This window comes from Physcomitrium patens, chromosome 26 (assembly GCF_059467195.1).
Source record: "Physcomitrium patens ecotype Gransden chromosome 26, ASM5946719v1, whole genome shotgun sequence".
Taxonomy (NCBI): Eukaryota; Viridiplantae; Streptophyta; class Bryopsida; order Funariales; family Funariaceae; genus Physcomitrium; species Physcomitrium patens.
The window spans coordinates 4,500,180-4,557,412 of NC_143435.1; the positions used below are offsets into that span (position 1 = coordinate 4,500,180).

At 29.2% G+C, this 57,233-nt stretch overlaps 4 protein-coding genes and 1 long non-coding RNA gene across 9 annotated transcripts; 3 read left to right on the plus strand and 2 right to left on the minus strand.

The window, feature by feature from the left end:
* Nucleotides 1-3,967: 3,967 nt before the first annotated feature.
* LOC141044974 (uncharacterized) lies at nt 3,968-5,299 on the minus strand. Of its 2 annotated transcripts, none has more exons than XM_073531554.2 (2): nt 5,159-5,299; nt 3,968-4,785 (listed from the first exon to the last, which is right to left on the minus strand). In XM_073531554.2, the coding sequence occupies exons 1-2, from the start codon at nt 5,196-5,198 to the stop codon at nt 4,442-4,444; spliced, it is 384 nt and encodes a 127-aa protein (XP_073387655.1). In that variant the 5' UTR covers nt 5,199-5,299; the 3' UTR covers nt 3,968-4,441. The 2 variants fall into 2 exon arrangements, with proteins under 2 accessions (XP_073387655.1, XP_073387656.1); XM_073531555.2 differs by having other exon boundaries at nt 5,133-5,269.
* On the plus strand, nt 4,842-7,107 carry LOC149986204 (peroxidase 71-like). 2 transcript variants are annotated; one of them, XM_090247952.1, is made up of 3 exons: nt 4,842-5,370; nt 5,551-5,730; nt 5,932-7,107. In XM_090247952.1, the coding sequence occupies exons 1-3, from the start codon at nt 5,140-5,142 to the stop codon at nt 6,484-6,486; spliced, it is 966 nt and encodes a 321-aa protein (XP_090104078.1). In that variant the 5' UTR covers nt 4,842-5,139; the 3' UTR covers nt 6,487-7,107. The 2 variants fall into 2 exon arrangements, with proteins under 2 accessions (XP_090104078.1, XP_090104077.1); XM_090247951.1 differs by having other exon boundaries at nt 4,842-5,730.
* A 25,033-nt stretch (nt 7,108-32,140) lies between these two features.
* LOC112277763 (peroxidase 71) lies at nt 32,141-34,058 on the minus strand. 2 transcript variants are annotated; one of them, XM_024510463.3, is made up of 3 exons: nt 33,828-34,058; nt 33,468-33,647; nt 32,141-33,266 (listed from the first exon to the last, which is right to left on the minus strand). In XM_024510463.3, exons 1-3 carry the CDS (start codon nt 34,056-34,058, stop codon nt 32,712-32,714), a joined length of 966 nt encoding a protein of 321 aa, XP_024366231.1. In that variant the 3' UTR covers nt 32,141-32,711. The 2 variants fall into 2 exon arrangements, with proteins under 2 accessions (XP_024366231.1, XP_024366230.1); XM_024510462.3 differs by having other exon boundaries at nt 33,468-34,058.
* LOC149986205 (uncharacterized) lies at nt 33,899-35,230 on the plus strand. Its single transcript, XM_090247955.1, has 2 exons — nt 33,899-34,039; nt 34,413-35,230. The coding sequence occupies exons 1-2, from the start codon at nt 34,000-34,002 to the stop codon at nt 34,754-34,756; spliced, it is 384 nt and encodes a 127-aa protein (XP_090104081.1). The 5' UTR covers nt 33,899-33,999; the 3' UTR covers nt 34,757-35,230.
* A 12-nt stretch (nt 35,231-35,242) lies between these two features.
* LOC149986206 (uncharacterized) lies at nt 35,243-37,602 on the plus strand. 2 transcript variants are annotated; one of them, XR_016501178.1, is made up of 3 exons: nt 35,243-35,395; nt 35,681-35,754; nt 36,048-37,602. It is a non-coding gene; the product is annotated as an uncharacterized LOC149986206 (long non-coding RNA). The 2 variants fall into 2 exon arrangements; XR_016501177.1 differs by having other exon boundaries at nt 35,686-35,754.
* The last annotated feature ends 19,631 nt before the right edge of the window (nt 37,603-57,233 follow it).

The following is a 57,233-nucleotide window of genomic DNA, read 5'->3' on the forward strand; positions in this document are numbered from 1 at the left end:
TATCATAAAAAATTAAAAAGATTGTTATTTATTTTGATAAATAATGATAATAATGAAAAGATATCAATTTAAATAATTTATTAATTAAATAAAATAGTAAAAATATTGACTTGGAGGCTTAAGCTTCCAAAACTTAATCTTTTGACTAAATGGTGCAAAAGATAAATTTTGATCCAATCTTATTTTATTACATATATTAATTTAAAAGATTTGTAGTATCAATTTTTAGGTAATGGTGAATGTGAGAATAAAATTCAACACTCGATTTGAACTTCAAGATTGCCTTAATTAAGATTTTTTTTAGTTGGTGGTATATAAAGAAAAAAAAAAAAAACTGAAAATAAAGAAGGAAAAATACATACAAGAAAATAAAATAAAATCAAGCAATTATACTCTAAAAATCAAATTTTAGTCTCTTCATCAAATTTTTATATAATTAGATAAAAAATTAAAAAGTAAAAAATATATTTTTAGATAAATAATTTTTTTTTCTACCTATGATATAAAAATAATTCAAATCTAAGTTAGTATAAGTACATTAAAGATTTTAATCATTCAAGGTTGAAGATTGATGATTTTGATCATTGCTTTAATGATTGTAATGGAAAATTGATGGAAAATTGGAATAATAGGATCTACAAATTTAACCCCTTTATATGTTTTTTACATAGTTGCTAGTTTTATAAAGAAAGATTTAATAGAATGACCTAATTGGATCTTTTATAACAATATATAGAAAGAATTCTTTAACATTTGGAGTATAAAATTTCATTCTTGATCCAACATTGATATAGTCAATGTGGCTTTTTGTAAGTAAGAGAAGGTGTCATATTATTCTTTTGATTTAAAGAAAAATTATGAATTATTTGTTTTGAATAATGAGCAAGTTTATGAGGTTGGAATTTATTATTTTTTAAACATATATGTTATATAAATTATAAAAAAAATTTGGTTGTGTGGTTTGTTTGTCACTAAATTGTACATTACAACTCAAAGTCATAAATTTTCAAATTATGGTATCTAAACTCTATAGTTAGACTTTGATATTTGATGAAATCAAGTTTAGGATTTAGAATTCATCATCTTGTTTTCCAACACATCATTTTCTTGTCTTATCTCAGTTTTAAATGATTCTAATTTAATATCATTGAAAGTCTTATTTATAACTTAATCATGTAAGGTTTGTATAGCTAAAGATATTATATTACTTATAAAAAATAGGAAAAAATGGCTAAAATTATTTTAAAGTTTAATGTTGATAGAATTTAATATGTCAATGTTGTAAATGCATAAAAGTAGGTATAGGTTCTTTTATCTTTTTATGCATACAATCATTTTTCTTATCAATAATTTCTACTTTTAAGAAAGTATGAATGATTCTTTCTAAGTACTTAAGTCTCTTATTTTGTATATCTAAAATTATAAAATGCATAACAAAAGTTTGGATAAAATATTATTTTGTGGTATCTTGATTTAAAAAGATATCAATATATTGGATACATAATACATAAAATCACTTCACATAAGAAATGATATCTTCTAAGAGACCTTATTTAATATTTATCAAAGTTAAAAGAGCTTATTTTTGGCCAATTACATATTTAAATATACAAAAGAAGGTTGCTAGATATTGTTTCAATGTAGTAAATGATTCCTCTATATGAATGTATACCGTACATATGCAAAATATGTTAAAGTTATTCATAACCATATTCAATAATATCCATGGTTGATTACTAAATAAATAATTAGTAATTTTATATTTTATTCTATATGAGTTAATAGGTCTTTATTTATAGATCCATTAAAACTTTGAAGATTAAAAAGAATTGAAGCCTCTTATAATTTCAAAGGCACAATATTAGATAGTTCTTTAGGCAACATCATTAAATCAATTAAATATTTTTTGGAAGATTTTGATTACTTATATTAGCCTTTATAGTTGATGAAGGTGAGAGATCTATTTGAGATTTTAGGATCTTTTATTAATCTTAAAATAGCAAAATCATCTATTATTTAGACTTTATTTTATAATAAGAAATTTTAAAAAAAATTAATAAAATTATAAGTAGTTTTTTAAATTGTAATACATAGATATCACAAAATATAAATAGGGTGAATAAGAAAGTAACTTGTAGAGCAACCTATAATAATTAATTATGTTTTGTGAATTTCATCACTTTCTACAAATATGGATTCAATAACAAAAAGAAGACATGTTAGGCATTAATTCAACTTCACTTTTCAAAAATGTCAAAAAATTGAAGTACTTATGATCAACACAATCAAGATATCTTATCTAAAAAAGTAGAGTGGAGAATTTTTTGATATATATAATTACATATATTTAATATTTAATGATACTACAAAGTAATGAAATAACCAAGCAATTATTTAAAGGACAAAAAAATCTAATTGTGTATTTTTTTTAAGTATATTTGAAATTTTAAATGAAGAAAAAGAGTTAGCTAAAACTTGAAAACCAATTAATCTTGTTATGCCATATTCTTTTCCTTAATTTTGTCTAAAATTTGAAATTTATTTGAAGAACTATGCTTTGGAATCTACTTTTTTTTTAAAGCCATACTTCTTCTTTACTTTTGTCTAAAATTTCAATTTTTAGACTCACAAGTTAAGACATAATACTTACTAAGGTTGTTCTTTTGTAATTTAATGTTGTAGTTTAAGTCCACTTCTTATTGTTTTTAAAAAAGCAAGCAATTTATCAATACAATCAAATAATAGCAAAACTAATAATATACTAGTCATACACTAATTAAAATCAATAACATTTATAAAAAGTAATTACTTAAGTACCACAAATAGATAAAAATTATTATTCATATAAAAAGTAAAAATAGTCATTAAAAGAAAGAAAAAAAAATAAAAATAAAAGATATATATAAAAAATAAAAACATAAAATAAGTAATAGTAAAATTTAAAAAAACATAAAATAAATAATAGTAAACTTAAAAAAATATATAAAAAAATAAATAAACAAAAAAACAACATTAAAATTTGAATTAATTTTTAAACTATAATTTATCTAAAACTAAAAATATAAGACTAAAAATATAATTAACAAGGTAATGATGGATGATGTATAATTGACTACATCCAAAGCAAAGTTTGCATTTAAATGACTTATAATATCGCAGACCAAGACTTTAAGTGCTTCTAGATATTTAATTAGACTTTTATGGCATTCTTGGAATATAAGTTTTGTACTACTATTCAAACATGTATACACTCTCAAATTAGTTTGATATTAAATATATACACTATTTACTATTTGAAATTTATTTGAAGTTTATTTATTTACAAAGAAGCAAAAATTCTTTTAAGATTCAAAAATTCAAGTTCAACTTGATTACATCACACAAAAAAATTGACCATGACACATACACGCCACAATGCTACTTTCAAGAATTTTCATACAAATCTCATATGTATTTTCAAATCAAATTGAAGATTAAAGCAAACTAAATTCAAATGCTAAGTTAAAACCTTTGCACTTACAAAGAAAGTAATAAACAGAAGTAAATAAATTTTCACATAGTTTTCGTCTTTCAAATCCAACACATTTGTACAAAAGCTTTGATATAAATACCTCAATGTTGGCAATGTAAAAGTTTGTATAAATTATGCATTTTATTACTTATTACAAAAACAATTCCATATTTGAAATAATCACACTGTGCATATCACGTCCATCCTTTCTTGGGGCCTCAACATAAACTCTTTATATACAATTGTTTCATAGTAATTTTGTCCTGCTGCAGCTTTCAAGATTGACTACCTCATTGTGCTTTATGATGAAAGATGCAAATATTCTTGTAAGGTTCAAAGTTTCAAACTCAATTTCACTACGGCACGCGCATGTTTTGACCAGGACACATACACGCCACCTGGTAACGCTACTTTCATGAATTTCCATACGTATCTCACGTGCATGATAGAATCGAATCGAGGAATAGAATAACTGAACTCAACTGCTGGGGGAAATCCACCGCACTCATAAAGTGCAACAAAGTGAACGTCATGCTCAACAAAGCACGATGGGATCCATGCGGGAAGCACCACGGATTACATCAACAAAGTTTCCCGGAAACATCACGCTTCCCCACCCCTGCTTCACAGGATCTATCTCAACCGTATTTGAATGAACTTGGGGAATTGGAAACACACTACAAAGAATAGAAGCAACCTTCAAAAAATAATACCCACAAATATGAACAGACAATTCGGCCGCCAAGGATGACGGGTACCGGTTGGTGAGTCAACAGTTGCCAGCTGCACGGAGACCGAATCACTGCTCACTTCCAGGGGCGGATGTTGCAAGGTCACCCAACTCCAATACCAGGCTCGATCACTCATCCATGGTGACCGGTCCCGCCATATTGCCCAAGTCCAGCTGCTGTTGTCAACTGTTTCGTTTCGCTAGAGCCTCCATCTTGCGTGGGTTAGATTTGTAAGCATGTGCGCTGATGTTGTGCTGGCGACCGGCTCTCTCCGTCCCACGGTCAATACTGTCCCCTCTTCAGACTTGAGCCCACTCCGAAAAGTCTTGGAACGCCACGAGGGGTTTCTGTGGTCCGTACACGTTCGACGGCCCGTACTGTTCTCGACGTCAACTCGGATATAGGACACTCCCAGTCTTCCTCGTGTCGTTGCGGTCTTGTGCAGTGCCACTCGTATCCGGACGCGCAAAGCTTCATCAGCCAAGGCGACTCTCATCTTCTTTCCCTGCATCTTCGTACTCAAACTTGCGACTTGCCCAGTTCCTGAACACCACATACAAATACGTTTCAGAGGCAGTGCCAGTCTCACCACAACTCGCGCTGCTCCCAATCGATCGACCTCGACCTCGACCTCGACCTGCATCTGGATCAGCGGTCTTGTATCCATTCGTCTACTGATCATCCGCGATTCCTGGCGCTTTTGCAGGACGCTGAACCACGTCCATATTGGATGAGATCCAAGTGCGACGCAGAGCGCCCACCCAAATCCAGTTTCGAGCTCCGGCGCGTCCCACTCCAAGACTAGCGCCTCGTAACCACAAATATATTTCAGGTGCAGGTGCTACAGATATTTCCACCACCTACTAGCACATCGGTGAACCGAATCTTACCAGTACGATGGGGAGGTGGCCCTCACCGGCGTTACTGGCGATCTTCGTAACCATCGCCCTTGCCATGAATTCAATCACCCCGGCTGCCGCTCACACTGGACTCAAGGTAGGGTTCTATCGTCACAGCTGTCCCCAAGTGGAGGCCATCGTCTACAACTCTATGGCTCAATCCACCAAGGCCGACGACACCGTTGCACCTGGAATCCTTCGGATGGCGTTCCACGATTGCTTCGTCCGGGTACGTGATCGTCTTGATTTGCAGCACCCCAGCCAGCTGGATCGAGTCGCAGAGCTTGCGCTGAGAAGTACCTGGATTTCAAATTCAGTTTTCCCGAGTTGTCTGCTTCTGCTTCAGATGCTTCACACTGTAACCGCAACATCTCCTCACAGGATTGTTCCGTCTCTGTGGTTTCTTCAGGGCTGCGACGCTTCCGTTCTGCTAGAAGGACCCAATACAGAGCGAAGAGCTAGAACCAACACGGGACTCCATGGCTTTGACGCCATCGACGCCGCAAAAAGAGCTGTGGAGAACGCTTGCCCGGGCGTAGTCTCAGCCGCCGATGTGTTGCAGTTCGCCGCCCGTGACGCAGTTGTACTGGTGAGCAAGCATCCCATAACGCAAACCTGGTAGTGTCTGTGGATGAAGGTTGGATGTCTGCCTGGTTGATCGTTCCCGACTTCACCCGATCGCGCATCGAATGAGCGATTCAGAAGCGCATCCGATCCCGCATTGAACCTGTGGGGTCGAGTATCAGGCTCCCGTTTCTGACATGTGGATTGCACCTGCGTGGTTGTCCAGGCTGGAGGTTACGGGTGGCATGTGCCCGCTGGGCGTCGAGACGGAACGGTTTCCATCATGGAAGAAGCACTGAACCTGCCCGCCCCGAGCATGACCGTGTCCCAACTCATAGATGTGTTCGGGCGGAAGGGCTTGAGCCCCTCCCAAATGGTAGTCCTATCAGGTGCCCACACCATCGGAAAAGCCCCGTGCGTCACATTCGACGACCGCGTTCAGACAACCCCGGTGGACCCAACTCTGGCTCCCAGCTTCGCCACGTTCTTGAAGGGGCAGTGCCCGTATGCAGCAATCCAATCCACCAGCGTGGACATGGATTCCACCGCGCACACATTCGACAGCCAGTACTTCAAGGACATCATCGCCGGGAGAGGCCTGCTCACCTCGGACCAGAGCCTGTTGTACGACTCCCGCACCAGCGGGGGTGTGTACGCCAACAACGGCGCGGCATTCTACCGCAACTTCGCCAAGGCGATGGTGAAGATGAGCCAGATTGAGGTGCTCACAGGTTTGGACGGCGAAATTCGGCGACAGTTTGACCAGGTGAACAGCCACTAGAAAGGAAAGGGGGCCCAGGAAACAAGGCCGCCCAGATATGGAGAGCATCCGTGTATCATAGAGTAGATTAGGACGAGTTCATTGCACATGGTGAGCGTCAACTGCCACGTGCTCATTCTTTCCGGTGCACAGCATCGGCATTCTTTGCGTTGCTTGTCGTAAGCAATTTACCGCACATCCCTGCGCGGCGTCAATCTCTGAATCACTCTTCGTCCTCTGAATTGGGCCAACCATGACAAGGTTATGAGCAGCAAAGCGCATGGATGTACTGCCCTTCACAAGTGTGATGAACACAAACAAACGTGGAGCAGTTGTTGTCGTGGCCGGTTTCGAAGTGGGATTCATGGATAGCAGCTTTGTGAAATCTCGAGGTATCGTTTTCATTTGCAGAGTGCGCATGATTAATCTGTAAGAATGAACAGAAATCATTACTGTTTGTTGCCATGCATTGCTGTTGTGCATTCAGCATAATCGCACCCACTCATGTCTCATCGAGAATGCACTACCGATGAGGTCGTCCTCCTCGCAGATTTAAGTACCGGACTGTGCATTATTGTAATTAGGGATGTATTATTGTACTAAGAATTCAGTAAACTTCCAACACCAAGTTACTCTCATAATTTCTATATGGTGTGAGAGGGACAATATCTAGTATAAGGTTAAGTAAAATAGACAACTAGAAATAACAAAGAGCTTAGAAGAAAAAGAGCTTGCCAAATCAGTTTATAACACAAGATATGAAAGCAAGTGAATCAATAACACAACATCTTAGCCATTTCAAAATTTTACTTTAATAATATCACTCTCTTGGAGTAATATTTGTACCACAAAAAGAAACCTTTACACTTATGAAGTCCATGCCATCTCAATATGGCATTGTCATACTAATACTACATGCAACTAGGATGACAATGCTTTCTATCTTAATTACATTTCTACTAAAGTGAAAACCATCATGAAGAGCTCTTCTTTTGATACTCAAGTCCTCTTTGTCTGCTATAAGAATAAGAAAGAGTGGCAACCATGATCATTATCAAATCAACCTTCAAAAGATCTCAAATATTAAAAAAAACAATTAAAATCTACTACTTCATGTCCTCATTGCAAAAAGATAGGATACTAGAATTCGGATTGTTTCAAAAATAGAGCAAAATATTTTTACTAATATAGCAACAACTACCAATGACAACTAAGAATACAAAAATATATAAAAATAAAAAAATGTAGAAGAAATACCTCCTACTTTTTATACACATGTGTATCTTATATAAATATATTGCTCTATAACATCACCTCTACTAAGAGCCACAAAAGATAATCAATAGTTTATTGATACAAGAGCTACTTATCATCTAGCCTATGATAAAATATAATTTATTAATTTTTAAGCCTTATTATCAAATAAAAATAAAGTGCATCTTGGTGATAATATAATACTTTTTATGTATGGATGAAAAAAAAGTCAATATTTGTATAATAAGTAGACATACTTTTCACCTTTCAAATACATTGTATGTCTTAAATTGATAAAAAAAATATTTTTAATATAAAAATAAAATAAAAATATAAATGACATATTCATCAAAAATCAACAATGTCACCTTTTTGACATAAATGATTCAACTCTTGTACAATGCCAACTACTTGGTAATTTCTATTTGCTTGAAATTATAATCTTATCGTTTCAACCAATTTTAGTTGATTTAATTGTAAAAAATATAAATCCTTCTGATTAGCTCATCAATATTGTTTTATTTTTTGATCACATAACAAATTTTTTGCCACTAATAAGTACAAGTACAAAAAGTCTCGCTTGCTCAACTATCCATAATTGCATCACTATTTTAGAAGTATATCTACAATTATTTGGATTCCTTTCAAGATCACCTTAATTGAGATTGGTACAAACTATTATAAGATTGTGCTCATCACTATCTTATTGCTTGCTAGTACCACCTCCATGCATTACTCGCTCTGACTTGCTCACCTTAAAAGTAATATTTTCAAAATTTGACAGTACTATGTTGAACTCATTGTTATTGATCTATAGCTAGATGTTACAAAAAATGACAACCTCTTCATTGACTCTATTCTCTACATTTGGTGCTCCAAGTTGCTTTCTACTACTCTTACTTCAAATTTTGGAACATCACCTTAAGAAACAAGGCCTTTCAAAATTTACCTTTCCATTCATTTTTGGAACAACAAATTTTATTCAAGCTTATCTTGGAATTTTAGAAAGAGCTATTTTATAGCATTGCAGATTAGGCCATATTAACTCAAGTAATCTTTACTATTTCATTTGATTAAGAAAAATTATAGGAATTTTCATTCAATATATCTCAAAATATGTCTTTATAGAAAACAAAGTGCAACTAAGTTACCTAAAGTAGCAACCTTTTATATCTTCCATCTACTTGAAATTTTTCATTTTGATCTTAGTGGAGTAATTTCCACTCCTATATTTTCAGATTTTGAATATTATGTTACCTTTATAGATGACTACTTTCAATACAAAGTTTTTTGTTTCTTTCAAAAAAAAAAAAAAAATGTTTCACAATATTCAAACTCATCCATATTTGGTATGAAATTCAAACCAAGTATAAGTTTAAAATCTTTTACTTTAATCAAGGAAAAAAAATGCCTTTCGTTCAATTTTGATCAATATCTTGCTACTCATGGCATTCAAAGACAACTTAAAATAATTCATACACCCCAAAAAACTGGCATAGCTAAACAAAAGAATTATATCTTACTCAATACAACTAAGTGTATGTTTTATAAGGTATGATTCATTAAGCCATATTGGAATATAGTTGTAATGTATACCACTTGTTTTTAAAATAGGCACCTAACTAAAGCCATACCACCACATATTACTTTGTTTGAGCTTTTGGCATGAAACAAAATCCAATCTATCATGCATTTATGTATTTGGCAATTAAGTATTTCTAAAAATCATTAATGCAACTAGAGACAAATTTGACACTTGCTCTATTGAATGTATGACATTGGACTACAATGCCTTAAGCAAAGTCTATATGCTCTAAAATACTACTACAAGAAAAATAATTGTTTCTCAAAATATGTCTTTTAAAAAAAAACATATCTTCTTGCTACTATCTTTGTACCTACTAATACTTTTATTTTTAATATAAGTATCCAATAGAACCTTTATCTTATCAAATTAGTAGAACTTTCAATTCTCTTTTCTTTTTTATTGTTTGACTAATGTCAAGAAGCTCAATACAATAGCTATATAAATTCTTAGCAATTTTGAACTTCTGGCCACTTTCTTTGATAATCCATCCAAGGCTCTATTGTTGTTTCTAAATATACTATCAATTAATTTGTATCTTATGCTATTGATTGTTTTGTCTTCTATAAGCATCTTTTCACTTCTTGCAACAATACCACTATCATTGATAAAGACTCTTTTAAAATTTTCTTTTCTTTAGGAGTCTTTAGTAGAGTCAATCCCTTCTACTTAAGCTCAATATAATTTACTAGCTCTATACCTTGCAAGTTCTTCCATGTGGATAATTGATGTTTACTTTGGCATAGAAGTAATGCTCAATCTTGACCAGTATGTTTATCAAGCATCACCTCTTTGTGATACTTTTGGCTCCACTAAATTTTAAGATCCAATTGTAGCCCTGTTGCCTCCACCTTATCAATCCATATGGTTCAATTGCAATGTACTACTACTACATGATCTTAAAAACAACTATAATCTATACATTTTCCACCATTGCCATGCTTGTGCTAAATTAAAACCAATAAAATGAGCTATGTTTATCAGCTTGTTGATAGTTCTTCTTAAACTTTAGAATTATCAACAAGCTCTATGATTCCCAAAATTTGTTTAATAGCAACAAAAAATCTTTGATGAATTAAATTCTCACATGATGAATGGTACTTGGATATTTTTTAAATTTCCTTCCAAGTATTGTCCAATCATATGCTAGTGGATTTTTTAGCTTAAGCTCAAGTCCAATAGAATTATTGATTGTTTTAAAATACAACTTATTCTAAGAGAATTTAGCCAAGTTTTAGATTTGGATTTTATCAAAACTTTTAGTCTTATTGTCATGCTATAACATAACTAATAGGTGAAAGAATAAAAAAATATTATATTATAGAAGACCTTACTTCAAAATATTGTAACAAATTATCTTTAAAATATAGATAATAATCAAAAGATAATAAAACTAAAAGAGCAAATGTTGCTTTTTACAAAGTAGATTTTTATTTTTTTTGTCCGACCATAAATAAGAAAAAATAAGATAGATTAAAATAAATAAAGGAGATAAGTATATATAGAAGAAAATTAGGAGTTGATTTTAGTAAAAATTATCTCAAGAAAAATAAAAATTGATATCTAAAAAGCACCAATTGCTGATTAGGATCAAAATCAAACCTTGATATACAAAATCATGTATCTATGGTGACTTTAGGATTCTTTTATAAATCAAAGAGTAGAATTTGAAAAAAAATTCATAAGATTTCTTTGAGCATTGGTTTTGAATAATTTTAGTTTGTAATGATTTTATAAGAACTTTCAAAGTGAAGATTGTTTTTGGTAAATTTAATTTTATGAAATAAAAAAGAATTTATATTTAAAAAAAATATGAAAATTTAATAAAAGATTTAAAAGTAAAAATTTGTAGATTTTTTATTGTAATTGTTTCAATTACATATTATAAATTTGAGCATAATCAAATAATTAAATTGAAGGTTATCAAAGTTTAAGTAGATTGATATCTCAAAAATTTATATATATCGGTGGTAGACTTGATTTTCAATATATATGTGAATTTTAAAAAGTATTTAATGGTGCAATTAAGAGATTTTAGATTAGAAGAATTAGAATCAAGATTGGAAAAGAAGGCTAACTTACATCTTAGTGGTTTTTAGGATTTATCTTAAATATTTTTATTTTTATGTCTTTAAAATAAAAAGAATTGTTATTAGCTTAGTTGTTGATAGGTGTGCAAAGTTTGAGTTGAAATCAACAATTCGATTGTTAATTATAGATATTTCAATCTACCATAGGATTTTTTAAGATTTTTTTAAAAACTTTAGGATTGATTTAGGATCTAAAATTTGATTAGTATTTATCTTTGGTTTGTTTAGGATTTGATTAGAACTTATTAAGGATTTAAGTAGGATTTGTCTAGGATTTTTTAAGATTTAATTAGAATTTGTTCAAGATTTTATTAGGATTTGTTTAGGATTTGATTAAGATTTGTCTAGGATTCGATTAGGATTTATTAAGAATTTGGTTAAGATTTTTTTAAGATCTAATTAGGATTTGTTTAGTATCTTTTTAAGTTTTCATTAGGATTTGTTTAGAATTTGGTTAGAATTTGTCTAATATTTGATTACAATTTGTTTAAGATTTAATTAGATTTTTTTTAGGATTTGTATAAGATTTGATTAGAATTCTTTTAGAATTTGATTAGGATTCAATTAAGATTTATTTAGGATTTTTATATGCTTCTCTTATTATTTATTTAAAAATTTAATTGGACTTTATCAATATTTTATTATATATGTTAAGCTTTAATTGTAATTTATATATGGTTCTATTAGAGTTATTAGGACTTTTTGTTGTAATTTTGTTTTACCTTCTACAACTAGATGTATAGTGCATTTTCGAGTAAGACTTCATATAATACAACTTCATTGTTTGCATTCAATCTATTTGTCTTTTTTTTATTCTTATTGCTCAATAAGACCTTTACATTCATTATATAGATGTTAATTTTTTTTTTAACTGAATTTTATATAAAGAATTTTATGTATATATATGCAAGTATTAAATATGGTTTTTTTCCTTGCTTTAAAATAGTATACAAATTACACAAAAATATATATAGATTGAAACAATATTCAAGAGAATAATTCAAAGTGATTAATATTTTTTTCAATTCTCTTAGCTTTATAAATTCTTCTATAAATAAAAATAAGTATTATCTTCATAAGGGATTAACATTTGTTATTCTTATCTTATATACAAATGACATTTTGATAATATATAACAAACTCTCTTTCTTACAACATATAAAAAATCAACTCTATGATTGCTTTTTTCTTTTAAGTCTTGGTGAAGCTCATCACCTGCTTATCCTTTGCATTATTTGTAATATCACTTAAGGTTATTTAAACATATCTCAAACTATGTACTTCTAGCAAAAGTTGGTAGAGTTTGGATTTCATGTGGTTGGCTAATATTGACGCCTTTGGTCTCAAGACTTTGCTTCTTTATTGTAGATTGACTCTTCAATAATAAAGCTTACCAATTCAACTATAAAGCCCACCAATCTTGTACTAATGATCATCCATTTGGTTCCTTGTGTTCTTATGCCAATGTTATTAGCAGTATTAATTAAGCAAGTTTGTGCACTTGGTTCAATTTAGCTTTTACAATTGGTTTCTTTGCTCAATACATAAAAAACCTTGAATCAATCCATATCATAGCATGCAAATATACTTTCTAAAACATTCAAAAGATATTTAATTATTACATCAAATATTGCCAAAACTCTAATTCAAAACCATTGTTTAATTTAGTGATACAAACTAGGTTGGGAATATCAACCAATAACAATCAATCTTTTGATATTATTACATCTTGTCTTATGGAGCATTTACTTAGGAATCATCACATCAAAAGTTAAATTGCCATGTCAAATATAGAGGTGGAGTATATGGCCATGGTTATTGCCGCTTTTGAGATAGTATGGCTCTAGCATCTTTTTTATCACTTATAACAAGATTTCTTTGTTCTTTCAACAATCTTCTATTATAACCAATTAATATTATCACTTTTTAATATCACAAAGTTTTATAATCAGACCAAGCATACAATCATGAAGTATTGCTTTATTTTGTAATTTTTGGTATTGAAGAAATTATCTTATCAATATTGCTTAATTGCGACTTCTTTATCAAAATACTATCTAATTTTAAATTAATACAACACTTATCACTATTAGAAATTACTAAAAAAAAATATAAGAATCTTTGAATAACAACTAAGAGAGCATAAAAGAATAAATAAAAAATATTATCATTAGTTACTATATATAATAATAATAATACTATTTTAGTATAATATGATAATGACCCACTTATATTTCTTTGAAAAATATAGTCTATATCAAACTTTGTATTATTTTAATAAGAAATTAGTAAACTTTTAATACCATGTTACTTTCATAATTCTTATGTAAGTATGCTCTTCGTTAATTAAGTTCAGATTGACTTATGGTTTTGTACGTGAGATCTTTCAAAATTCTTAATTAATTAGACATTATTATATAGATAAGAAATATAAATGTATATTGAATAATACATTAACAAACTCCATAAAAGGCAACTTGTATAATACTAGATATTAGTGCATTGTGGTAATCCACTTTATTGTTGTCTCAAAATATTGATGGTGGTAGCTTCGCTTATTTTTTCAACTTGGATTGATTGGGTGGTGTGTTGTAATTCTACATTTGTATTAGATCATGGTTTTGGTCTTGATGATACTACCACAAGAGTTTATTTACTACTATAACATTAAATATCATCAATATATCTTTTCTTTGCATTAAAGCTTTCAAGTATGTGTGAGTTCCACCAATAGATCTTAATTGGAAGATTAGTTAAAAACATAGTTTTCAATTATTTAATTATAAAAATATTAAAATTAGAATTTTTTTTTTATTTAATTATTTATTAGAATTTAGAAGTATTTATAAATTACAAAAGTCTATTCAAAAGAAAAGTTACAAAAATAAAGACTTAATAAGTCTTAGAAGTAATTATCTTGGCTAATTTAATATTTTTACTTATTGTTAAGTATAAATGATTAATTATTGAGACCAATTTCTACATTGGCTTCTAATATATATTTATAACTTATAAAAATTCTATCAGTAATTAGTTGATTAGTTATAAGAAGCATGAAAAAGAACCTCATGTCTTTTGAATTAATTATATAAAAAATAGGATTTTAGTGGATTTGAATTGATTTTATTATAATAAATAATTATCAATATAGGAAAACATAGGCTTAAATACCTATTAGCATTAAAAAAATCAATATAGGACTTTTTAGAATTAATTTAGAATTTATTTAGAAATATTTAGGAATTTTTAGAGAAGATTTTAAGATTTTGGTAAAATTATATTTTTCTTACATTGGGAGCCATTATAGAGGAATGGAACGAAGATTTAAAGGCCATACACTATTCTTAGGCTATTTTGATATACTTTAATATCATAATAAAGTAAAAAGTAAAAAAATATGAATTCTACTAATAAAAAATAAGAGAACTAGTGACTAGTCTAGTCCTCATAGGAAGGGAGGTAGATAAGTCTCATATGGATTGTAGCACCTTGGATGTAGGTAGGACAATATGACTAAGGCCTCAAGACCTCTTTAAAAATCCTTATTCACTACATTTGAGCTTTGGTGAAGCTCAAACCCTTGATCTTTTAGCAAATTATCCTTGAGACAAAATATTTTCATTTAATTTATTCAATTATGTACTTGATATCTTTACATTTTCATAGCTTATTCATTGTAAATTGGATTTATATGTTTCTTATATCATTAAAAAGATAATAAAAGTAAATTTCTAAAAATACAATTTTTAATTTTAATATTAATTTTTTATTAAATAAAACCTAATAAATAGACTATGATTAAGGTGTGGAGTGTGTATTTGCTTGAATACATTCCTTACACTTATTTTATGTTTATTTATTTATTTTCTTTTTGTTAATTTCTGATTTCATTGCATACTACTAATTATAAGAAACTTTTAATTGAGGCTATCTTGTTATTTAGATTGAAGGGTGAATTTTACCTTTATATAATTGATACATTTTCATAGAAATGGTGCTTCTAATGGTGTGTATGAATGTTAAATTTTCTTCTTATAGTTGATCTTACTTGGCTTTATTGAATAATCAATTCAAATAGATTTTTATCATTGATAAGTATTCTAGATTTCTTTCTTATTAGTATAAACAAAGAATTTCAATTTCTCAATTTATAAGATAATCTAAAATTTCATTATTGAATTCAATGTTGATTTGCTCTTGAGTTTTTATCAATCAGTGTTCATGTATAGTATATTTTAATTTGAAATTCTTTGAGGTTGTTTATTTTAATTTAGCTTTTTAAAATGCTATTGTACATTCAACTTAGACTTGATTGAAACTTGTAGTAAGTTTTAGATTAGAAAGGGATTCACTGCCTTAGTAGTTTCTTATACCCCATATTTGGAAAGGCATTTCTTAGTGTTTGGTGATTATTTAATTGTAGAAATTTTTAAATACAGACTTCAAAGTTAGGTTTTCTGTGGTATAAAATTCAAAGCAATTGAACCAAAATTGAATTTGAGTAGATTTTTTAGAGTAGAAAGAAGTTACTACTTTAAACGGAATACAATTGAAATTAGTGATTTCTATCTCTTTAATCATTCATGTAGTAGATTTTACGGTATACTTTTAAATTTTTTATTTTAAAATTTATCTTAATTATTTGAAAGTATAATAAAAAATAAAACAAAATAATACTAAAATAAAAACAAATAAAACAATAAAATTAAAAGATTATCATTATACTATATAATTATTTAATGAATTAATAAAAACAAAAATCAATAAATACTATTATTTATTTTTAACTTATATTTTAAATTTTATTTTTAGTTTTAGTTTTATTTTTTTTAGTCTTATTTTTATTTATATTTTTTATTTTTTATTTTTTATCTTTTTATATATATGTATATAATCTAGATCTTAAACAATTTCTCTACAAACCCTATAGAAAAATGGAACCTCAATAACTAATGTTCAAACCATTGATATCAACTCAAAATTTGCATACTTCTCAATGTCTTTGTTGAAAACAAGCATAAGAAAGATGAAATCAACTACACTTACCAATTGAAAGAAATGCAAGATAATCTAATCAAGTATTAAGCGGGCTCCTATTCCAACTTGAATACTAAATTTTTAATGCCAATATCTCTTTCTTGAACCATTGCATTACTTTTAAATTTCACCTTAATGTTGGAAATCAAGTCTACTATACATACAAAAAAAATCACTTCAATCCAATTGACAAATGATGAAAATCTTAGAAACACTCATTGACTGTCAAACTCCAATTTTTCAAACCTCAACCCACAAAAACCTTCATATACTTCAATCTTATTGTTCAATTGACCTCAAAATTTTCATACACATTTAAAACTAGTACACCAATACATTGTCCAAATTTCATCTATACACATACCACAAAAATCAAGAAACTTTCAAATTTGTAAACATATTTTTATTTTTCAAATTGTACTCCTACTAACAACATTACTAACTTTGAAAATCCTCCAAAATCTCAATATTGATTCAAATTATATAAAACCAATGCCTAAACATCTTTCTTTAAGATTGCTCTCAAATTTTATTTTTAATTTTCTATAGAACCTTAGAGTCACCATAGGTACATGGTTTTATGCCTCAAGATTTGATTTTGATCCAAGTTGACAACCGGACCTCTCTAGATATCAATTCTTGGCTTCTTGAAGGTAATTTTTAAAAATTTACTTCTAACTTCTCATTACGCATGGTTGTATTATTTAATTTTCTAATCTACTTTGATTTTTCTTATTTATGGTCTTATTAAGTAAGTAGAAGCTTATTTTGCAAAAAAGTAATGTTAGCAATTTTTAGTTTTATAATCTTTTTGACTATTATTTTTATTTCTAAGATAATATTTTATAAAATTTAAAAATAAAATATCATATAATATAATGTTCAAAAAAAATTTCGATAATTTTATTTTTAGCTAAAAGTTTTTAGAAAGTACTATTAATTTGTATATGTTTTTCAATTATTTTATTTGAATTCATCACATGCATTTTTGTATACAATATATTTCTTTTTTGCAAAGATGAGTATCACTTTGACATCCCAATCCATCTTTTGAAGCTAGAATTCTAAACTATACATAATCTTTTGAATGTCAATGTTGACTTTTTTATTGCATGCAATTATCTTATTAAATCAATATACGTTAATCAAAATATTTTTTTAAGTATTTTATAGGAGACTACAATTATGGCCTTGTGCATTTTATTTTTACTTCAAAGAATTCAAATAGCTAATTTTTATACTAAAATAAACCTCTATTAATTGGAAGTTTATTCTTATTCACAATAAGTGAATTAACTATTTAATTCTTAGAAATTTTAGTTCTTATTTAATTTTCAATCCATTCACTCTTAACTTACTTAAATCACCAAATGTCAAAAGATCAAACTTCTACTAATTAGAAATTATCCTAATTTACCACAAGTGAATTAACTATGCAAGTTTATTGAATTATAGCTCTTAATTTAATCCTAACTAAATCATCTTTTGAAGTCAAAACATCCAAGATATTAAGCAAACTTCTACTATTATCTCATTCTTGTAATTTATTCTCAAAATCTATGCCAAAAAAATATCTTCTTTTGAATTTTAACTTAAATTAATTAAATTATTATTTTTTTATTTCTAAATTTTATTTTATTTTATTTTATTATTTTATATTAATTTCTATTTGATTAAAATTCATCTATTGGTAATTTTTCATCTTTAAATAATAATTCATCCAAGTATAACATTCTATCTAATTTAAATTTTTTCATTCAATTTTAATTATTCATCCAAACTAACCTAATTCATCTTAACTTAACTTCATTCAAATCCCATCTAAATTTGTTTAATGTAGAAGTTTTAAATTTATCCATCTTTATCCACATATAGAATATACTTGTTAAAGAAGCTCAAAGGTTTTATTGCAATGTACTTTTGCTTTGGCAACATCCTTGCAACAGCAACATAGGCCCTTTTTTATTGCCTTGCTTTGTTGTTCACCTTAGAATCAAAGATTTACTCAATTGTCTACAGAGCACTCATCAACATTGTTGCTTTTGTTGATTTTTTTTCTTTCTTCTTTGTCTTTATCTCCATTTCTCTTGAAAATTCTTTTGCTGCTTACAACCTTCATTCCAACATAAATCACTTTGAGATTCTTGAATCTACTCCCACAAATTCTTCACACAAAATCATAATTGTGAAATAATTACAAATTTAGAATATGAGAGGAGATCCAACTTCCACGGTGTTTATTCTTGAGCAGTTGTGAGTCATCAGATTGACTCACTAGTTGTTTTAGGACAAAAGAATGCATGTAGAGTGCCAAAATTACAATTATTAGGTAAAGATGTGCTTAGAAGATATTATTGAAAGAAGAATAGTATTAGTGGAGAAGAAATGGAATCTTAGTAAGTCTTGGAGGCAATTAGTTTACTTGGTTTAGTATTTTTACTTATTATTGAGGAATAAGGATTAGTTACTAAAATCAATATTTATATTGATCTTATATCTATATGGATTAATTATAAAAAAAACTATAAATGTTAGTTAGTAGTTAAAAGAAGCATAAGAAAGAACCTCATGTCTTTTTAATTATTTATATAGAAAGTAGAATTTATAGTAGATTTAAATTGATTCCATTATTATAAAAAATCAATAATATAGGAAATTATATCCTTAAATTGCTATTAGCATTATAGAAACATTATAGGAATTTTTAGAAATTATTTAGAAATTATTTAGAATTTTTAGTAGATTCAAATTGATTTTTATCACTATAAAAAACCATAAATATAGGGAATTATATCTTTAAATGGATATTCGAATTATAAAAATATTATAGAAATTTTTAGAATTTATTTAAAATTTATTTAGAATTTTCTATGAATTTTTAGGATAATTTTCAAGACCTTGGTAAAATTGACTTTTACCACTTGGGGAGCTATTATGAAGAAATGGAGCAAGGTTTGAAGGCCACACAATGTTTTTGGGCTAATTGGGTGTTTTTGAACACCATGGTGAAGTCAAAAATGCATAAATATTAATTCTACTAGTAGAAAATAGGAGGACCAGCAGCTAGTATAGTCCTTGTAAGAAGGGAGGTGCACAAGTCCCATATGGGTTGTAGCACCTTGGATGTAGGTAGGAAGATAAGACTAAGGCCTCAAGGCCTCTTTAGGCAACCGATATATACTACATGTGAGCCTTGGTGAGGCTCGAATCCTTGATCTATAAGCAAGTTACCCTTGAGGTAAAATATTTTCACTTCACTTTTTAATTATTTACTTCCTATTTTTTAAAACTTCATAATTTACTCATAGTAATTCGGATCTACATGTTTCTTATGTCATTGGAAAGATAATAAAAATACCTATCTAAAAATTTACTTTTATTGGATGAAAACACAGTAAACAGATCGTGACTTAGTTTTTGATTGTGTACTTGCTTCATGTCATTCATTTCAATTGTTTTGTGGTTGTTCATCTTTTGTTCTTGTTAATTGCTTACTTCCCTTCATACCACCAATTACAAGCAACTCTTAATTGAGGTCATCTTGTAATTGGAGTTGGTGAGTGAAATTTACACTCATAGCAATTACGCAATAGAGCCAAAAATCAAGTTGAGGCAATACTAGAATCTCATAGCCTAGAAGTCTATAATGTACAAGAATAACAAATTATTAGCATCAAAAATTGCTATAGGTAAATTTCAACCCTTAGATTCTAATTTCAATGCCACAAATAAGTACAAAGTCTATTTCTTCTTTTTTGTTTGGCTAACAAGGACTGTTGAATTATAATAATTTACGACCAATTCTGTCAAAAAAAATTCATCAACAAGATTAAGAGAGTAAGGATGGATAAGTATGAACGTCGATGGCATAGCAATATAATAACACCATAGATCTGCAACTGGAGCAATAACCTCCAAAAAAAAAATGAATCCCATTGAATCTTCCACATCTAATGATAAGAGTGAGGCAAATGAAAATAAAAGTGACTACTAGACCATGACAATCTTTGCTTTAGTTGCAGCAATACTACTAATTGCCACAAAATTGTACTGTAATATAAAAAAACATAAACGTACATCTCTTTCATGAACTGAATTGTCTGTCCCTCATAGCATATATAACTGCAAAACAATAAGGAAATAATGACAAGATTAAGATGTTGACTAAGTAATGCTAGGAGGCTTGTTGCAAATGATTTGATATAGAGTAAGGCAATGCTAGTAATTACTGCATGTTATTTGAAAAGAGATTCTTATAGGCTAGATAAATAGAACACAAAAGCAATAAAAAAAAAAAAAAACAATCACAACAAAATTTCCGCTACAGGAACTAGAAAAGAAGAAGATGCTATACTACAATACTTCCTCAGCTCTATTCCACTACACATTGTAGCTCTAAGTTGACCAAACTTAAATAAGCCACTATTTCAAAGCACCTCATTAGATATAGACATAGCTACTACCATTGTCAAAGATGAGCTACTTCTACAATTAGAACAAGAACGAGAAAAATAAAATAGATTCTTTAGGCCAATAATATAAGAACCATAGTATAAGTAAACATCCAACACTAATGCAGTCTTGGCAAATCAAAAATCTTTCAAAAACTGAATATTAATTTGATTGACATAAAACCAATATTCAATTTTTTTTTTTACAATTTTGCTCTCAAATCCCATTCTTCGATCTACAAAAGAACCTTGGAGTTGCCATAGGTTTGCGGTTTTGTGCCTATTGGTCTGATTTCGACTTAGGTTCACAACTAGTCCTCTCCGAGTATCAATATTTAGTAATTTGAGGTAATATTTAATTGAACCTATTAGTAACTTCCTTCTAAACATGTCTATATCAATTACTTATCTTATTTACTTTGATTTGAGGCATTTATGTCCTTACAAAGCAAATAGAAGCCCACACTCTAAAAGGTAGTATTAAGACTAAACTTTTTATTATCTTCCTATTATTTATTCTTATTTTTCTACCTCATCTTTGTATTAGGCTCTTCTATAATAACATCCATATTTTTATTTTTCACCATATAGTTGTATAATAACACCAAGCAATTGAATCCCTATTAATAAAGAAGTTGCTACCATTCCTAGGCAGCTTTTCATCCTTATTAATCATCTTTTTATTTTTATATATTTTTTCTTTTTCTCTTATCTCTTCTTTTTTTTTTTTTTTTTTTTTTTTCACTTCTTTCAACTTCTTTTGATCTTTTTATTTTTTATTTTATTTTAATAACATATATATATATATATATATAATTTTTAAAAAATATTAATAAAATATAGTTTTTTTTTTTTGACAATAGGAGATATTCCTATTAGCCATTATCTAATGTTAGATACAAAAAAAACATCTCTAAAATGGAAGTTTTTCTTAATAAATTCTACCTTAGATTTTGTATCTGCTATTAGCAAATCATTTTCTATTTTTTAAAAAAATTCTACTATTAACTCACAAAATCTATGATTCTAAACACAATACATACATTTTTTATACTAAATACCTAAGTGAGTCGATTCAATGAATCACATAACTTTAAATGCCATAAAAAGATAATAACCTTCAATTAATGAAGTTTTTATATCAAAAATTTGTTGGTGGTCTTTTTTATCTAGATATATATATATATATATATATATATATATATGTATATCATTGTTCTAATATTAAGATTAAATTTACAATAATTTTATAATCATACAATAATTTTTAAGAAATTTATTTTACAACAATTAAAAAATTCTTATATAATTATAATTCATATTTGATTAAATATTGTCAAGGACAAGAACTCGATGAAAAAACAGTTCAGACAAGTAAGCCTTCACTCAAAGAAAAGTAACAAAATATGAATAATAAGTATGTATATTGAAAAGAGAAACTAGAATGGCTATTGCCAAAAGACAAGAAAAACTAGAGATCCTTGAAACTAGACTAGAAGCAAGAAATGAGTTGACAAGAGTGAAGAAGCCTTCACTCTTGTCTCTATATATACTATCTAACTAGGGGCTACGTGGCGACGTTCTATAGGACCTCCAATATGTGTTGACTTTGTAGGACACATGCCTTGACTTACAAGGCAAGTTTTTCTATGTGTGGGCCACATAGTTAGCTTGATCTTCAAGCTATTAACATGTGTGGCGCATGGCCAACTTGTTGACCACGTTTCTAATCCAAAAAGTCAATTAAAGACACCTATGAAGTCAAAGCAGCGTCTAGGAAGTTTCTAGGAAGCTTCTATATTAAATATTATAGAATTAACTTACTTTTATTTATTTTTACTTACTTCTACCTATTTCTATATGTAATTATTAGCTTACATGATTATGGCCGTGACATTACCCTCCCTTCTAGAGACGAGTTCCACGAGGAGTGGTCATCATATGTTGAAGAAATCTATGATGCGACGAATTGTATTCGCCACATACTCTGATCTCTGTTCTCTTCGAAGATGAATGATAGGGCCTCTCAACTATCGGTAGTGTCCCATACCAGGGCGGGAAGACCACCCAGTTATTTGATCATTGTTGAGGCCTTCGTAACTTCCTTCGAATAGAATATTCGGAACACCATCAGGAGTTGTTCCTACCTCTAGCAAAATCACCAAACATCGAGAGTCCCTTCACAAATCGTGATACCAAACGCGTTGTATCTCACCATCTATTTGAGGAAGAACATATCATTCTTGAAGATCTTCATCTCGATTGCGTCATCTTGAAGGTTGTGACAATCGTAATGTCTCGTCCGGCAGGTCAGCAAACGAAGGTTGTTGGCTCTCCAACTAATTAGCGTCACAAATGCAAAGAAGTTACAAACAAGGATAGGAAATTGAATGTTATCTTGCCTCAATCTTGTCTCTTTTATAAGAGATATTTTCATCTTGATTTTGATGGATGTCGTTGATGAAAAACTTTCACTTTAGCTGATGCATTTGCTAGATTCCTGGATGGCTCCCATGTGTGTTCACTTATATCATATCCGCGCCAATGAACAAGATATTCCAGCTTATTACGGCGCCGCCTTGAGTCTAATATCTCTTCCACCTCAAATTCTTCATTATTATCTACTTCTATAGGAGGCGGTGGCATTTGTCTTCTTCCTTGTATATCCACTGTCTTATATGGTTCAAGAAGAGACACGTGGAATACAGGATGGATCTTCATTGACTCCAGTAGATATAACCGATATGCAACTGGGTTGATCTGTTCAGAAACAGAAAAGGGGCCAAGCCTACGATAGTCCAACTTATCACAAGGTCGAGTAGTCTTGATATTGCGACGAAGTAGCCATACCTTATCACCCACGTTGAGTTGTGGTTGCTCCTTATGATATAGATTTGCGTTTATCTTTTGTTGTTCTTGAGCTTCCTTCAATTGCGTCTTCATTATTGCATGTAACTCTGACAACCGATTTGCCATATCTTCTGCTGCAGGATTATCAACTTTTGAAAAATCAAAAGTATCAAGTCGTGGATGATAGCCATAATTGGCAAAGAATGGTGTTTGTTGCATGCAAGAATGTACCGTATTATTATAAGCAAACTTTGCCAATGGCAGAAGGATTGTCCAATCATCTTGTTGGTAGTTGATAGTACACCTTAAATATTGCTCCAAGACTTGGTTTATGCGCTCTGTTTGTCCATCAGTTTGAGGATGGAAAGCCGAAGATAGCTTTATGTCCACTTTTAAAATCTTGAAAAGGGTCCTCCAAAATCTTGATACAAATTGAGTTCCCCTATCTGATATGATATCTTTAGGTAATCCATGATAGCGATAGATATTATCAATGAAAAGCTTAGCTGTTTCTTCACCTGTGATAGATTTTGTACATGGCACAAAATGTGCCATCTTGGTGAAACGATCTACTATCACAAATATAGAATCATAAGATCTTGAGCTTGGAAGATCTGTGATGAAATCCATAGAAACAGAAGACCATGGTTGTTCTGGTATAGGTAATGGCTGAAGAAGTCCGTAAGGTCGATGACGAGGAATTTTTGATCTTGAACAAATATCACATGATTGTACAAAGTCTTTGACTGACTTCCACATTTGTGGCCACCAAAAATCTCTTGATATGAGTTCCAAAGTCTTATTATATCCAAAGTGCCCTGCTGCTGGAAAGTCATGACGTACTTGAAGAACACGTAAACGTGCTTCTCCTTCTGGAACATATAGGCGTCCTTCAAAATATAATAGATTATTCTTGAACTCAAACTTAGAAGGATCATGAGACTTGGAAGAATTATTCTCGATATCATAAACAAGAGGGTTTGAGGACATACTGGACTGGATTTGCTTGAGAAAAGTTGAATCAACAGTCAATGTTGATTTCATTGCTCGGAGATGAAATTGCTCCGGTTTCAAGAGGACCGTTCTTTGTTGCTCAAAAGCTGCATCTCCTTCTTTTGGTGCAAAATAAGAACGTCTAGATAGGGCATCGGATAAACCTTGTTATTTTCCTGGCCGATAAGTGATAATGAACTCGAATCTTGACAAAGACATACTCCAACGAGCTTGACGACAATTCAACACGCGTGTTGACATGAAATACTCGAGGTTCTTGTGATCTGTATACACAGTGACTGGACTAGAAGCACCTTCTAGATAATGACGCCATTCTTGAAAGGAATCCACGATCGCAAGAAGTTCTTTATCGTAGATCTCATAATTGATCTCGGCTGCTGAGAATTTTCTTGAATGAAAAGCTATCAGATGAAGTTTGTCATCTGTTCCCATTTGTGATAAAACTGCACCCAAGGCAAAATCTGATGCATCTGTTTCCATAAAAAATACCTTGGAAAAGTCAACACGATATAAGACTGGTGCAGAGACAAACGATGTCTTCAAGGCTTCAAATGCTACTTCCGCTTCTTGATTCCATTGGAATTTATCTTTACTAGTCAAGCGTGTAAGTGGAGCTGCAACTCGTGAGAAATCTTTGATGAAGATCCGTTAGTAATTGGCAAATCCTAAGAAACATTGGACATCTCTTACTGTCCTTGGAATCTTCCAATCCATGATTGTTTGGACTTTCTTAGAATCCATCATGAGACCATCATTTGAAATAATGTATCCTAAAAAGTGAACTTGAGTAGTGTGAAATATACACTTTTCCATCTTGGCGTACAATCCTGCATCTCTAAGTTTTTGTAATACTTGACGAACATGTATTTCATGTTCTTCGACGTTCTTAGAATAGATCAAGATATCGTCTAGATAGCAGATGACAAAATTGTCTAAGAATTCACGAAATACATCATTCATGAGGTGTTGAAAAGCAGCTGGTGCATTCGTGAGTCCAAAGGGCATGACATTATATTCGAAATGTTCATACCTAGTTCGAAACGCAGTCTTCCATTCATCTCCTTCTTTGATCAGTACTAGATTATATGCTCCTTTTAGATCTATTTTTGTATAGATCTTAGCTTGATTCAACTGGTCAAGGAGTCCTGATATCAAAGGTAATGGATACCTGTTCTTGATTGTGATCTTGTTGAGTCCTCGATAATCAACACACATTTGTAAAGATCCATCTTTTTTCTTTACGAATAGAATTGGAGCTCCTGCTGGAGATTTTGAATGGCGTATGAAATTCTTCGCTAAATTCTCGTCAATATATGTCTTGAGTTCAGCCATCTCATCTTGCGATAAACTATAAATTGGTCCAAATGGTGGTTGAGTTCCTTCCTTGAGGTCGATTGAACAATCATATGGGCGATGCTCAGGAAGAATATCTGCATTTTTTTTCTCAAAAACGTCTTGATACTCCTGATATTGACTTGGAATGCCACTTGAAGTCTTTACGTTTTCAGAAATAGATGCAGCATAAATAGCAAAAGTTGATCCTTCTTTTGCTGCGTGTATAAATGCTTTTGCACCTATCAGTACGGGTTTTACTATACTAGACTTATAATTTTTTACTTAGTTGGTAGAACTATTAATAACGCTCTGGGAAAAATCAAGTTTATGCGAATTCCAATCTATTCGAGGGTTATATTTTTCTAGCCAGGATAAACCTAAAATAACTGGATTGGACGGGGATTTAATTATGTTAAAAGCTATGTAGCTATCATGACCGTCTATTGTTACTTTTATAGGATGAGTTTCATGAGTGACATCTCCAGAAGACAAGGGACGACCATCTATGACTTCTATATGTACTGGTTTAGGTTTTTGTACAAAGGGTATTTTACGACTTTTAACAAATTGTTCATCTAAAAAACATGCTGAGGCTCTCGAATCTAATAAAGCAGAGGCTTTGTAATTCTTAGGTCCTAAATATAAGTCTATTATAAAACAAGGAGAGGGTTCTGAGGAGAGGATAGGACCTTCATTAGGAATTGTACAAGGTTCCAGCTGCACGATCCCTATTGTAGCTGGACGAATCCATTTTCCGACATGTTGTCTTCTTTGACCGTCGTACCCCTCATTTTATAGTTGCGTCGTTTCTTTGGACAATGTTGAGCAATGTGCTTAGGTTCTCCGCAATATAAACATAATCCTTCTTGACGACGACAAATCTTTTCTTGCTCAGTTAGGGGTTTAAAACGTACCGCGTCAATTTGCATGTCTTCTACTTCCGAATGTACGTTTGGCAAAGGTGTTGATGTTGCCATTGAGTAATAACGTTGAGGTTCCCCTGAATGATTCTCGGATCGAAATTCGAAAAGTCAATTATCACATTTTATCGCAAAATCGATTGCTTGACTCAAAGTTTGAGGATCAGGTAAGTTGAGCATCAATTTCTTTACTTCGTATTGTAATCCATAAAGAAATTGACTGATGAGTGCAGCATCATCCCACTTGATGTCAATTGCAAGTTGTCGAAATTATGAAGCATACACTGTTACTGAGCGATTTTCTTGTCGCAGAATTCGGATCTTATTTGTTGCAACACGAGTTGCATCGTGTTCACCATACATAGATGGAAACTCCACCAAAAAAGCTTCCAAATTGTCCAATATTGGATTTCGTTGTTCAAGAAAAGACGAAAACCACGATAATGCAGAACCAGAAAGTAGAGTGCCAATAAACCTGACTTGTGATCCTGGAGTTGGATAGCTTTGCGGTTGAAGTTCAATTACCAATTGTACTTGATTGATAAACCCTCGAAACTTTGATCTCGTACCATCAAATTTCTCAGGTAAGGTAATTCTTGGTTCTCTAGTGCTTATAGGATGTTGTACAACTGGAGAAGGAACGTGATTTGTTGTAAATGTTGAAGCAGCTCCGATCATCTCTATATCCCCACTTTCTGCTATTCTTGTTCTTTCCTGTGTTGGTGAATTGAGTTGATGCATCGCAAGCATTAACTCCCTCATTTGCTCTTGCATTTGTGCCATTGCACTCTTCATTTCAACAAGCTCTGCCATAATGACACTAAGAAGAAAAATTTGTTTGATACTGCTCAAGAGAAAAGAAAAGAAAGACTTGATAACAAAGAAGATACTAAAAACAATATCAGTTATGAAGTGGGTAATCCGCAAACTTCTAATACGCTTATGCCTTGTCAAGAGAAATGGGTAATCCACTCTTACTCAAGAAAAACAAAGCTCTGATATTGTAAGTACACTCTTGTCAATCTGTCAAGGACAAGAACTCGATGAAAAAATAGTTCAGACAAGTAAGCCTTCACTCAAAGAAAAGTAACAAAATATGAATAATAAGTATGTATATTGAAAAGAGAAACTAGAATGGCTATTGCCAAAAGATAAGAAAAACTAGAGACCCTTGAAACTAGACTAGAAGCAAGAAAAGAAATGACAAGAGTGAAGAAGCCTTCACTCTTGTCTCTATATATACTATCTAACTAGGGGCTACGTGGCGACGTTCTATAGGACCTCCAATATGTGTTGACTTTGTAGGACACATGCCTTGACTTACAAGGCAAGTTTTTCTATGTGTGGGCCACATAGTTAGCTTGATCTTCAAGCTAACAACATGTGTGGCACATGGCCAACTTGTTGACCACGTTTCTAATCCAAAAAGTCAATTAAAGACACCTATGAAGTCAAAGCAGCGTCTAGGAAGTTTCTAGGAAGCTTCTATATTAAATATTATAGAATTAACTTACTTTTATTTACTTTTACTTACTTCTACCTATTTCTATATGTAATTATTAGCTTACATGATTATGGCCGTAACATATATTGTACTACTTGAATATAAATCTTAAATATATATATATATATATATATATATATATATATATATGTATCATACCATAAGATAATATCATAGATGATTATAAATCTTATAGAAATTATAATATTATATTTTATTGACTTTTTTTTCTTTAAATTTATTTATTATTAATAATATATTATTAATTCAACCACAAAATTTGAATTATTTGAAGCATTCCTAATAATCAATAAAAATATTTGAGCTTGACTAATATTGGTTTGTTTTTAATTAATTTTATTAAACACTTTTGTAATAACCAATTAACAACTTTGTTTGTCTTTTATTTAAGTTTTTATAATAGAACAAAATAAATTAATATCTTCCATCATTGTATTTATTATTTTCAAGATTGGCTATATTTTGGTATTTTATGTAATTATTAATTTTTAATTCATTAGAATCTTTACTAAATTATAAATATTAAAGAAATATTTATTGATTTTTTTATTATTTTTTATATCTTTTAATACTTAAATAGTTCCATTAATAACTATTTAAAAATTAAATATAATTATTTTAAATTTTATATATTGTAAAAAATATATCTAAAATCAAACTTTTAGAATTTTTTCTCTCTGATTTATAGTGTTGTATTAATAATGGTTGATCTCTTGTTTTCATGACTATTATTATTAAAAAGAAATAATAAGCTTTGATATATTTTTCAAGATTCTTGGACAGTTCTTATGTGAGTTAAAATATTATATCTTCATAATGTATAATATATTCTTATTTATTTTGGTATTACTTTGAATCTAAGGCTTTCTTTTGCTTCAAACTTTTAGTTGTTATATATTGCATCAAAAGGTGGTAGGAATTTTTTTTTTTCAATATATTAATTCTTATATAAGGCTAAATAAAATATACTTCAAATACAAGATGGATCTTTATTGTTTGTGGTAATTACAGTTTATATATAAGTAGATTAATTTAGTTTTAGAAAATTAATTCTTTTAGCTTTTAATAATCTATTTTTTTCAAAGTCAATTGGTTTTAATATTACAACAAATTAGTCATACATTATTGCCAATTTTTAATGTATTTTTTTTCTAAAATCAACTCTATTAGTTTTTGATTGTTCTTATGTTTTATTTAGTTGTATTTTAATTATTGCATGAAATTCTATTAATTTATAAATTAAATATTTTATTTTTAGATTTTAGATTTTTTAATAATCAAAAGTATTAAATTATAATAATGCCAAGGATATCATACAATATAAATGAAAAGTTCAAATATAGCTATTGCAATTACAAATATAAGACAAGATTTGTAACTTTTAAGATGTTGGTAATTCTTATTATAATCCAGTTATTAAATTCAATTTTGTATTTTTTTTTATTCTTTCAAAGAAGGTACATCTAAGAAGGATTGTATCTTCTTAAGAAGAAGTGACATTTTTTTCAATTTTATTCCACAACAAATTGGTTAGTTTTTGAATTGTGATTTGTGATTTTTAATATGCCCTTACAACCAAGATATGATATAGGTTAGATTTTTTTAAAAGGATACCAAGCAAAAAAAATGATTGACAATCTTTAGATTATACAATAGCTTAATTAAGATGTTGGTGGACATGGAATGAGTCGGATAATATTTAAACCCAATTTTATTGAAATTGATGAGTTGTCCAATAAATTGATAGCAAATATTGATATGCTTGGTAGAAGAGACGAACTTGGTAGTGTCAATCAAATCAATGTCAATTAATTACTACAATGTATTTGTATTGTTGTTTTAAGGATGTTAATTTAATAAAGATCACTTCATCAATAGAGTTTGATTGCTTAAAAGGCAATGGTGGCCATAGCTATATATTTTACTTCAATGCTTGACAAGGCAGTTGATCTTTAACAAGTTCATTCTCAATCAATAATGCCTTGTAATAAGAGAAAATAATATCCAGAGATAGATTGATGGTTGTTGACCTCTCCTACCTAGTCAACATCATCAAAACAAAATATGAAGTGTGAAAGTAACATATTTTGGCAATACTCAATATGAACATTGATTGATCTTTGTAAATATCAAAAAAATATGTTTTCAATCTTAAATGAGCCTTGATCTTGAGTTGTGCATATATTTTGCTAGTATGCTTATTGCAAAAGTAATGTTGGAGTAAGTACAAAGTGTGGCCCAGTTGAAAGAGCCAATTGCATTAGCACAAAAAAATAGAGATTTAATAGTTGTTGGCAAGAGCATAGCAAGCATGTCCACCATAGAATATAAGTATCGGATGTAATAGGGGTCAAAATAAGACAAGCATTACAAAAGCTAAATTTCAAGAATTTTTATATAAAATATAAAAATATGATGGTTTATTGTCAATCCTAGTATAAATTTTGTATGACCTTCAAATTCAAGATATGGTGTCTATCTCTTAGATTTAAGAATAGAATTTGGAAGTAGAACTATATTTTTATGTGTTGAAAGAGGAAGAGGTTGTTACTTGGAATAAGTATATCATCTACATTTAGAATTAAGATAATAAAATCCAAGTCTAAAGTCATATAGTAGATATTGTCATTGACTATAGAGTTGACAAATCTAAAGGTGGTGAGGTAGGTGTGTATTACTTTAAATTATTTATAAGGTGATTATTTGAGCCAGGAAAGGGTCTTCTGGAGCCAACATATAAGCCTAGGATGTAGAAGATTGATACCTTCAAGGACATGTATGTATATTTATTCTTAGAAGAATCTATTGAAGATTATTGTTTAAACATCCATTTGATGTATATATGAATTAAGCTTGATAATGAAGGCAAAAATAAGCTCAAAGGATTATATCCACACCGTTATTTTATTTTTTTTGGAGTAATCGAATTCTAAAAATTGATTGAAGCCATGAACCACTAAGCGAGTTTTGAAGCAGTTAATTTTTCCAAAGCTTTAAAATTTAATCTTAAACAACCACTTATAAGTAATAGGCTAGTGGTTTCGTGGTAAAATAGTGAATTTATGTGTGTCATTTGCCACATTGAAATTAAATTTTTCTTGAATAGCTTATTTTCATTAAATAGCTTCAAGAGAATTGAGCAATTGGTTATAGGTTATGGATTCTAAAGAAACGTCAAACATGAAAAATATTGCATACTTGGATTAGATGAGCTCACGTCCATGCATTTGTCATGAAGACCCGTAGGATACTAATTCTCATCCAAATAATGACATAGGAGAGCATCTTTTGCAATGCAAGAAGATTGCCAAAGCCCAAATTAGAGGCAACTGTGGAGCTAGGTCAAACTTGTCTATGGTTCCACTAGATAAGATGAAAATTGTAATTGAGACATACAAGAAAGGAAGGCATGGCTCCCCACATCGAAAATGGCCTTCAGTTCTAAGATGTGACAATAAAGTCAGGTGGAATTGTATAGAGAGCATGGTTTTGTATAGAGAGCATGGGGGAGAAAAATAGAAGACCAGACAGGTGGTGCCAGCATAATCTTAGATGATGAACTTTGTTGGTGTAATTCTTGTCGGGAAAGCAACCGTTGGGCTGCAAGCGGAGTGTGATTCAAAGGTGTAACAATTATATTGATTGGGTTGTGGACGCCGTAGCTGCCGGACCTAAAAACCTCCTATGTGGATATAACACGGGATTACTATAAAGCATAAGATCCAAGTTGTCTATTGTGTTGATTGCGGCTTCGGAATAAGATGCTAGATTCTCAATGAATGATTCATGCGAACTCTGCAAATGAAAACGATACCTCGAGATTTCACAAAGCTGCTATCCATGAATCCCACTTCGAAACCGGCCACGACAACAACTGCTCCACGTTTGTTTGTGTTCATCACACTTGTGAAGGGCAGTACATCCATGCGCTTTGCTGCTCATAACCTTGTCATGGTTGGCCCAATTCAGAGGACGAAGAGTGATTCAGAGATTGACGCCGCGCAGGGATGTGCGGTAAATTGCTTACGACAAGCAACGCAAAGCATGCCGATGCTGTGCACCGGAAAGAATGAGCACGTGGCAGTTGACGCTCACCATGTGCAATGAACTCGTCCTAATCTACTCTATGATACACGGATGCTCTCCATATCTGGGCGGCCTTGTTTCCTGGGCCCCCTTTCCTTTCTAGTGGCTGTTCACCTGGTCAAACTGTCGCCGAATTTCGCCGTCCAAACCTGTGAGCACCTCAATCTGGCTCATCTTCACCATCGCCTTGGCGAAGTTGCGGTAGAATGCCGCGCCGTTGTTGGCGTACACACCCCCGCTGGTGCGGGAGTCGTACAACAGGCTCTGGTCCGAGGTGAGCAGGCCTCTCCCGGCGATGATGTCCTTGAAGTACTGGCTGTCGAATGTGTGCGCGGTGGAATCCATGTCCACGCTGGTGGATTGGATTGCTGCATACGGGCACTGCCCCTTCAAGAACGTGGCGAAGCTGGGAGCCAGAGTTGGGTCCACCGGGGTTGTCTGAACGCGGTCGTCGAATGTGACGCACGGGGCTTTTCCGATGGTGTGGGCACCTGATAGGACTACCATTTGGGAGGGGCTCAAGCCCTTCCGCCCGAACACATCTATGAGTTGGGACACGGTCATGCTCGGGGCGGGCAGGTTCAGTGCTTCTTCCATGATGGAAACCGTTCCGTCTCGACGCCCAGCGGGCACATGCCACCCGTAACCTCCAGCCTGGACAACCACGCAGGTGCAATCCACATGTCAGAAACGGGAGCCTGATACTCGACCCCACAGGTTCAATGCGGGATCGGATGCGCTTCTGAATCGCTCATTCGATGCGCGATCGGGTGAAGTCGGGAACGATCAACCAGGCAGACATCCAACCTTCATCCACAGACACTACCAGGTTTGCGTTATGGGATGCTTGCTCACCAGTACAACTGCGTCACGGGCGGCGAACTGCAACACATCGGCGGCTGAGACTACGCCCGGGCAAGCGTTCTCCACAGCTCTTTTTGCGGCGTCGATGGCGTCAAAGCCATGGAGTCCCGTGTTGGTTCTAGCTCTTCGCTCTGTATTGGGTCCTTCTAGCAGAACGGAAGCGTCGCAGCCCTGAAGAAACCACAGAGACGGAACAATCCTGTGAGGAGATGTTGCGGTTACAGTGTGAAGCATCTGAAGCAGAAGCAGACAACTCGGGAAAACTGAATTTGAAATCCAGGTACTTCTCAGCGCAAGCTCTGCGACTCGATCCAGCTGGCTGGGGTGCTGCAAATCAAGACGATCACGTACCCGGACGAAGCAATCGTGGAACGCCATCCGAAGGATTCCAGGTGCAACGGTGTCGTCGGCCTTGGTGGATTGAGCCATAGAGTTGTAGACGATGGCCTCCACTTGGGGACAGCTGTGACGATAGAACCCTACCTTGAGTCCAGTGTGAGCGGCAGCCGGGGTGATTGAATTCATGGCAAGGGCGATGGTTACGAAGATCGCCAGTAACGCCGGTGAGGGCCACCTCCCCATCGTACTGGTAAGATTCGGTTCACCGATGTGCTAGTAGGTGGTGGAAATATCTGTAGCACCTGCACCTGAAATATATTTGTGGTTACGAGGCGCTAGTCTTGGAGTGGGACGCGCCGGAGCTCGAAACTGGATTTGGGTGGGCGCTCTGCGTCGCACTTGGATCTCATCCAATATGGACGTGGTTCAGCGTCCTGCAAAAGCGCCAGGAATCGCGGATGATCAGTAGACGAATGGATACAAGACCGCTGATCCAGATGCAGGTCGAGGTCGAGGTCGAGGTCGATCGATTGGGAGCAGCGCGAGTTGTGGTGAGACTGGCACTGCCTCTGAAACGTATTTGTATGTGGTGTTCAGGAACTGGGCAAGTCGCAAGTTTGAGTACGAAGATGCAGGGAAAGAAGATGAGAGTCGCCTTGGCTGATGAAGCTTTGCGCGTCCGGATACGAGTGGCACTGCACAAGACCGCAACGACACGAGGAAGACTGGGAGTGTCCTATATCCGAGTTGACGTCGAGAACAGTACGGGCCGTCGAACGTGTACGGACCACAGAAACCCCTCGTGGCGTTCCAAGACTTTTCGGAGTGGGCTCAAGTCTGAAGAGGGGACAGTATTGACCGTGGGACGGAGAGAGCCGGTCGCCAGCACAACATCAGCGCACATGCTTACAAATCTAACCCACGCAAGATGGAGGCTCTAGCGAAACGAAACAGTTGACAACAGCAGCTGGACTTGGGCAATATGGCGGGACCGGTCACCATGGATGAGTGATCGAGCCTGGTATTGGAGTTGGGTGACCTTGCAACATCCGCCCCTGGAAGTGAGCAGTGATTCGGTCTCCGTGCAGCTGGCAACTGTTGACTCACCAACCGGTACCCGTCATCCTTGGCGGCCGAATTGTCTGTTCATATTTGTGGGTATTATTTTTTGAAGGTTGCTTCTATTCTTTGTAGTGTGTTTCCAATTCCCCAAGTTCATTCAAATACGGTTGAGATAGATCCTGTGAAGCAAGGGTGGGGAAGCGTGATGTTTCCGGGAAACTTTGTTGATGTAATCCGTGGTGCTTCCCGCATGGATCCCATCGTGCTTTGTTGAGCATGACGTTCACTTTGTTGCACTTTATGAGTGCGGTGGATTTCCCCCAGCAGTTGAGTTCAGTTATTCTATTCCTCGATTCGATTCTATCATGCACGTGAGATACGTATGGAAATTCATGAAAGTAGCGTTACCAGGTGGCGTGTATGTGTCCTGGTCAAAACATGCGCGTGTTGTAGTGAAATGGAGTTTGAAGTTTTTGAGCTTACAAGGATATTTGCATATATTTTGTAATGCACGTGAGGTAATCAACCCTGAAAGCTGTACCAGAAAAACATTACTACTGATCATTTGTGTGTTTATATTGAGGCTTTTGATTTCAAGAAGGGATGGATGTGATATGCACTTGAGGATTATTTCAAATATATAAATTTTGTTGTAGTAAGCAATAAAAAGCAACATTCATAAAAACTCTTACATTGCAAACATGGAGGTATGTAAATCGATGTTTTTGTACAAATGTGTTGGCTTTGAAAGAAGAAAAATTTGTGCAAATGTTTCTAATTCTATTTGGTATTTTCTTTATCAGTGCAGAGGTTTTCACTTAGCACAGTGGAGTTTAGTGTGCTCCAATCTTCAATTCGATCACAGCATGCACGGAAGGTTTGTATGGAAATTTTGGAAAGTAGTGTTATTAGGTAGAGAGTATGTGTCGTGGTCAAAATATTCACGTGTTGTAATCAAGTTGAGTTTGAAATTTTAAATCTTATAAGAATATTTACATCTTTACATATGAATGTTTGATAGTAAGGGGTTGGTTATTGTGGAGGTTTCAATCATTCTACTTCAATAGCAAATTTCAATCGGTGCCTGTGATGACTGGCGACCGGATGTGTATCCATATTAGTGGGTATTATTTTTGAAGATTGCTTCTATTCTTTGTAATGTGTTTCCAGTTCTACGAGATCATTCAAATACGGTTGAGATGGATACTGTGAAGCAGGGGTGGAGAAGCATAATGATTCCGGGAAACTTTGTTGGTGTAATCCGTGCAGCATCACGCATTGATCTTATCGTGCCTTATTGAGCATGATATTCACTTTGCTGCACTTTATCAGTGTAGAGGATTTCACCCAGCAGTCAAATTTAGTTCACTTTGTTAAGTTTAGCACGATTTTTTGAATGGATTCTTGCATGCATGTAAGTTGTGGATTGCAAATCACACAAGCAGTGTAACCAAGACGCTTGTATGTGTCATGTCAAATCATGAGCGTGACTCTTATCGTTAGAGCTTGTGCTTCGATACCGCCTAATCAAGAGGTTTTGAGGACTATAAATATTATAAATGCATAGAGTATAGGGTTGTTGTTTTAAGGCTTTTGATCCCAAGAAGGGATCAACTTGCTACTCAGATGACAATAATTTTGTAGGAGTATACTTAGTTGTAGAACACATTACAAAGCATAATTTTACTGAACTTTTAAATGCTTGTTTGGAGGTCTTTAGATTTATTTATTTATTTATTTATTTTTAACCAAAGTGTGGACTTTAAAAGAAGCAAACTTGAATAGTTAAAAACAAATATTTTGTATTCTTTGCTTTATTTTTGGTAACTAATAATTGGCATATTAGCTCTTAAGTTGAAATTATAGAGTTTTTATAAATAATGATGTAATTTCGAATAACATTATAAATAAAATTGGTTTCAGTTTTTTTAAATTAAAATTTTAATTATTTATTTTTGAAAGTATATTAAAAAATAAGATCAGAATAAATTATAAAATTGATGTTATAATATCTTATTCAATAATTTTAAAACAATTCGACTATTAGTCTTTTTAAATAATTTAAATAATTTTGATAAAATCTGTTTAAGTAGTGTTTTAGAATTTTTCAAATAATAAATTGTGGTTCAAAGAATATAATAACATAAAAAATTGCATATAAAATATTTTACATGATAAGATTATAGTATTTATTTTATACTATAATTAAAAATTTATCTATGATAATTTGTTTTAATAACATTTATTAAATATCAGAAATTGGCTCAAGTTTAAATTATATTTAGGTTTATTTCTATTTTATTTTATATGAAGAATATGTACCTGAATTTAAAAAGAAACTTTATTACCTTGTAAAATTATAATGTTAAACTTCAAAAAAAATCAATTGTAAATAAATAATGTAATATTATGAAATTATTTTTATTTTCTTAGTTGTGTAAAAAATTAATAAGACATATATTTAATCTAGCAAACAATGATAATAAAAAAGAATTAATTTAAATAACTTATAAGTAGAATGAAAGAATATAAACCTTGAATTAGGGGCTTGAACTTCCAAAACTTAATCTTTTGATTAAATAGTGCAAAAGATGAATTTTGATCCAATCTTGTTCTATCACATGTATTGGTTTTGTAGGTCTATGGTATTAATATTTTGGCATAGATGGATGTAAGAATAAAATTTATACCTTAATTTAAATTATAAAATGGCCTCAATTAAGAGTTATTTATAATATGTGGTATAAAATGAGAGAAGCAAATAACTGAAAATAAAGAGAACAAACACAAACAAGTGAAAGAAATGCAATCAAGAAATTACATACTACAAATATATTCTTAATCTATTTATTAATTTTTTATCCAATTAAATACAAAAATAAAATAAAAAAATTATTTTTTTAAATAATTAATTTTTTTAATCTTTTCAATGATATAAAAATACAACAAAATTCAAATTTTTATGTATAAGTTGATATTTTTGATCACTGTTCTAGTGGTTATAATACAAGTTTGATATATCATTTAGAATAATATAATCTACAAATCTGATCTTTGTTACTTATATTCTAACTTGGTTCCTACAGTCTTTTGAAGAATGATGTAAAGAAATCACTTGATTGAATCTTTTATAATAATATATAAGGTAAAATTTTCTACAATTGGAACATACAATTCTATTTTTGATCCAATATTAACTTTGTGTATGTTATTTTTTGCAAGTAAGTCAAGGTATAATGTTATTCTTTTGATTCAAAGAAAAAACCATGACCTATTCGTCTTGAATGATGAAAAAACGTATAAGGTTAAAACTCAATTGTTTTTCTATAGGTGGTTATTTTAGAAGTTATAGACAAAATTGAATCGTGTGGTTTACTTGTTTTTAATTTGTATACTACAACTTAAAGGTGTAAATTTTTACTTCATGATATTTAGGCTCTATAGTTGGATTTTAGTATTTCATAAAAGCAAAAAAAATATTTATTCAATAATGGATTTCATAATATTTATCATTTTATTTTTAAATACTTCATTTTTTTGTGTTATCTTTCTTTTAAATTCCTTTAATTTAATCTTACTAAATATTTTATTTTGAACTTGATCATATAAGACTTATACAAATAAGAATATTAGATTGCTAATTAAAAATAAAAAGATAGAAAATTAAGAGTAGATTAAAATTAGATATTAATAGAATTTAATAGATTAATATTATAAAGGTATAAAAGTAAGTATTGGATTTTTTTCTTCTAAGCATATAATCATTTTTCTTATCAATAATTTCTACTTCCAAAGAAAATTGAATGGCTCTTTTTTAATTTCTTTGTTAGTTACTAAACTAATAATAAAAATTGTTTCTACAAAAACATTTATGTGAGCTATTGAATTTTTATAGATGGATCTATTAAATCTTAAAAGATTAAAAAGAATTGATGTATCTTGCAATTTCAAAGATATAATAATAGATAATTTTTTATGCAATATCATCAAATCAATTTGAATATCCATTAGAAGATTTTGGTTACTTCCATTGATTACATTAGTCCTTCAAGTTAGAATAAGTGAGAGATCTACTTGAGTTTTTTGAAGATGGCTTCTACCATGCTCCATTCTAAGAAAAACTTATGATATTTTGTCATAAACCTCTTTCAATATAATGGTTTCTAACATTATGATTTTTAATTCTATTTTCTTTTGTATAATATGTTTAGATTGAAAAACATGGTCTAAAATAGAATAAATAATTTTGGTCTTAATTTTAAGTGATGTATGATTTAATATATAATTTCTAAATTAACTAATTAAGATAAAAAGTTTTCAAGGACATAAATTTCAAAAAAAGAAATCCTCAATATACTCTTATGTCACTTAAAAAGATTAAAAAGTAACTCAAAGATGATAATAGATTGAACTAAAATGGCTATTGCCAAGGACAAGAAGACTAGAAAGTCTTGAAATAAGATGAAAGACTAAAAAGGCATTGATAAGAGTAAAGAAGGCTTCTATATATACTATCCAATTAGGAGCTATGTAGTGATGTTTTGTAGGGCTTCCAACACATATTGACTTTGCTAAATTAAAACCAATAAAATGAGCTATGTTTATCAGCTTGTTGATAGTTCTTCTTAAACTTGAAAATTATCAACAAGCTCTATGATTCCCAAAATTTTTTTAATAGCAACAAAAAATCTTTGATAAATTAAATTCTCACATGATGAATGTTACTTGGATATTTTTTAAATTTCCTTCCAAGTATTGTCCAAGCATATGCTGGTGGATTTTTCAACTTAAGCTCAAGTCCAATAGAATTATTATTTGTTTTAAAATGCAACTTATTCTAAGAGAATTTAGCCAAGTTTTAGATTTGGATTTTATTAAAACTTTTAGTCTTATTGTCATGCTATAACATAACTAATAGGTGAAAGAGTAAAAAAATATTATATTATAGAAGACCTTACTTCAAAATATTGTAACAAATTATCTTTAAAATATAAATAATAATCAAAAGGTAGTAAAACTAAAAGAGCAAATGTTGCTTTTTTATAAAGTAGATTTTTACTTTTTTGTAGGACCATAAATAAGAAAAAATAAGATAGATTAAAATAAATAAAAGAGATAAGTATATATAGAAGAAAATTAGGAGTTGATTTTACTAAAAATTATCTCAAGAAAAATAAAAATTGATATCTAAAAAGCACCAATTGCTGATTAGGATCAAAATCAAACCTTGAAATACAAAATCATGAGTCTATGGTGACTTTAGGATTCTTTTGTAAATCAAAGAGTAGAATTTGAGAAAAACTTCATAAGATTTCTTTGAGTATTGGTTTTGAATAATTTTAGTTTGTAATGACTTTATAAGAACTTTCAAAGTGAAGATTGTTTTTGATAAATTTAATTTTATGAAATAAAAAAGAATTTATATTTAAAAAAAATATAAAAATTTCATAAAATATTTTAAAGTAAAAATTTTTAGATTTTTGATTGTAATTGTTTCAATTATATATTATAAATTTGAGCATAATCAAATAATTAAATTGAAGGTTATCAAAGTTTAAGTAGATTGATATCTCAAAAATAGAATTTTGGCAATCACAAAGGGTTTTTAAAACCTTTAGCATTTTGCTACTTGGATTGAGGTAAAATTTATATATATGGATAGTAGAATTGATTTTCAATATATATGTGAATTTTAAAAAGTATTTAATTGTATAATTAAGAGATTTTAGATTAGAAGAATTAGCATCAAGATTGGAAAAGAAGGCTAACTTACATCTTAGTGGTTTTTAGGATTTATCTCAAATATTTTTATTTTGATGTCTTAAAAATAATTGGAATTTTTGCTAGCTTAGATGTAGATACGTGTGCACAGTTTAAGTTGAAATCAATTATTTGATTGTTATTTATAGATATTTCAATCTACTAGTGGTTTTTAGGATTTTTCAAGATTTTTTTAAAAACCTTAGGATTGATTTAGGATCTAAAATTTGATAAGTATTTATCTATGATTTATTTAGGATTTGATTAGAACTTATTTAGGATTTAAGTAGAATATGTTTAGGATTTTTTAAGATATAATTAGAATTTTTTTAAGATTTTATTAGGATTTGTTTAAGATTTGATTAAGATTTGTCTAAGATTCGATTGGGATTTGACTACAATTTGTTTAAGATTTAATTAGAATTTTTTTAGGATTTATATAAGATTTGATTAGAATTCTTTTAGAATTTTATTAGGATTCAATTAAGATTTATTTAGAATTTTTATATGCTTCTCTTATTATTTATTTAAAAATTTAATTGGGCTTTATCAATAATTGATTATATATGTTAAGCTTTAATTGTAATTTATATATGATTCTATTAGAGTCATTAGGACTTGTTGTTGCAATTTTGTCTTACCTTCCACAACTAGATGTATAGAGTATTTTCAAGTAAGACTTCATATAATACAACACCATTATTTGCATTCAATCTATTTGTCTTTTTTTTTTATATACTTATTGCTCAATAAGACCTTTACATTCATTATATAGATGTTAATTTTTTTTTAATTGAATTTTATATAAAGAATATATATATATATATATATATATATATATGTAAGTATTAAATATGGTTTTTTTCCTTGCTTTAAAATAGTATACAAATTACACAAAAATATATATAGATTGAAACAATATTCAAGAGAATAATTCAAAGTGATTAATATTTTTTTCAATTCTCTTAGCTTTATAAATTCTTCTATAAATAAAAATAAGTTTTATCTTCATGAGGGATTAACATTTGTTATTCTTATCTTATATACAAATGATATTTTGATAATATATAACAAACTTTCTTTCTTACTACATAAAAAAATCAACTCTATGACTGCTTTCTTCTTTTAAATCTTGGTGAAGCTCATCACCTGCTTATCCTTCTTATTATTTGTAATATCACTTAAGGTTATTTAAACATATCTCAAACTATGTACTTCTAGCAAAAGTTGGTAGAGTTTGGATTTCATGTGGTTGACTAATATTGACGCCTTTGGTCTCAAGACTTTGCTTCTTTATAGTAGATTGACTCTTCAACAATAAAGCTTGCCAATTCAACTATAAAGTCCACCAATCTTGCACTAATGATCATCCATTTGGTTCCTTGTGTTCTTATGCCAATGTTATTAGCAGCATTAATTAAGCAAGTTTGTGCACTTGGTTCAATTTAGCTTTTACAATTGGTTTCTTTGCTCAGTACATAAAAAACCTTGAATCAATCCATATCATAGCATGCAAATATACTTTCTAAAACATTCAAAAGACATTTAATTATTACATCAAATATTGCCAAAACTCTAATTCAAAACCATTGTTTAATTTAGTGATACAAACTAGGTTGGGAATATCAACCAATAACAATCAATCTTTTGATATTATTATATCTTGTCTTATGGAGCATTTACTTAGGAATCATCACATCAAAAGTTAAATTGCCATGTCAAATATAGAGGTGGAGTATATGGCCATGGTTATTGCCGCTTTTGAGATAGTATGGCTCTAGCATCTTTTTTATCACTTATAACAAGATTTCTTTGTTCTTTCAACAATCTTCTATTATAACCAATTAATATTATCACTTTTTAATATCACAAAGTTTTATAATCAGACCAAGCATACAATCATGAAGTATTGCTTTATTTTGTAATTTTTGGTATTGAAGAAATTATCTTATCAATATTGCTTAATTGCGACTTCTTTATCAAAATACTATCTAATTTTAAATTAATACAACACTTATCACTATTAGAAATTACTAAAAAAAAATATAAGAATCTTTGAATAACAACTAAGAGAGCATAAAAGAATAAATAAAAAATATTATCATTAGTTACTATATATAATAATAATAATACTATTTTAGTATAATATGATAATGACCCACTTATATTTCTTTGAAAAATATAGTCTATATCAAACTTTGTATTATTTTAATAAGAAATTAGTAAACTTTTAATACCATGTTACTTTCATAATTCTTATGTAAGTATGCTCTTCGTTAATTAAGTTCAGATTGACTTATGGTTTTGTACGTGAGATCTTTCAAAATTCTTAATTAATTAGACATTATTATATAGATAAGAAATATAAATGTATATTGAATAATACATTAACAAACTCCATAAAAGGCAACTTGTATAATACTAGATATTAGTGCATTGTGGTAATCCACTTTATTGTTGTCTCAAAATATTGATGGTGGTAGCTTCGCTTATTTTTTCAACTTGGATTGATTGGGTGGTGTGTTGTAATTCTACATTTGTATTAGATCATGGTTTTGGTCTTGATGATACTACCACAAGAGTTTATTTACTACTATAACATTAAATATCATCAATATATCTTTTCTTTGCATTAAAGCTTTCAAGTATGTGTGAGTTCCACCAATAGATCTTAATTGGAAGATTAGTTAAAAACATAGTTTTCAATTATTTAATTATAAAAATATTAAAATTAGAATTTTTTTTTTATTTAATTATTTATTAGAATTTAGAAGTATTTATAAATTACAAAAGTCTATTCAAAAGAAAAGTTACAAAAATAAAGACTTAATAAGTCTTAGAAGTAATTATCTTGGCTAATTTAATATTTTTACTTATTGTTAAGTATAAATGATTAATTATTGAGACCAATTTCTACATTGGCTTCTAATATATATTTATAACTTATAAAAATTCTATCAGTAATTAGTTGATTAGTTATAAGAAGCATGAAAAAGAACCTCATGTCTTTTGAATTAATTATATAAAAAATAGGATTTTAGTGGATTTGAATTGATTTTATTATAATAAATAATTATCAATATAGGAAAACATAGGCTTAAATACCTATTAGCATTAAAAAAATCAATATAGGACTTTTTAGAATTAATTTAGAATTTATTTAGAAATATTTAGGAATTTTTAGAGAAGATTTTAAGATTTTGGTAAAATTATATTTTTCTTACATTGGGAGCCATTATAGAGGAATGGAACGAAGATTTAAAGGCCATACACTATTCTTAGGCTATTTTGATATACTTTAATATCATAATAAAGTAAAAAGTAAAAAAATATGAATTCTACTAATAAAAAATAAGAGAACTAGTGACTAGTCTAGTCCTCATAGGAAGGGAGGTAGATAAGTCTCATATGGATTGTAGCACCTTGGATGTAGGTAGGACAATATGACTAAGGCCTCAAGACCTCTTTAAAAATCCTTATTCACTACATTTGAGCTTTGGTGAAGCTCAAACCCTTGATCTTTTAGCAAATTATCCTTGAGACAAAATATTTTCATTTAATTTATTCAATTATGTACTTGATATCTTTATATTTTCATAGCTTATTCATAGTAAATTGGATTTATATGTTTCTTATATCATTAAAAAGATAATAAAAGTAAATTTCTAAAAATATAATTTTTAATTTTAATATTAATTTTTTATTAAATAAAACCTAATAAATAGACTATGATTAAGGTGTGGAGTGTGTATTTGCTTGAATACATTCCTTACACTTATTTTATGTTTATTTATTTATTTTCTTTTTGTTAATTTCTGATTTCATTGCATACTACTAATTATAAGAAACTTTTAAATGAGGCCATCTTGTTATTTAGATTGAAGGGTGAATTTTACCTTTATATAATTGATGCATTTTCATAGAAATGGTGCTTCTAATGGTGTGTATGAATGTTAAATTTTCTTCTTATAGTTGATCTTACTTGGCTTTATTGAATAATCAATTCAAATAGATTTTTATCATTGATAAGTATTCTAGATTTCTTTCTTATTAGTGTAAACAAAGAATTTCAATTTCTCAATTTATAAGATAATCTAAAATTTCATTATTGAGTTCAATGTTGATTTGCTCTTTATTTTTCATCAATCAGTGTTCATGTATAGTATATTTTAATTTAAAATTCTTTGAGGTTGTTTATTTTAATTTAGCTTTTTAAAAAGCTATTGTACATTCAACTTAGACTTGATTGAAACTTGTAGTAAGTTTTAGATTAGAAAGGAATTCATTGCCTTAATAGTTTCATATACCCCATATTTGGAAAGGCATTTCTTAGTGCTTGGTGATTATTTAATTGTAGAAATTTTCAAACACAAACTTTAAAGTTAGGTTTTCTGTGGTATAAAATTCAAAGCAATTGAACCAAAATTGAATTTGAGTAGATTTTTTAGAGTAGAAAGAAGTTACTACTTTAAACGGAATACAATTGAGATTAGTGATTTCTATCTCTTTAATCATTCATGTAGTAGATTTTACGGTATACTTTTAAATTTTTTATTTTAAAATTTATCTTAATTATTTGAAAGTATAATAAAAAATTTAAAAAAATAATACTAAAATAAAAATAAATAAAACAATAAAATTAAAAGATTATCATTATACTATATAACTACTTAATGAATTAATAAAAACTAAAATCAATAAATACTATTATTTATTTTTAACTTATATTTTAAATTTTATTTTTAGTTTTAGTTTTATTTTTTTTAGTCTTATTTTTATTTATTTTATTTATTTTTTATCTTTTCATCTATATATATATATATTTTAATTTTTATTATTGTATTTATTTACTTATATTATTTTCTTATTTATATGCATAATAAGTAATATGTATTAATATAAGATTAATATATTTTTATTTATTGATTAATTTTTATATGCAATATTATTATTTTTAATCTTAAGTAATATTTTATTAATGTAATGTTAATATAATCATTATTTGGTGGTCTTCTTGAAGTTGGTTGTTATTTTCAAAGTATAAAGAATAGAATTGAAGTACAACTTCAAATATAAATTTTAATCTTCATAAATTCCACACTTTAGCTGTTTAAATTATTTGAAATTTTAGACAAAACAAAGAAAGAGCACGGTTTGGCAAAATTAAATGGGTTCTAAACTTGAGCTCTTCAATTTTATTTGAAATTTTAGACAAGCAAGAAAAGAGCAATGCTTGGCAAAATAGGTGGGTTTCAAATCTTGATTCTATATTTTTATTTTAAATTTTAGGTGTAGTTAGGAAAGATCATCGCTTGGCAAAATTAGATGGATTTAAAAAACATTAGCTTTTCATTTCTATTTCAAATTTTAGAGACACTTAGGAAGAAGCAGGATAGAACTTATTGTCCTAAAAATAATATCTTAACCATTCTATCACCTTGTAGTGTAATTGAATACTAATATATTTAATTATATATACTAGGAATTTCTCCAATCTACTTCTTTTGTTAAAAAAACTTGGTCATATTTGTGATAGGCACTTTCAATTTTTAGACATTGTGCGGAAAGGGAAGTCGAATTGATGGCCAGTATGACTTCTTTTTGATGTTGAATTTGTGCTTGAGGAAAGTGATGACCTCCATGATGCAAAGTTGATTGTTGCATATTATCTTACAAGTTGATTTTTATCCAATTTATTTGATTATTGAGATATCTATGTATTAAAATTATAAACTACTTGTACTACCTTAAGTCTTGTTTTTCAATCTCTAAATTATGAATAAAGTCCAACTAATGGATGACTCTATTGTCATATTATGTGTATTCTTCTTTGAGAATGTACCAAGCACCTAACTAAAGAAGGTAAGTAATAATACAACAATAATTCTAAGAAGTCTAATAGAACCTTAAATAAACTTCAAGTAATCCTTAATAATCCAATTAAACTATAACCTATCAAAATAATTTTTCACAAAATCACAAAAGAAATAAAAACAAATTCTAAAAAAAATATAAAAAAAATAGAAAAAATAATAATAATATTAATTAAAATCCTAATTAAATCTTAACCAAATTTTAGATCTAATCCTAATTAAAATCCTAATTATATCTTAATCAATTCTTAGATCAAATCCTAATAAAATCTTCATAAAATCTTAAATCCTAGACAAATCCTAGACAAGTTTTAAACTAGATTCTAAGAAAATTCTAATCCTAACCAACTCTAGACCAAATCCTAAACAAAAATCCTAATCAAAATCTAGATCTTAAAAAACTCTCTACAAACCCTATAGAAAAATGGAACCTCAATAACTAATGATCAAACTATTGATATCAACTCAAAATTTGCATACTTCTCAATGTTTTTGTTGAAAACAAGCATAAGAAAGATGAAATCAATTTTACTTACCAATTGAGAGAAATGCAAGATAATCTAATCAAGTATTAAGCGGGCTCCTACTCCAACTTGAATACTAAATTTTTAATGCCAATATCTCTTTCTTGAACCATTGCATTACTTTTAAATTTCACCTTAACGTTGGAAATCAAGTCTACTATACATACAAAAAAAATCACTTCAATCCAATTGACAAATGTTGAAAATCTTAGAAACACTCATTGACTGTCAAACTCCAATTTTTGAAACCTCAATCCACAAAAACCTTCATATGCTTCAATCTAATTTTTCAATTGACCTCAAAATTTGCATACACATTTAAAACTAGTACACAAATACATTGTCCAAATTTCATCTATACACATACCACAAAAATCAAGAAACTTTCAAATTTGTAAACATATTTTTATTTTTCAAATCGTAATCCTATTAACAACATTACTAACTTTGATAATCCTCCAAAATCTCAATATTGATTCAAATGACATAAAACCAATGCCTAAAAATCTTTCTTTAAGTATGCTCTCAAATTCTATTTTTAATTTTCTAAAGAACCTTGGAGTCACCATAGGTACATGGTTTTATGCCTTAGGGTTTGATTTTGATCCAAGTTGACAACTGGACCTCTCTAGATATCAACTCTTGGCTTCTTGAAGTTCTTTTTATACATGCTTGTATTATTTAATTTTCTAATCTACTTTGATTTTTCTTATTTATGGTCTTATTAAGTAAGTAGAAGCTCATTTTGCAAAAAAGCAATATTAGTATTTTTTAGTTTTATTATCTTTTTGACTATTATTTATATTTCTAAGATAATTTTTTATAAAATTTTATAATAAAATGTCATATAATATAATGTGCATCACTTATAAGAAGAGTTTTATTATTAGGTGAGACTACTAATTTGAGATTAGCATGAAATCTCATCTTTGTATATAATTAAATCACATGCTTTACAAATAGGTAAGAAAAAAAAAGATTTTATGTTATTTCACAAAATAAAAATAAGAATAATATAAAATCTACTTATTTTGCTTTAAACCTCCTACTAGGTCATTTTTCATAAGGAAATTATTTGAAAACCATATACTTAGTTATATGCCATCTAGAATTAAGTCTAAGATAGTTTATCTTCTAATTGGCCTTGTTTTATAATTTGGATGTGTTTTACAATTTAGAATATATATTAAATCCATAGTTTTAAAAACTCATATATTACAAGAATTTGATGACAAGATGTCACAAGCTTCTATTGAGATGGAGTATGGTAGAAGACATCTTTCAGAGCTCTAAGTAGAACCTTTATCATTTCCAATTCTAGAGGCTAATATATCCAATAGAAATAACTATAACTTCCAAACCAATATCCAAATTGACCTGATGATGTTATCTAAGAGATTATCAATTGTATTACCTTTAATTTTGTAAGAGATATTAATTCTACCTAACCTCCTAAGTTTTAGTGGATTTGTCAATAAAGATCCAACAATCTATGTAAAAAGGTTTGTAGAGGTACTTATTATTAGTTTAGTAATCAATCATGGTTACTATTTGATATGGTTTCTAACAACCTTCACAAATTTTGTATATACTTGGTATAGATTCCATATAAAAGGGGCATTTATTAAATAGGAACAACTTCTAATAACATTCTTTCATCAGCGTAGGCCAACAACAAGCACTTTTAACTTTGATAAATATTAGATAAGGTTCTTTAGAAGATATTATCTCTTATGTGAGGCAATTTTATGTAGTATGTACTCGATATGTTGGTAATATTTTAAATAAGGATACTTTAAGGTTCTACTTTATTCAAGGCTTTGACATACCTTCTATAATTTAGAATATCTTAAAAAAGAAACCTAAAGATTTAAAAAGAATCATTCAAGCTGCTTTAGAAGTAGAAGTTATTGATAAAAAAAATGATTGTATATTTAGTAGGGTAGAAGAATCAATACATGCTTTTATAACCTTGCAACATTGAATTATAAAATTCTTCAATTCAACATAGTGCAATTAAACAATAATGAGATCTTTTTGAATAATGCATATTTATCTTCTTTGGTTGTAATTAGAAGCATGAAGACTAAAAATCAATAGATTTAGTACAACTTGAAAAAGATGAGGTATCTATGGATACTTTAGACGAGTCATTTAAATTTATAGAATTGTCAAAAACTACTCAAGAAGTAACTAAAGATTTAGAAGTTAAGCAACTTTTTTTTAGTTGAACTTGATGAAAAAGAATACCAATTTGTAAGCAAAGAGACCAAAGACATCTAGTAATTTTTTGAAATAACCAATAATTAATAGAACATTCAATCTTATAGAATCTTATGATGTATAGCAAGATCTTTGTAGAACTAGAGCCCATATTTCTTTTGGAAAATTGATTCAAATAGCACCAAGTATCAAATAAGACCTCAAAGAAGGAATTACATTATAAAGAAAAATCAAGAAGATAGAAGCAATAGCTAGAGGTTATATTGATAATTTAAAAAGAATATTATCTTAAAAAAAAAAACAAAAAAACAAAAAAACAAAAAAAACAAAAAAAAAAATAATAGAGAATATGTAATTTTTGAAATAGATATGGAGTTAGTAGATAAAATAATTTTTAAAATCATAGTAGATGATGGAAGTAGCATCAATATTATGCTTGAATCCACCATGAATAAATTGGATTTAAAAATCGCTCACAAAGCAATTATCAAAGTGAGATTGGCTGATTAAATATCTTTCAACCTCTAGGTCGAATTTATGACCTTTGTATGTGATTAAGAAATAAGAATTATATGGTATCATTTTATGTAATATTTTTTTTATGAAGAAGCAAATAATTATCCTCTCTTATTAAGAATAAGGTGATTGAGGGAAGCTAAAAGAATAACAAATTGAGGGACTTCTAAGCCTTACTTCATTTTTGGACCTTTAGACAATTGCACAATAGCCATACTATCTAGTTACTTTAGACTCCAATCTTTGACTCCATTAGAAAAAATACCAACATCTATAGAGTCTAATCAAAGCAATTTTATTCAATCCAATTTAAGTCCAGCTATTGTGCCAATAAAATGTATTGATCATAGATTATATGAATATAAAGATGAGGGTGATTTTGCCAAATGGTTAAAAGAGAATCCTTATAAAAAAGAATATTGTCACATTTGATTTATAGAGTTTGAAGATCTATTTTCACATATTGTCATTAAAAATAAATTGAATACATTTCAATCTTTGATATAATGATTAGAAAATTTTAAAAAATAAAATAAAACTCAAAGATTATCAATGCAATAAAAAAAATAATTAAAAATAGAAAAAAGAGATCTTTTATTAAAATAAATAAATAAGTAAATAAAATCTTCTTACTCCAAAAATGTAAATGATAGTTCAAGATGCTAGAAAACTAGAATTTTTAACTAAGTTTGATGCACTTCGGATAGGGCCTTATATCATAAAAAATATCTTTAATAATAGTTTAATTTAACTCAAAATAGTAGATAGAAAAGACTTTCCTATGCAAAATAATAAAATCAATTATTAAAAATATATGATATAAACAATAGATCCAACACTAATGTACTTTGTCATCTTATAGCAGCATTAAATCAAACCAATAGGTTACTTTATTTTTAGAGTATTATGAGACTTGACTCAAGGCAAAGGAGACAAGTATTATCAAGTATTATTTTTCTTTAAGTCTTGATTGTCTCCTATGTAGTTTATACAATTGGATTTGATTATTATGAATTTATAATCATAAAGTTCTTAGTTTGAATCTCAATAGAAATATAGGTGTTATCCAATATTGAGCTAATAATTAAACAAGCACTTGCTACACCTAGAGACATGTCAAGTCTAAATTAAATAGTTGTTTTTTATTTTAAATTAAAGTCTTAATATATTATTTTTTTATATATTTTGAAACTAATTTTATTTTTAAGATATTTTTGAAATTAATGAAAATAACTTCAAAATCATGTATTTGAATGTTTTATTTTAAAATTAAATAAATATTCAAAGTAATTGTTTTTATCTCATAGTTAATAAAAAGAATCTACATGAATCTTTTAAAATAAAATATGTTCACATATTACCATGTATAAAGAATTCCTTCTTGATCTATTATCAATCTATATTGTATTAGAAATTATATTTATTATAGATATATTTTTAATTTTTTTTATAATTATTGATATGCTTGATTTTTTTACAATTGTAGTAAATTATAATCTTTTTAGGTAGCACTTTTTTATCAAAAAAACATTCTTTTAAAGTAGAACTAAATTTTAAGTCATACAATAAAAGAATTGTAATAAATTCTATATTTATATTCTCCTCTCATTCAATATAACATATTAAGTTCAACTTCAAATATACAACATTATTCTATTATCTTCAATATTTTTAAGTTTTGCACCTAAATGTTTTAATTTGAAGTCTTAATATTTTTTATTCTATTCATACATCTTTTAAAAGAAGTTTATGAATAATTACTCTATTCTTTGAAGATAATATATTATCATTTTATATAGGACCAAACACATTTACAATTGCCATCCAATTTTTATAATAAGTCTAATAACTTAAGGCTAAGGAAAAAGATTTTTATACAATATAAATAAATAAAATATAGATCCTAGATAATTTATTTTTTTGGCTCACTTTTTATAAGATACAAATAGATTTAGAAAATCAAAACCAAATTAAATGACCCTTATGATTGTTTTTAAATTTTTTCAATTGATTTAATTTAATTTAATTAAATTTTATTTGATTTAATTTAATTATTTAATTCTATTTTTTATTTTTATTGCTAAAAATATTTAATTTAATTATTTGAATATTATTTTTTTTCAATACAAGAGATTTTCTAATCTATTTTTAACTTTTTTGTTGATAAAACTAAATAGTTTTTTTTTAAGAATTATTTTTTCACATGGTTTGTAAGCAAAAAATAAACTTAAATAGACTTAAAAAAGTCAGCTATTACTAGAATAAAAAATTCGACAATTTTCTTTTTAACTAAAAGTTTTTAGAAAGTACTATTCATTTGTATATGTATTTCAATTATTTTATTTGAATTCATCACATGCATTGTTGTATGCAATAGGTTTTTTTTTTGCAAAGATGAGTATCACTTTGACATCCCAATCCATCTTTTGAAGCTAGAATTCTAAACTACACATAATCTTTTGAATGTCAATGTTGAATTTTTTATTGTATGTATTTATCTTATTAAATCAATATACATTAATCAAAATATTTTTTTAAGTATTTTATAGAATACTAAAATTATGGCCTTATGCATTTTTGTTTTTACTTCAAAGAATTCAAATAGCTAATTTGTATACTAAAATAAACCTCTACTAATTGGAAGTTTATTCTTATTCACAATAAGTGAATTAACTATTTAATTCTTAGAAATTTTAGTCCTTATTTAATTTTCAATCCATTCACTCTTAACTTACTTAAATCACCAAATGTCAAAGGATCAAACTTCTACTAATTGGAAATTATCCTAATTTACCACAAATGAATTAACTATGCAAGTTTATTGAATTATAGCTCTTAGTTTAATCCTCACTAAATCATCTTTTGAAGTCAAAACATCCAAGATATTAAGCAAACTTCTACTATTATCTCATTCTTGTAATTTATTCTCAAAATCTATGCCAAAAAAATATCTTCTTTTGAATTTTAACTTAAATTAATTAAATTATTATTTTTTTATTTCTAAATTTTATTTTATTTTATTTTATTATTTTATATTAATTTCTATTTGATTAAAATTCATCTATTGGTAATTTTTCATCTTTAAATAATAATTCATCCAAGTATAACATTCTATCTAATTTAAATTTTTTCATTCAATTTTAATTATTCATCCAAACTAACCTAATTCATCTTAACTTAACTTCATTCAAATCCCATCTAAATTTGTTTAATGTAGAAGTTTTAAATTTATCCATCTTTATCCACATATAGAATATACTTGTTAAAGAAGCTCAAAGGTTTTATTGCAATGTACTTTTGCTTTGGCAACATCCTTGCAACAGCAACATAGGCCCTTTTTTATTGCCTTGCTTTGTTGTTCACCTTAGAATCAAAGATTTACTCAATTGTCTACAGAGCACTCATCAACATTGTTGCTTTTGTTGATTTTTTTTCTTTCTTCTTTGTCTTTATCTCCATTTCTCTTGAAAATTCTTTTGCTGCTTACAACCTTCATTCCAACATAAATCACTTTGAGATTCTTGAATCTACTCCCACAAATTCTTCACACAAAATCATAATTGTGAAATAATTACAAATTTAGAATATGAGAGGAGATCCAACTTCCACGGTGTTTATTCTTGAGCAGTTGTGAGTCATCAGATTGACTCACTAGTTGTTTTAGGACAAAAGAATGCATGTAGAGTGCCAAAATTACAATTATTAGGTAAAGATGTGCTTAGAAGATATTATTGAAAGAAGAATAGTATTAGTGGAGAAGAAATGGAATCTTAGTAAGTCTTGGAGGCAATTAGTTTACTTGGTTTAGTATTTTTACTTATTATTGAGGAATAAGGATTAGTTACTAAAATCAATATTTATATTGATCTTATATCTATATGGATTAATTATAAAAAAAACTATAAATGTTAGTTAGTAGTTAAAAGAAGCATAAGAAAGAACCTCATGTCTTTTTAATTATTTATATAGAAAGTAGAATTTATAGTAGATTTAAATTGATTCCATTATTATAAAAAATCAATAATATAGGAAATTATATCCTTAAATTGCTATTAGCATTATAGAAACATTATAGGAATTTTTAGAAATTATTTAGAAATTATTTAGAATTTTTAGTAGATTCAAATTGATTTTTATCACTATAAAAAACCATAAATATAGGGAATTATATCTTTAAATGGATATTCGAATTATAAAAATATTATAGAAATTTTTAGAATTTATTTAAAATTTATTTAGAATTTTCTATGAATTTTTAGGATAATTTTCAAGACCTTGGTAAAATTGACTTTTACCACTTGGGGAGCTATTATGAAGAAATGGAGCAAGGTTTGAAGGCCACACAATGTTTTTGGGCTAATTGGGTGTTTTTGAACACCATGGTGAAGTCAAAAATGCATAAATATTAATTCTACTAGTAGAAAATAGGAGGACCAGCAGCTAGTATAGTCCTTGTAAGAAGGGAGGTGCACAAGTCCCATATGGGTTGTAGCACCTTGGATGTAGGTAGGAAGATAAGACTAAGGCCTCAAGGCCTCTTTAGGCAACCGATATATACTACATGTGAGCCTTGGTGAGGCTCGAATCCTTGATCTATAAGCAAGTTACCCTTGAGGTAAAATATTTTCACTTCACTTTTTAATTATTTACTTCCTATTTTTTAAAACTTCATAATTTACTCATAGTAATTCGGATCTACATGTTTCTTATGTCATTGGAAAGATAATAAAAATACCTATCTAAAAATTTACTTTTATTGGATGAAAACACAGTAAACAGATCGTGACTTAGTTTTTGATTGTGTACTTGCTTCATGTCATTCATTTCAATTGTTTTGTGGTTGTTCATCTTTTGTTCTTGTTAATTGCTTACTTCCCTTCATACCACCAATTACAAGCAACTCTTAATTGAGGTCATCTTGTAATTGGAGTTGGTGAGTGAAATTTACACTCATAGCAATTACGCAATAGAGCCAAAAATCAAGTTGAGGCAATACTAGAATCTCATAGCCTAGAAGTCTATAATGTACAAGAATAACAAATTATTAGCATCAAAAATTGCTATAGGTAAATTTCAACCCTTAGATTCTAATTTCAATGCCACAAATAAGTACAAAGTCTATTTCTTCTTTTTTGTTTGGCTAACAAGGACTGTTGAATTATAATAATTTACGACCAATTCTGTCAAAAAAAATTCATCAACAAGATTAAGAGAGTAAGGATGGATAAGTATGAACGTCGATGGCATAGCAATATAATAACACCATAGATCTGCAACTGGAGCAATAACCTCCAAAAAAAAAATGAATCCCATTGAATCTTCCACATCTAATGATAAGAGTGAGGCAAATGAAAATAAAAGTGACTACTAGACCATGACAATCTTTGCTTTAGTTGCAGCAATACTACTAATTGCCACAAAATTGTACTGTAATATAAAAAAACATAAACGTACATCTCTTTCATGAACTGAATTGTCTGTCCCTCATAGCATATATAACTGCAAAACAATAAGGAAATAATGACAAGATTAAGATGTTGACTAAGTAATGCTAGGAGGCTTGTTGCAAATGATTTGATATAGAGTAAGGCAATGCTAGTAATTACTGCATGTTATTTGAAAAGAGATTCTTATAGGCTAGATAAATAGAACACAAAAGCAATAAAAAAAAAAAAAAACAATCACAACAAAATTTCCGCTACAGGAACTAGAAAAGAAGAAGATGCTATACTACAATACTTCCTCAGCTCTATTCCACTACACATTGTAGCTCTAAGTTGACCAAACTTAAATAAGCCACTATTTCAAAGCACCTCATTAGATATAGACATAGCTACTACCATTGTCAAAGATGAGCTACTTCTACAATTAGAACAAGAACGAGAAAAATAAAATAGATTCTTTAGGCCAATAATATAAGAACCATAAATAAACACCTAATACTAATGCAGTCTTGGCAAATCAAAAAGAAAAATAAGACAAAAATGCCATAGCTTTTAATACTGTAATAGAAAAAAAAAATAACAAAAATAACTAAAATAACAATAAATAAATAAAAATAAACCAAAAAATTAAAAAAATAAGAAAAAAGAGGATCTGGTGTCATATTACCTAAAGCCTTGCTTGAGGATGCATTAAGCACCTAGCTATAGAAAGTAGAAGGAGTATTGTAACAACAAGATTTTAACTATAATAGAAACTTAAATAACTCCAATTAAATCTTAACAATGCTAATCAAGTTTTAATCAAATCCAAAGAAACCTCAAAGAAATTACAAAAGAAGCATAAAGAAATCCTAAAGAAATTCAAAAAAATTAATAAAATAAAAACCAAAATATACCTTAAATAAATTTCAATCAAATATTAATTTAATCTTAATTAAAATCCTAATATTCTTTACTTCAATCCTAGATTAAATTCTTATTAAATCCTAAATCCAAAAAAAATCTTAAATCCTAATCAATTCTTAAATCTTAAATCAAATCCTTATCAAATTAACCTAATCCTAGGATAATTTAGAACCTCAATATCTATTGATCATATCATTGGTCTTACTTGAAAATTTACAAATCTTTCAACAACTAAGGTTGCAATAAGCACACAAAATTTGAAAAAAATCGAACTTACCAAATAAAAGATCAAATCTAAATTTTGCTTGGATATTGGTTGGCCTCCTATTCCAATCTAAATGTTAAAATTCTAGTACCAATATCTCCTTCTTGAACCATTGAATTGCCTCTAAAATATATTTAAATTTTGGAAAATCAAGTCTAGTTTCCATAAAAAAAAATTCACTTCAATCCAATCACCAAATTGCTAAAGATCTTAAAATTACTCACTGATCTTCAAAATCCAATTTTTGAGATTTCAACCCACAAAAACCTTCACACACTTTGATCTTACTATTTGATTGACCTCAAAATTTTTACTCATACTAACAACTATAACACTAACACACTATCCAAAATCCACACTAACACACTATCCAATTTTTTTTTTTTTTTTTTTTTTTTTTTTTCACTTCTTTCAACTTCTTTTGATCTTTTTATTTTTTATTTTATTTTAATAACATATATATATATATATATATATAATTTTTAAAAAATATTAATAAAATATAGTTTTTTTTTTTGACAATAGGAGATATTCCTATCAGCCATTATCTAATGTTAGATACAAAAAAAACATCTCTAAAATGGAAGTTTTTCTTAAAAAATTCTACCTTAGAATTTGTATCTGCTATTAGCAAATCATTTTCTATTTTTTAAAAAAATTCTACTATTAACTCACAAAATCTATGATTCTAAACACAATACATACATTTTTTATACTAAATACCTAAGTGAGTCGATTCAATGACTCACATAACTTTGAATGCCATAAAAAGATAATAACCTTCAATTAATGAAGTTTTTATATCAAAAATTTGTTGGTGGTCTTTTTTATCTATATATATATAT

Excerpts from the sequence above, each read along its gene's own strand:
- LOC149986204 (XM_090247951.1), top strand. The coding sequence starts at position 5,140 with ATGGGGAGGTGGCCCTCACCGGCGTTACTGGCGATCTTCGTAACCATC. Across the intron at positions 5,731-5,931 it reads CCCGTGACGCAGTTGTACTG|GCTGGAGGTTACGGGTGGCA; the intron begins GTGAGCAAGCAT and ends GTGGTTGTCCAG.
- LOC141044974 (XM_073531554.2), bottom strand. The coding sequence starts at position 5,198 with ATGGCAAGGGCGATGGTTACGAAGATCGCCAGTAACGCCG. Across the intron at positions 4,786-5,158 it reads GAAGATCGCCAGTAACGCCG|GAACTGGGCAAGTCGCAAGT; the intron begins GTGAGGGCCACC and ends TGTGGTGTTCAG.
- LOC149986205 (XM_090247955.1), top strand. The coding sequence starts at position 34,000 with ATGGCAAGGGCGATGGTTACGAAGATCGCCAGTAACGCCG. Across the intron at positions 34,040-34,412 it reads GAAGATCGCCAGTAACGCCG|GAACTGGGCAAGTCGCAAGT; the intron begins GTGAGGGCCACC and ends TGTGGTGTTCAG.
- LOC112277763 (XM_024510462.3), bottom strand. The coding sequence starts at position 34,058 with ATGGGGAGGTGGCCCTCACCGGCGTTACTGGCGATCTTCGTAACCATC. Across the intron at positions 33,267-33,467 it reads CCCGTGACGCAGTTGTACTG|GCTGGAGGTTACGGGTGGCA; the intron begins GTGAGCAAGCAT and ends GTGGTTGTCCAG.